General features: G+C 37.5%; 4 protein-coding genes, 2 long non-coding RNA genes and 1 pseudogene across 16 annotated transcripts; 2 read left to right on the plus strand and 5 right to left on the minus strand.

Annotated features, from left to right (window-relative positions):
• Positions 1-6,303: 6,303 nt before the first annotated feature.
• LOC148203518 (uncharacterized) lies at positions 6,304-7,423 on the minus strand. Its single transcript, XM_088106135.1, has 2 exons — positions 6,864-7,423; positions 6,304-6,552 (listed from the first exon to the last, which is right to left on the minus strand). The coding sequence occupies exons 1-2, from the start codon at positions 7,321-7,323 to the stop codon at positions 6,515-6,517; spliced, it is 498 nt and encodes a 165-aa protein (XP_087962261.1). The 5' UTR covers positions 7,324-7,423; the 3' UTR covers positions 6,304-6,514.
• Positions 7,424-11,176: 3,753 nt separating this feature from the next.
• On the minus strand, positions 11,177-12,710 carry LOC148203519 (carbon catabolite repressor protein 4 homolog 2-like). The gene is made up of 5 exons (XM_088107632.1): positions 12,612-12,710; positions 11,769-11,822; positions 11,595-11,686; positions 11,380-11,494; positions 11,177-11,275 (listed from the first exon to the last, which is right to left on the minus strand). The coding sequence occupies exons 1-5, from the start codon at positions 12,708-12,710 to the stop codon at positions 11,177-11,179; spliced, it is 459 nt and encodes a 152-aa protein (XP_087963758.1).
• A 1,637-nt stretch (positions 12,711-14,347) lies between these two features.
• LOC148203520 (uncharacterized) lies at positions 14,348-15,950 on the minus strand. The gene is made up of 3 exons (XR_015784251.1): positions 15,805-15,950; positions 15,598-15,709; positions 14,348-14,758 (listed from the first exon to the last, which is right to left on the minus strand). It is a non-coding gene; the product is annotated as an uncharacterized LOC148203520 (long non-coding RNA).
• Positions 15,951-20,428: 4,478 nt separating this feature from the next.
• On the plus strand, positions 20,429-25,077 carry LOC148203521 (uncharacterized). Of its 2 annotated transcripts, none has more exons than XR_015784176.1 (2): positions 20,429-20,706; positions 22,847-25,077. It is a non-coding gene; the product is annotated as an uncharacterized LOC148203521 (long non-coding RNA). The 2 variants fall into 2 exon arrangements; XR_015784175.1 differs by having other exon boundaries at positions 24,772-25,032.
• A 2,843-nt stretch (positions 25,078-27,920) lies between these two features.
• Positions 27,921-55,545, minus strand: LOC124832427 (N-acetylglucosaminyl-phosphatidylinositol biosynthetic protein gpi1). Of its 10 annotated transcripts, none has more exons than XR_015784174.1 (13): positions 55,390-55,406; positions 55,183-55,294; positions 54,534-55,045; positions 49,403-49,621; positions 41,394-41,774; positions 41,142-41,285; positions 40,960-41,060; positions 40,660-40,878; positions 31,361-31,852; positions 30,405-30,817; positions 29,825-29,918; positions 29,414-29,678; positions 27,921-28,572 (listed from the first exon to the last, which is right to left on the minus strand). XR_015784174.1 is itself a non-coding variant. In XM_088106300.1 (13 exons), exons 5-13 carry the CDS (start codon positions 49,571-49,573, stop codon positions 29,567-29,569), a joined length of 2,127 nt encoding a protein of 708 aa, XP_087962426.1. In that variant the 5' UTR covers positions 49,574-49,621; positions 54,534-54,644; positions 54,923-55,045; positions 55,183-55,294; positions 55,390-55,406; the 3' UTR covers positions 29,300-29,566. The 10 variants fall into 10 exon arrangements, 9 of the variants coding, with proteins under 9 accessions (XP_087962426.1, XP_087962424.1, XP_087962423.1 ...); XM_088106300.1 differs by lacking the exon at positions 27,921-28,572 and having other exon boundaries at positions 29,300-29,678; positions 54,534-54,644; positions 54,923-55,045; XM_088106298.1 differs by lacking the exon at positions 27,921-28,572 and having other exon boundaries at positions 29,300-29,678; positions 54,534-54,650; positions 54,923-55,045.
• LOC148203522 (uncharacterized) lies at positions 34,084-39,849 on the plus strand (annotated as a pseudogene).
• Positions 55,546-60,688: 5,143 nt separating the features above from the next.
• LOC148203523 (uncharacterized) lies at positions 60,689-61,306 on the minus strand. Its single transcript, XM_088107633.1, has one exon. The coding sequence runs from the start codon at positions 61,304-61,306 to the stop codon at positions 60,689-60,691; it is 618 nt and encodes a 205-aa protein (XP_087963759.1).
• Between the last annotated feature and the right edge of the window lie 10,783 nt (positions 61,307-72,089).

Here is a 72,089-nt window from a genome sequence, read left to right on the forward strand (position 1 = left end):
AATTCCAATGTCATTGATTGTTGCTTGGCTGCATCTCCACCTTCAACTCTCTTTGTTGTTGCATCCCCTTCCTCCTCCATCATACTATATTTTTCTCTTCCAAATCTCCCTTCTATTTTGGTTTTTTCTTCCCTACAGAGAGTGTGATTCTTCATTGTTGGCCTTTCTCCCACAATTAAAGCACTTTGTGAATCTCTAATCAAGTCCTTTAGATCCTATTGTGGCAACCAATTGTGAATGTTAGATTGCAGCCCTGCAAAGAAAAATCCATGCAATTGATCTTCTGGTGTTTTACTTGCTTGTGACACCAATATCTTGAATTCTTGGATGAATTTTTCCCACTCCCAGAACAAGTTACTGCTGCCAAACTCTCAAGTAAAACTCTCCGTGTATTTTCCCCTAAGAATTCCAATATCTTTATGGATATAAAGAATATCCATATCCCATAAACCATCATGTTACGTATTATTACTAGGCAGCACATCAATAGCATAATAAAATTCACCCTTATTGTATTTTCCCACTTCAAAATCTTGAATGTAATCTTCCACCCTTTCTTGTTTAATTGTTGCTCATTTTCCAGCAGTGGCACTCTGTTTTCTACCCCCAAACTTTTCAAAAGTGGTGCTGCATTCTCTGCCCCTGCAACTCCTATAGAGGCCTTTTGGAAGATCTTCCCAAGAAAGGTTCTTGGATTTTTGTTGCCAGGTCTTGAACCCTTGGACTGCATTTTCTTCCATGGTATTGACTGTTGGGTGTACCTTTATTGATCCTTTGATGTTCTGAACTTCAAAAACATCTGTTGCCCTCATTGTTTGACCCTGGATGCCATTCCCATCAATTGTGGACTACTCCACTCCTCCAACCCACGGGAAAAGTGGTTCTTCATCTGGTTTACTACCCTGTGGATATCTCTCTTCCTTTTTCTCTTCATCATTAGCCAAGTACTCTCCTTCAGAGAATTTCTTGCCTTTCTTGATGTTTTGCAGACTGTTTTTCACATCATCATTACCTGTTTTTCCCTCTTTCTTTCCTTTAATGACAGATTTCTCACTTCTTTCTGAACTCCTGTCCTGGTTCCAAGTTCTTCTTCCAAGAATTTTGTTGATTTCTTTAAGTTCTTGGCGCATCCCTCTCATCTTGGCCTTCAATTCCTCCATCGTCGTCTCCATCGAGTCAAACCACCCTTCCAGCGCATTCATTTGCCCATCCATCCTCCCTTCCGGCGCGTTTAGTTTTCCCTCCATCTTGCTCCACACCTTTGATCAGGTCAGACCAATTTGATAGACTTCTTTGGCCAAGAAGTCTATCTATCACTCAAAACAGCACACACACACAGAATACTGAAAAAAACAACACTGTATATTATTCTTGTAATCCAGAGTACATTGTACAACACCCAACTCTCAAGGGAGCACTCTCCCTCCACAAGAACAACCTCTTGTCAACACAATGAATATCCAAAAGCTCCCCTAACACAAGACCTCCTTGCCTTCTTATAAAGGCCCCCAACCAACTAATAACTAATTCCTAATCTATTTCCTTTTATTCTGCACACATTATATCCTATCACAGTTGTTGGAAATCAAAAAATGCTAAGAGGGCGTAATGACTTTCAGATGGGGGAAAAATAGTCATCCACAACAAGGCAATGCCAGTGGTGACGATGCTGGGCCGGAAAAAGCTCTCAAAGAAAAACAAAACTCACCCAAAAAGTTGGCGCCGAACAGTAATGTTGGTTGGAAAAACCTCGATGGAAAAAGAAACCAGCCAGAATAATGTCCAATATAAATAGTATTTGCCAGAAAAATGTTGGTGGTAAACAGTAGCATTGACCAAAAAAGACTCACCAGAATGTCACAAGTGACGAACTGTGACAACAGCAGCAAACTGTGTGTTCGATGTGAGAGGTGACAGGATGCAAAAGAGTGTAAACTAGAAATCATACATGATTTCTAAAATATTTACTGATGAGTAGCAAGTCGATATGGAAAGCATGGATTTGGGTTCACTTCTCGTTAGCCTCAGAATACCACGATGAAAAAATTAATAACAAAATAGGTCACAAAAGATGATACTGCTCTGGTAACACACAAGTATAATGAATTTTATGTGACGGGTACACACAAGTATATTTATTTATAATGTGTAAGAGATACAATGATAAGAAACAAAATCAAATGCAATAACGGAAAATATTTTGTAAGATATTTTCATATCAAATCATATCACGTATCCCTATTTAATGTAATCAGATCATATATCTATCATTTTTTTTACAACAATCAACTCTCATCTCTAACAAAGTTATAAACACATCATGAACCAAATATCCCAAAAGCTTGAGCTTTTAGGTGAAGACACATTAATTGTTTTACATTATAATTCAGACCAACTCCCTCATACAAGAGCCCTTTGGGTTTAAAGCATGGTCACGCACAAACACCTCAGAAACTCTAGATCACTTAATCACAGAACCTTGATATCATAACATTGACCGATAGGTACTCCTAAAAGCTAGCTCAAGAGAGGAAGATTGGTCAAGGCTTATAAGGAATACTCTGGCCATATTCCCAATCAATGTAAGACATCTTACCAAAAGATAAATACAATATCCAAAGCAAAACAAACTACAAGCTGCAAAAACTCCTATATTATATACGCAATTGAAGCATAATAGAAATCCTGCACGTGAATGTATTGGGTTTGAAATATCAAGGGAGAGGAAGGGGAACCCAAGTAGAACAGGGGAAGGAATTAACTGGAGGGAGGAAATAGAATGGCTACGCTCAAGTAGTAAGTATCGAACGATTCAGATACACACAAAATAATGTGATTCTCAAAAGCGATGATACAAATCACATGAAGAATTGCTTTTGCTCTAGTATCGTCATCAAATCACAATTCGTTCTTCGAATTACATTAATCCCGTTTTGGATTGGGAATTGTGGCTTGAACCGCACCTCCATAAATTTGGGTTTTTGGGTTGGGTTGTCCAATTTGGTTTGTAAAAACCCTAATTTGGTTTACAAACCAACCTCCATTGGTTTGTAAATCCTTAATTTCTTTTTGGTTTCTCAACTCTCACCTCTCACCTCTTATTCGTTGGAGCCAATGAACAAGGAAAAAGTGTCTTCGCCATCATTTTGAGGAAGAGAAGATTTCCACATAAGTGAGTTGAGTCGGTCGAGTTCTGGATTGCTTTTTGCCAGGATCCACTTATGCTTCATTCGTTGTCGCAAGAGGGGAGTGAGTGGCAAGCGAGGCACTAGAAGCGACAATGGTAGAGGGAGGAGGAGGAAGAGGAGCCATCGGCAGAGGAGGCTCCCACAGGAGTTCTCTTGGTGGGGGATTTGAATGTCGTGGTGACCATCAGAGAAACAGGAAATTGAAATGCAGAATTCTAGGTTTGTGAAAATTCAAATTTCATTCATTGAGGCATTGTTGTTATTCATACAGTACCATGCTATATAATAATAAAACATGTATATTTAAGGTAAAAATATATATAATAAATTAATTTAATAAATGTATGAGAAATAGAGAAGATTGGGAGAAAATATCCCTTGTGTGTTTAGCATACACATAGGGTAGTTTATTTATATTGTAAGATATGGGTCAATGCCCTTAATACAGAATAGACTAAGCCCAAATAACAGAAACACACATCTTAACATCTAACACTCCCCCTCAAGCTGGAGCATATAAATCATATGTTCCAAGCTTGTTACAAAGATAATCAATTCTAGGTCCTCGTAAGGACTTAGTGAATATGTCTGCCAACTGGTTGCTTGAGTTAACAAACTCAGTCTTGATATCTCCGGATATGATTTTTTCTCGAATGAAATGACAATCAACGTCAATGTGTTTGGTTCTCTCATGGAAGACAGGGTTAGAGCTAATATGGAGAGCAGCTTGATTATCACATATAAGTATCATGTGAGTGACATCTCCAAATTTCAATTCACTAAGCAATTGTTTAAGCCACACAAGCTCACAAGTAGCTGATGCCATAGCTCTATATTCTGCTTCTGCACTAGACCTTGCCACAACACTTTGCTTCTTACTTTTCCAAGATATCAGGTTGCTACCAATAGAGACACAATATCCAGAAGTAGACCTCCTATCAAAAGGGGAACCAGCCCAATCAGCATCTGAATAGCAAACGATTTTTGTATCGTTGTTAGGGCCATATAGCAAACCTTTTCCAGGTGATCTTTTAATATACTTCAGTATGCAAACAACTGCATCCCAAAGGTCTTCACATGGGGAGTTTAGAAATTGACTCACCACACTAACTGAGAAGGAAATGTTAGGACGCGTAACAGTAAGATAGTTTAATTTACCAACTAGTCTTCTGTACCGTTCAGGATCTGAGAAAGGCTCCCCCTGATTTGGTAGGAGTTTGATGTTAGGGTCTATAGGTGTCTCAACAGATTTACAGTTCATTAACCCTGTTTCCTCCAAGATGTCTAACGCATACTTCCTCTGAGATATGACAATACCATCATTGGATTGTGCTACTTCAATACCCAAAAAGTACCGGAGTTTGCCAAGATCTTTGGTTTGAAAATGATGACAAAGGTGTTGTTTCATCTGAGAGATGCCAAGATAGTCGCTTCCTGTGAGAACAATATCATCGACATACACTATTAAGTAGATACATCCAGCACTCGAGTGGCGATAGAACACTGAATGATCCGCTTCACTGCGAGACATACCAAATTGTTGAACAACACAACTGAATTTACCAAACTAGGCCCGAGGAGACTGTTTTAGGCCATATAAGGATTTGCGAAGACGACATACCAATCCAGATGACTCCCCCTGAGCAACAAAGCCAGGCGGTTGCTCCATATAAATTTCTTCATGCAAATCACCATTGAGGAAAGCATTTTTGACATCAAGTTGGTAAAGAGGCCATTGTCGAAGAGCGGCCATGGCAATGAATAGGCGAACAGAGGTCATTTTTGCCACTGGAGAAAAAGTATCACCATAATCCAAACCAAAAATCTGTGTGTAGCCTTTGGCAACTAATCGAGCTTTCAGACAATCAATTGTGCCATCAGGACCAACCTTGATAGCATACACCCACCTGCAACCATCAACAGACTTTCCAGATGGTAATTGGACAAGCTCCCAAGTTCCATTTTCCTGTAAAGCACTTAATTCATCCATCATAGCTTGACGCCAACCAGGATGAGTTAAGGCATCACCCACAGATTTGGGAATTGACACAGAAGAAATGGATGAGAGACAAGTATAAAAAGATGGAGATAATCTGTGGTAATTAAGAACAGTATAATGGGGGGAAGGGTTACGGGTAGAGCGTATACCTTTACGGAGGGCAATAGGCAAGTCAGACTCAGTTGCTGGAGCCGGAGGAGACACATGAGGCGGCACCGGAAGTGAGTCATGAGGGAGACAATTACGGCGACTATAAACCTGAAGGGGTGGAGGTGAAGGATGATCCTGTGGTGAATGAGAGTCTAAAGAAGGAGAAGACAAAATGGGTGGACCATCACCAGGAGGATCACAGATAAGAGGAATATCAACAATAACAGGGAGAGGTACAGAACTAGAAGATAGATGTGAAAAGTAAAAAGAAGACTCATCAAAAGTGACATCAGCAGAGATAAAATGACGATTGAGGGAAGGGGAAAAACACTTATAGCCCTTTTGTGACCGTGGAAATCCTAAGAAGACACATTTGTGAGACCTAGGAGATAACTTATCAAGACCAGGACTAAAGTCATGAACAAAACATGTAGACCCAAAAACTCGAAGAGGTAATGGATGCAGAGGGTCTTGAGGAAATAAGATAGAATGAGGGATTTTGTTATCTAGGACGGAAGATGGCATGCGGTTGATAAGATAACATGCTGTGAGAACTGCATCACCCCAAAAACGTAAGGGTACTTGACCATGAATCAGAAGTGTACGAGTTGTTTCAATAAGGTGTATATTCTTGCGCTCAGCCACCGCATTTTGTTGAGGGGTATAAGCACATGAGGTTTGGTGAAGAATGCCATGAGAAGCCATAAACTGTTTAAACGGGTGAGAAAGGTATTCACGGCCATTATCACTACGTAAATTTCGAATAGACACCCCAAACTGTGTTTTTATTTCATTGAAAAAAGATTGGAAAATAGAAAACAACTTAGAACGATTCTTCATTAAAAACAACCAAGTACATCTGGAATAGTCATCAATAAAGGTAACAAAATACTGAAAACCTAAAATGGACTTAACACGACTAGGTCCCCAAATGTCAGAATGAACCAATGAAAAGGGGGACGACGCCCGTTGTGAGACACTACAAGGAAAGGAATTACGAGTATGCTTCCCTAACTGACAAGACTCACACGACAAACTGGATAATGTGGACAACCTCGGGACAAGTTGTTGTAGTTTGGCAAGACTAGGATGACCGAACTGAGCATGAAGAAGGGATGGTGACTCCATGACTACGCCAACATGTGGAGAAGGGCGGAGATGATAAAGGCCATGAGACTCACATCTTGTGCCAATCATGTGTTTCGAACTCCGGTCCTACAACCAAACAGAATCTTTAGTAAATGAAATAACACAATTAAGAGTACGAGTTAAACGACTAATGGACAATAAGTTGAAGGGAGACCCAGGGACATAAAGTACATGATCATTGGATATGGATGGAAAAATATTAACAGTACCAATACCATGAGATGAGACTCTAGACCCATCAGCCATTGTTACCGAGGGTAAATTATCCGGACATGATAAGGAAGAAAACAAAGACTTGTTACCAGTGATATGATCGGTGGCGCTTGAGTCAAGGACCCAAGGTCCGAGGGAGTGAGTTAGACCAACAAAAGGTGTACCTGTACGTGCAACAGATGCAGATGTAGTGGAACCAGAGTGTTGATGATCCTCATACCATCTGAGAAATTCGTTAAAGATTACAGGTTTGTCTACGATATTAGATGAAGTAGGATGGTCTGCAGACGGTGATCGGGGAGGTGGATCAGAATTTGCCATTGCTACAGGTCGAGGAGGACGTCCATGGAGAGCATAACATCTATCAATCTTGTGGCCTAACTTGCCACAATGGTCACATTTTGGACGTCCTTTACTTGGCTTGCGAGACCGACTTCGATCATCACGTTGAGCAGCCATAACAGAGGAATCATCAGTGTGAGAGGATGTCTCAGTGACGGGTTTGCTCGGTATACGCAAAAGAGCAGAACAAGTAGAAGTAAAGTTGGGTATGACAGGAGAACCCAAAATCTGATCACGGACATGAGAAACATCATCAGAGAGTCCGTATAATGCCAACAACATGAAGAACTTTGATTGTTGTTCCAATTCTTCAGCAGGAGTGGAAGCAGGAGGTAATATATCATTAAAGTCATGAAGAAGGGCATGAATTTTACCCAAAGATTCTGCCATGGGACCAGGATTGCACGGACCAATAACAGTTAATAGGTCTTGACAAACACCATAAAGACGCTGAGTGTCATTTGTGTATAACAACTTCGCTTATGCCCATACTTCTGAACATGTTTCATAGGATCGAAACATTTGTTTCAGTGAGGAGTGAATGGTGGACTTTATAAGAATGCATAACTGAGCATCAATTTTCATCCAGCGGGAAGTGTCATCTATGGGAGCAGTAGTCACATTTTGAGTAAGATGATCTAAGTACCCCTGACTCTTCAACCAAAGTTTGATGTCGGACGCCCATGTTGCATAATTTGTGCCATCTAACTTGTCAATGGACAAGTGTACATTCACATAATTGGTATATATTGAGCGATCAGAAGATGAGCCACCAATAGAGGTGTTTGTAGACGAGGAAGACGCCATGGAGAGGGAGAAACCCTAAAAATTCAAAGTGCTCCGATTGACGCAACGACCACAGATCCAGAAAGAGGGCGAGGAGGCGATCACGACGGTGCTGATCGGCGCGGAAAGCTCCGGCGACGCGCCGGCACGCGCGGCGGCAGCGGCGACTCTTGCGGCGGCGCGTGGAGGCGCGTGGGTGGTCCGTTCGCCGCGATCTTTGTACCACGGTGGTCGCCCGACCGAGACGATTCCGATGGTGTGGTCGCCGGTCGATTCTAGAACTCCGGCGCCGGCGACGACGGCAGCGGCGGCTGCAACGGCAGCGGTGGAGGCGACGGCAACGACGGCAGCGACGGCGACTGCAACAGCAGCGGCAGTGATGGGTGCCGGAGACCGTGGAGTTGACTGGAACTATTCCTGTGCTCTAGATACCATATGAGAAATAGAGAAGATTGGGAGAAAATATCCCTTGTGTGTTTAGCATACACATAGGGTAGTTTATTTATATTGTAAGATATGGGCCAATGCCCTTAATACAGAATAGACTAAGCCCAAATAACAGAAACACACATCTTAACATCTAACAAAATGCATTTTGCATATTTATGTATCTTATATATTTAAGTATATTTTACATTTTTTAATGCTTATGAATCCTACAATTCACGATTCAAAATTTAAGCTCTCTGATACGAAATACGATTGGCGATTCAACTACCATGCTTTTCACTGATCTGGATATGGGCCACCATTGGCACACCAATAACACATTTTATTAAAATGTATATTTTGTATAATGTGTTATGTTCTGTAAGTTAAATATGTTATTAAATGCTTTTAGGCTTATGTTTCTTATTTATTTATCATGAATTTGCACTGTCAAGTGCCTTGTGAAATGAATATGTATGTTTAACTATTAATCATAGACCACATGATTGAATAGGAAAAAAGCCCACCCCCTACATTTACAATTTGAACCTTGATTCAGCTACCATAGTCAAGACACCTAAAAGTACTAATATCAATATTATATGTTATGTTATTCCAATCCCATACCCCATCAGATTGTATTCACAATAGATTGAGTTCACATGATTTAATCTAACCTCCAAAATTTTGTGATAATAGTAAGGAAACAAAGGGTGAGCCTTGGATAACTATAAGGTTTCCACATCATGGCCAGGATATTATGGCTTCAAATCCTTGAAACAACCTACTGAGACTACACACCTCTATCCTCCCCAAACCCCACTTGGTGGAGCCTTATGCCCTTTTTGTACTATAAAGAAACTAAAATGAAACATGATAAAATTTTACCAGTTTAGATGGGTTTGGTTCCGTTAACACCCCCCACTAAAACTTGTCTTCTATGGAAACTAATTTACAATGACTTTGTCAAATATTAAAGCCAGACATATCCAAAATTTGAAACCCACCACCAATCACACAAAGTGATATAGTTTACCTAAAATTTAATATTACCTTAGATTTTGAATCGTGAATTGTAGGATTCATAAGCATTAAAAAATGTAAAATATACTTAAATATATAAGATACATAAATATACAAAATGCATTTATTAAATTAATTTATTATATATATTTTTACCTTAAATATAAATGTTTTATTATTATATAGCATGGTACTGTGTGAATAACAACAATGCCTCAATGAATGAAATTTGAATTTTCACAAACCTAGAATTCTGCATTTCAATTTCCTATTTCTCTGATGGTCACCATGACATTCAAATCCCCCACCAAGAGAACTCCCGTGGGAGCCTCCTCTGCCGATGGCTCCTCTTGCTCCTCCTCCCTCTACCATTGTCGCTTCTAGTGCCTCGCCTGCCACTCACTCCCCTCTTGCGACAACGAATGAAGCAAAAGTGGATCCTGGCAAAAAGCAATCCAGAACTCGACCGACTTAACTCACTTATGTGGAAATCTTCTCTTCTTCAAAATGATGGCGAAGACACTTTTTCCTTGTTCATTGGCTCCAACGAATAAGAGGCGAGAGGTGAGAGTTGAGAAACCAAAAAGAAATTAGGGATTTACAAACCAATGGAGGTTGGTTTGTAAACCAAATTAGGGTTTTTACAAACCAAATTGGACAACCCAAACCAAAAACCCAAATTTATGGAGGGCGGTTCAAGCCACAATTCCCAATCCAAAACGGGATTAATGTAATTCGAAGAACGAATTGTGTGATTTGATGACGATACTTTCATGTGATTCGTATCATCGCTTTTGAGAATCACATTGTTTTGTGTGTATCTAAATTGTTCGATACTTACTACTTCAGCATAGCCATTCTATTTCCTCCCTCCAGTTAATTCCTTCCCCTGTTCTACTTGGGTTCCCCTTCCTCTCCCTTAATATTTCAAAACCAATACATTCACGTGCAGGATTTCTGTTATGCTTCAATTGCATATATAATATAGGAGTTTTTGCAGCTTGTAGTTTGTTTTGCTTTGGATAATGTATTTATCTTTTGGTAAGATGTCTTACATTGATTGGGAATATGGCCAGAGTATTCCTTATAAGCCTTGACCAATCTTCCTCTCTTGAGCTAGCTTTTAGGAGTACCTATCGGTCAATGTTATGATATCAAGGTTCTGTGATTAAATAATCTAGAGTTTCTGAGGTGTTTGTGTGTGACCATGCTTTAAACCCAAAGGGCTCTTGTATGAGGGAGTTGGTCTGAATTATAATGTAAAACATTTAATGTGTCTTCACCTAAAAGCTCAAGCTTTTGGGATATTTGGTTCATGATGTGTTTATAACTTTGTTAGAGATGAGAGTTGATTGTTGTAAAAAAATTATAGATATATGATCTGATTACATTAAATAATATTAGCGCCTAAATGAGATAATTTCGCACCTTTTTTACGTCTGTGGAGAGGGAGCCGACGCCTAAGTCGTAAAAAAATTAATATTAGCACTTAAAATGAGATATTTTCAAACATTTTTTACGTTTATAGAAGGGAAAGCTAAGGGCTTGTAGCAGACGTCTAAAGACAATAAAATAGTGACTTTTCAGTCCTATACGCATACCATTTGGCGTTTGCAGAGGGTAAAAACATTCTATATTACTAGCTATTTTGTGGGAGTTTTTAACCTCCTTTATTTTCAACTTTTTTATTACAAAAAATACCTCAATTTTTGCCCTCTTTTGTTTTGGATTAATATATGCTATTCAATTTGATAATTATACCGTAGAAGTTTTAATCTCCCTCATTTGTATTATTTAGCTTGAGAGTTTATTACTTTATTTTTCTTGCATTATTTAATTTATGTCACCATTTGAGATGTTTATATTTTTGGGTCAAAAATATTTATTTCTAACAGGATTAAAAGGATAAAGGTTCATTTGTTACATTGTCCAGTCTCCGTTTATGCTGCTCAAATCCAAGACCAACTGTTCTTGCAAATGAGGAATAAGCACAGACCTAAAATTGATATAAATCCCCAACTAGGAAAAAAAACAACTAAAATCAAGAACCACCATTTTGGAGAAAATACATAATATATAAGCAATTCTTCAATACATTACCAGAGGCAACTGATGAACCAACTTGCTATGAGGACGCAATATATTAAGTGGGTCAACAGTTAAATCAGGATAGGATGAGTCTACGTTTCCCGTTGCAAGAACTGCATGAGGAGCACTACAAAAAAATAAGAATATAAATTTAAGAAACAAATTATTGACATAAATAAAAGACCCTTGCAGAAGAAACAAATAATATAACCAGAAAGTAATCAGACCTTCTTGGAACTGAATTAAAGTCCCCACAAACCAACATTGGAATGTCTACACTAGCAGCAATTTTCTCCAATCCTTTCGAAAGAGTGTGCACCTAAAAATAAGAGGAAATTCATAAGTGTCATGTTCCAAATAAGTACACTATTCAATATGATGAAGCAAAAGAAATTACTTACCTGCCAAAGTTTGACATCCTTTAAATCTTGATGAACATTTACATTTGTACTTGCCTAAAATCCACAAGCAATATATGACTAAGTAATAGAGATTGTGTTAATAAAAAGGTACTTTAATCCAAACTCACAGAAAGGGACGAGTGAAATATTGCATATCTTTATAAGAAATAAAGAAATATATTCAATTATGATTTAAAAAAAACAAACTATACCATACACAAAAATACATTTAGACCCAAAACAATATTCAGTTTAAATATTTCACTGATAATCTCCTATAACCTTATTGATGTAATATAATAACCAATTTGTGAGAAAGGTTTTCACACTTCAGCCACCTAAAGTAGAAAGCTAAATGACTAGTTCATATGCATCGCAACAACAAAAAAAACTTCAATGTGACTAGTCAGATCGAATTTAACATTGTCATGGAATTAAAACAAAAGCTTTTTGATGAGTCAATATTTTCTCAATTTCACTTAGCTTATTGTACCGAATTTAATTAGGGAATTGTGCTTAAATGTCCGGTATTTTTCCGTTTTTGCTAATTGTGCTTAATTTGACCAAAAATTTTTATTTTAATTAATTTGAATTATTTGAGCTAATTATTTTCATTATTAATTGTAGGAAAATTGTTGGATAATATTTGGGACATTTTGGAGGTCAAAAGAAAATGTGACATCAATTTTGTTTAAACTAAAAAGTGAGAGGTGTGGATTTACTTTTTGGAGGTGCAACTGAAATTCTGGTCCAGCTTGGCAGCAGCTTGTCACGGAGTGGGCTGGTCCACGCCATTCTATCTTCATCAAGCACATGGAAGGCACACACGTCCAAGAAGCAAACTTGAGGGGGTGCTGGAAGAAAGAAAGCACACGCCCACGCCGAGAGTCCAGCAAGGTAGGAGCACGCACAAGCAATTGGGGAGCATCCAGCAAGGCTCATGCCACGCCCATATAGAGAAGCTTCAAAAAGCAATGGGCTGGATTCATTTGGAGAGGTGCACGGGATCCCAGCAGAGGTGAAGTCCAGCTACGTCCAGCAAAGCGGTCCAGAGAACATGGAGGTTACAAGGGATTCACTTCTTGATTTAAAAGCGGGACACACGTCTAGCCGCCACGCTTTTTTTTGCTTGATTTTCTTGAACATTTTGAGATATGGGATGAAGGAGAGGAAGACACGTTCTGCAGGAAGAGAGCTCATGTTCGTCCAGAGAGCAGCACACGGATGCAGAGGTGGAGAGATGGATCACGGTTGAATGGAGAGCTCACATCCAGCGTTCCAGCAGCACCAGGGATTTGGTTTTTTTTCTCTTTCTTTCTTTTCATATATATTGTATTCAAGCTTGGATGGTAGTTAAATTACAAAGTGAAAGAGTTGTTGGCTGGGAAATTAATTTCGTTGAACCACCATTAGCATTTTTCAATGTTCATCATTTCTTTTCCTTGTACCTTGTTGTCGTGGTGAGTGTGTGGTGTTCAGGAAGTCATATCCAAAGAAAAAAAAATGTTGGTGTGCATTGGAAGGAACGTTCCAGCTTTTCTTTTGTGTTCATGGAATGAGAAATAGATTAAGTGAGAGTGTAGGATGATGGGACGGACCAAGGCTTGGCAGCATTCATTTCCTTTATTTGTGAGAATGAAGAGGTGATTAGATGGGGATAGGAGTACTCGTACGGTGGTTGGGTTGAAAGAAGAAAAGTTGATTCATCTTTGCTTGGAGAAAAGAAACGTGCGTGCATGAACATTGGGAGAATGGAGAGGCATACAGATATTGAAAGAAGTGTGGTGTCCTGCACTCAATAACTTTGTTGGAAAGGGATTGAAGATTGAATTTTATATTTGAAAGAATATGATGTTTTATTTTGGAAAGCCAACAATGATTAAATTGGAGGGACCCACACGGTTTGTGCACACTATATTTTATTTTATCTTCTTTCTTATGGACCTAGGATGAATTTTATATTTTACGTGCTACAACTTTCTTAAATGCATTTAAATGTTTTAAAGTCATTTCTACTTATTCCATTATTGCAAATTAGTTTACTATTAACGTGTTTTCTATGTGTCATTTCCATGATAAATTACTTTTAATGTTTAGCTTACTAGTTGCATTTTAATAGCTTCAATTATGTTTGGATATTTACTTATTGCATTGTTCACTTTAATGTCTTCTTTTATTTCAATGTTTTCAATTCTGGTTACGGTTTTATTTAATTTCCACTTTAATTTATTTTAATCAAAAACAAAGCTTTCAAAACTTACCCCCCCTTCGTGTGTGATATAAGACTGAACCGCAATTTGGTTCCTGAGAGACGACCTAGGAGTCACTTTCTAGTTTATACTGCATTAATTTTGCAATCAACTTTTGTGTGAGGTGCGACCCTCTCATCACTTTTATAAGGTAATAAATGTGAGCCTGTGACATCCATGATTACAATAGAAAACACTAAAATTAAGCATTACCAATACTTAATTGCCATGCGGAAACATCCAAGACAACATCTTTGGATGCTAGTAGCCTGTGACAATCTATGCAGCAGATTATAATAGAAAAAATACATCTTCAGACTCAAAATACCATTAAAACAAAACCACCATAAGTGAATTAATCTATGCAGCCCCCAAAATGCTATCTTGGCAGCCAACTCACTACAAGAAAATCAAGCACATTTCAAAGTTTGATATCTTACAAAGATGCATTGTACTTCACTTTTAAATTTAGATTAAGTATGATTTACATTATTGAATATATTGATAATTAGTTCTTTTTTTTTAATGATGAAAAAAGTTTATGTATCTGTCTTTTCCTTTTTTCTGGTGACTATGCCTCCCTGCAGGTGCTATCAAAGAAGCAAACAATACATTAAGGAGCGATAATGTTAATGCAACAAAAGAGGGTGTCAAACCCATCCTCCAAGCTCATCAACACAAGCTTCAGAATTTTCTGTGACAAATCAGCCCATCTTGCTGCAATACTCTTGCAGTATCTCACTGTTTCAAACCATACAAGGAAACAAGATTATTCTTTTGTTGACTGAAAAATCAAGCATCATAGAAAAACATAGCAATGTGATTGTTCCAAATAAGGTTATCTATCGATAATAGGTGATTCGGCAATGAAAGTTTCCCATTATGTACTTTCCCATAATCCAAAAACTAAGAATCACATAATCAAAAAGCCAAAATGTCATTTCAATAAAAAATGACTTTCTTCAATCTTAATAGCAAACATCGTTTCAATTTGACCAAACTTTGCAAGCCAAGAAATATTGTACTAAAACTAGATTTTTCATTCTTAAGACTAGGAGAAATTACGAACCTAGCTGATTGATTGCCTTACCCGTACATACAACCAATTTTTAATCAAGTAATTCAACAATTATAACTAAGGATGTTATTAAATTTCAATCAAACGCATATTATAGGCACAACAGTAGTTCAAAAACCAGACAATTGAATACAAGCACCCTAGTCTCACATCAATAAAAAGAGAAAAAAAATATAAAGTGAACCAGCGTATGAACCTGGTGCCATTCCAGCAGTACCAAAGTACAAATTATGGTTGCTTACTTGATGTGATAATCACCAATTATTTGTAACAATCACGAGCCAAACACCAAGTTGTACACAAGTTAAACTTATTTCTCGGTTTTCATTCCCTCTATTCTTCTTTCCAAAACCCTCTATATTTCTCTTCAAAATAAAACACAAACATAAGAACACGGAACAACCCTTTTAGAGACGCGACTTAGGGCTACATATTTTGAACACCGAATGAGCAAAGCAAAAGAAAATATCAAACAAAGAATAGAGTTCTAGAACGATGGTACCTCAGGAACAAACGTAAATGATTCCTCTCTGCCTGTGAGTGCGAGCTTCGTCATCTACTGGTCCACACAACCGCCGCTTCAGCTTCGTCTGCCCATGGTTCTGAGATCGAATCTGAAAGAGAAATGGAAGATGAACAATAGAAAGGGGAAATGAAAGAAATGAATGAGAATAGAAAATGAAAGAAGGAATAAAGGAAGAAGACGAACGAGGAGGACGATAGCTTTAAGAGGGACGAAGCTCTAGCAGTCTGAAATTTTGAGAGAGGAAGAGGTTTGGAGGGAAAGATGGTGAGTAAAAAAAATTGGGAGGATATGTTTACGCACAGATGGCTAGAAAAAAAAATTTAAGTGTAACATTTTGGGGGAAAACTTTAGGGTGAAATTTTAAGTGAGAAAAGATGTAAAAAATGTATTATTATCTGAAAAGGTTATAAACCCCTTTAGAAAATAACTAAAACCCCACTGTTATTGTGAGTTAGATAGTTCAACATAATTATCTTGGTTTAATCCTTTACTACATCCCTATTTATGTACGAATGTCTCAATTGGGTCCTCGTTTTTTAAAGTGTATCAAAATGGTCCTTAATTTTGAAAATTGAGTCCTTTCCGTTAAGTTGGCTGGACGGCGTTAAAAAAATTGATGAGTGGATGCTGAGATGACGAACAGACGCTCGTCCACCAGCGAACGAACGCTCGTCCACCAGCGAACGAACGCTCGTCCACCAGCGAACGAACGCTCGTCGACCTCTTACTGTTGGACGACCGTTCGTTCCACACTGGACGACCGTTCGTTCGGTGGTCGACGAACGTTCGTTCGCTGATGGACGAGCGTTCGTTCGCTGGTGGACAAGCGGTCGTTCGTCATCTCAGCATCCACTCATCAATTTTTTTAACGCCGTTCAGCCAACTTAACGGAAAGGACTCAATTGATATCAATTTTCAAAATTAAGGACCATTTTGATACACTTTAAAAAACGAGGACCCAATTGAGACATTCGTACATAAATAGGATGTAGTAAAGGATTAAACCAATTATCTTCAATCATGTGTTTGTGAAATAACTCCCACTAAATAACATTTTTTTAGTGAAAAAAAAAAAACAAATAAATAAATTCGTCAAAAAAATTATATAGAGAAATAAATAAATAATAATTTTAAAGATATGATGTTTGTTACATAATAAAATTTACTTAATAATTTTATATAAAAACTATACTTTTATTAATAAAATAATAAAACTCCATTTTTAAATATTATCTTTACTTTAACTCTAGTCAGTCTTAACACAATTGTATTTACACAATGAAAATATTTTAGAACATGACAATAAATTAAAAATACTAAAAAGTTAATATACAAAACAAAAGGAACATGCGAAAGATCAACTCCTTCCTGTTTACATTGTCTGTTTTATCCAAACTCCATATTTCAATTTTTATCCTCTAAAACTAAAAATAACAAACTAAATTCATATGATTTTACCAATTCTTCTAAATTTAAAAGATACTTCTTTTATATTTATAAATTGGAATCACATAACCAATACAAAAGGATAATAAGAGAAAACAAACTAATTTAATTCATATATAAACACAAAATAAAGAAACAAATGGTTGAGAAAAAAGAAAAAAAAACTTGTAAAAAAAAAGTAGGAAAAATGTTGTATTTGACTCCAATATTTATAATTAATATATATATATATATATATATATATATATATATATATATATATATATATATGTGTGTGTCATTGTCAGACCTCGGAAAAACGCACCAAAACCCCACCTGTTAGTCTGAAATATTACACCCAAAATCTGTCTAATCTCATTAAAAACGCACTCCCAAACTCTGCACACTGACACCAGGTGTCAAGAATGGAAGGTTCGAAAATCAGTAGTGGAAGACAGGTGTCCGTATGAGAGGGTGTGTTCGTTTCACCTTGGGAAGAAAAATGATTTTCTGAAACCTTCTTCCCACTCTCTCTGCATGCACCCTTCTTCCCCCTGAAAACTGATCTTTCATTTTCTCCTTCTTCTCTCTAGAAAACTTTCCCTTCTCTCTACAATAACTCACCTTTCTCTGCTCCGATCACCGTTCAGGCACCGTAGGAGTATTCCCGGCGTCCCAAGCTTCCTCTTAAACCGAACAAGTTCAAGTTTGAGCTGGTAAGTTTCTTCCCTTAATCATTCGTTCTTAGGTTTCATGCAAAACCAAGTTCTGGTTGCGGGCAGGGGTATAGTCTAAGTATTTGATTTTCATGTGGTTAGATTTAGTTGGAAGACTTAAGTGATCGTTGAGGTTAGAAAGCTGTAATCGGGCGAATCAGAATCTTACTCTTAGGACGTTCGCTCACAGATCAGGTAAGGGAAGCTTATTAATTTAATTTATGATTATGTGTTGCATGAACGTTCTTTGTTTGATTTGGATATGAAAAATGATGGTGATATGATATGGTGCATGAAACGTATGAGATTTCTGTGACTTGATGATATAAGATATGATTAGTTTAATATGGTATGAATGTATAAATGTGTGAGACTATATGTTAGGAATTAAAATCTTAATAATATTGATTCTGATAAGAAATTCCCTCTAAGAGAATGTACGTACGTTACTGAACGGTCCTTGACCGTTCGGTTTTCTAGTGAAGTTGAATTTGTAGTGAATTCTTTCATTCGGGAAGGATTCTAGTGAGAACGAACGTCTGCACTTCAGAATAGTGTGTATGAGCGTTCGGCCAAACACAGAGGGGTATGACCGTTCGGTGTGTTAGTAAACTTCTTTGAAATTGAATTCTTTCATTCGGAAAGAATTATAGTGAGGACGAACGCCCTCTTGTAATAGTGCTACGTTTGAGCGTTCGGCCAAGCGTGGATGCCCTGAGTGTTATATGAGTAATTGAGAAACTTGTACATATCTGGATACTTAGTCATTCTGAAACCCTATCTGCACCATCTCGTATTATCTCTATTTCTGTTTCTATTATGAGTTCAAATCAGTGATGGGTCTCGACCCAAAGCGTGTTATGAGTGACGCTCGGTCTTATACCGAACGCTCGTACTCGTCCTTAATTATTAAACGTGTGGAAATAGCGTTCGTCCAAATTCCGTAAATCCTTTTATTGTGTTCGGTCATTGACTGGCATTCGGATTTCTTGAGGTAAATTCAAATAAGCTAAACATTCATAAACGTTCGGTTTCTTCATATGAATGCTTCTAAATATTATTATTGGAACGTTCGGTCATAGAGTCGCAGCCTTTGGCGAGGTCTTTTCAGCGTTCGGTTAGAGTTAGTTCACAAATGAATTCTCATTGCAATGAACGTTCGGTTCATGCGTTCCCTACTATATCTATTACGTTCGATTTTTCTCTCAAAAACGGCAGTAAACCTCTCGGTCTCATTCTATTCTGGAATTGGAGATCTTTATGTCTCGTTCCTAACGTTTGTCCTCGTTATGAAGAGGGCTGAACATTCGGTATTTTAAGTCCTTGAAACTGATGATGAAAATGACAATAAAGTAAAAGACTATAAAGGGTGAACAGTATATGAAATGAATAAACGATTGTGGATTTTGAACGAGCGTTCCAGGGAGGAACGACTCATGTATTGAATATTGGGATTTGTAAAGTATGACTGTGGGAAGTTAGTGCTGGCGGTTCGATCCTGATGTTCTGTGAGTACTCGTCCTCACGTAGAGGGGGTACGTCATGTGTGGGAACGGCAGGAGGTCCTCGTCCTTAAGGGTACTTTGGACGGAACGGACTAACCTCGGGTGGCAGCTGAAGGGAATTACAGTTACTACATCACCCGGGTGCGCGAACGCCTGTAACTACGCAGATTTCATACAGTCCGGACAGTCAGTCTCGTAAATAGACTTTGTATAATACGTACGTTGACATTATTTGGTGTTGGATTATTTGAATTGTATGTGTATGCATGAATTAAATTACATAAGCTTACCCTGTGTATTCCTTGTGTTGTCTTGTCCTTGTACGTCCGTCTTGTCTTTGCAATGATCATCCGTGTGGATGTGAGCAGATGGTGATGCGTTACTGGAGGAGACGCTTGAAGAAAGAATTTTGGAGGAAGAGAACCTCGTTGACGTGGAAGTGAAGGCCGAACAGTAGTACGTTCGGTTAGTTGTTTAGGTTAGTAGTTTTAGTGTGTTGTCTTAGAACGACCACTTCTCTTTTGCTTAAGATGATCGTTCGGTATTTTTGCTTTGTAAACCGTTCGGTCAGTTATGCTTATTGTACTTCTCGTTAATTTGTAATTCACCTCTTGTAAGGCCGTTCGGCCATGAGCGTACGCTCATCTCTAGTGTAAGACTAATCTGGATTATTATTAATGTAATTATTCTATCATATGGTTTTATTACTGTATTTTTGGGATGTTACAGTCATCTTGTCATTGTCGATAAAATAAAAAAAAGAACTGAATTTAAATAAATAACGATTTAAAAAATAAAACGTTAAATAATTATTTTGATTTAAAAAATAATAAAATTTTAAAAACTTATTTAAAGTAAAAATAATTATTTTAGTGTAAAATCAGAAAGAAAATATATACCGTCTTTTTTTTATCATAGATAAAATAAAAAAAAACTGAATTTAAATAAGTAATGATTTAAAATAATACAATGTAAAATAATTAATTTAATTAAATAAAAAATAATTAAATTTAAACTGACACTCATGATAAAAATAAAAATACAATTATTTTAGTTTAAACTAATAATTATTTAAAAATAAAAATAAAAATAAAATTTAGACACTTATAATATACAGGTAGGTATAAATAAAACGAAACTGTTTTAAATTTATCCTTAACTAAAAAGAAAAAGGAATTTGAAGACATATTTCTCTTTGCCCTAACTAAAATATACCCTGACTCTGGTTCCCTTGCTTCAGTGTAGCTTCAATCTAACTTGGCTTTTTGTCCCCAACATTTGCTTCGCATTCGTACTCCAGTTTCAGTCTACCTTCAATGTAGTGTCAGTATACTTTCAATTCAGCTTCAATCTAGCTTCAGTCGAGTCAAGGAGCTCCAAGTCGTGCCCTTGAAATCCATTTCCCCCTATCAAAATTGCAAGTCAGTGGGACGACGACGGTGAGAGCTCATTCCTTTTCTTGATCTTTTGCCTTTCCACTTTATCAATTTTTCATTCCTTAATTGCGCTTAATCCACCGTTTTTGATTGTAATTGTTTTGTTTTGGTTGGGTTTAAATTAAATGCTTGTTTGTGGGGTAGGGTTTAGTTCGCCATTTCCTTTTTGTTTTAAATGTGGGCATAGCGCTTGGATTGTTTTAAGTGTAGGTCTTGTACATTTAATTTGAAGTGGCTTTTATTCGGATTTGTATTGGCGTAGTTGTTTTCTTTTCTTGTAGATTACAGAGTTGAATAGATTTATTTTCCTCAGCTGTAATTGTAAAACCCAGGAAAACTAGTTATCAGAATTTCTTTGGGATAAGGTTTAATTTTAGTACCATGTGTTAGACTTGGTTGTTGATGCCGTTGAAATCTTGGAAGGCTTGTATGGTTTACATTAAATTAATAAAGTATCATGAGGTTTAAATTGGTCAGAGCTTAGTATTTCTTTTTGGATGCGTCAATAAACAAAATAAAATATAGAGGGCTGCTGTTAAGATGGGTCAGGGAGAGCGTTTTCGAACAAAAAAAACAAGAGAGAAGACCAGAGAGAGCGAAACTCACCCAATCTTCTTCTTCTTCAATTATTTTCTCTTTTTCCTTCTTTAGAACCAAAAGCCCTTTTTAGTCCAGCTCTTCTTCTTTAATTTTGTTTTTCCTCTTTCTCGGATTAAACCCTAGAACCGTGAAGAGTAGAGTTATTGCATGAATTGGTGAATTGAGAGACCGCCGTAAGGACTTTGGATCAAGGTATAAGGAGTTGTTTAATTGTGTGTGTTGAATGGCATGCTTCTCTCTGTTTATTTGTGTTCACTCGAGTATTATATGATGGGAATTGAGTTATTAAATGTTCAGATGACTGGGAAGAAGTATTGAAGAATGGAGTATGTGAAATATGTTAAATTGATGTTTGAGTTGTATTGGGGTTAAGAAAAATGAGAGTTCTTCTCTGTTCACTCTTTGACGAGTAGAAAATGTGATTATGCATTTGTTTCTTGATTCGTACCTTTTTCTATGGTTACTGTAATATTAGATATTATAAGGGTATGGTTCTGTTAAAAGGAAAGAAGAACAAAATAGTTGTTTTGTAGAAACAAATATATAATGAGTTCTGTTTTCAATTTTATAAATCAAGAAGTTGGTATATATAGTTTAATTAAAGATGGGCTGGAAAATTGATGTATGCTTTGTGGTGTTTAACATTTCTGAACTGGAATTGTGGTAGGAATCTTGAATGCGTTAGTTTAGATTTTCTTGCTATTTTTCCGTGTAATCTTCCACAATGGTATGTTAATGGATTTTGGTGTTCTAAGGGATGCTTTGGGGTGGTTGTGTTATAACTATAGCTATTTTATTTGAGCATATGGGTTGCGTGAATGGGTTTGGTGACTCTGTTCTGCATGAGTGAGACTAGTTCTTAGTGTAAATATGGAACAACAACTTGGATGAAGATATTACTTGTTTTGTTGAGTTCGATGATGTAAAACCTGTTTGTTACTAGTTGAAGGAACCTAAGTTCACCTCCTCGCGCAGAAGAAGGTAACACTCGAATCTCAGTCTCACGTGAGACTCGCACTTATTTTAGTATTAAAATGCTCATAAGACAGACAAAGTTACAAGCAAATAACATAGTGTATGTACCAACATCAAACAAAATAAACGTGCTCAATCACGGATTTGTGAGACCCAGAAAATTAACACTACAATTATCTGTCACATCAAATTAATGTACATCACATCAATGCTTATTCCCTTTGAAAACCCACTCCCTAATCTGATACGTCACTCTGCTGTGCACTGGAAACCGTATCACATCATTCCTCTGTATCATTAAAAACGCACTTTGCACCGCATGCACGCACGCCACGTGTCACGAGAGAAGTTTCCAAAGTCAGAGTGGGTGTGCAGGTGTCGGCAGAGGAGACGTTCGTCCAAACGAACGTGGATTTAACAAAACTGAGTTTTTGGAAAAACTCTCTCTCACCTGCACGCACTCATCTTCTACCTCTGAACTCAACCCTTCATTTTCTCCACCTTCTCTCTAGAACTCCTAACTTCTCTCTACTGTAATTCTCACGATTCACCTCCGATCACGTTTCAGAGACCGTAGGGACGTTCGCGGAACAGTGAGCTACAAATTGGACCGAACAGTTTCAAGGGCTGAAACTGGTAAGTTCTCCTTCCGTAGCTCGTTCTTAGGTTTTCTGGAAACTGAGTTTTGGGCTGCATGCAAGTGTATAGTCTAAGTATTTTTAATTTTTCTCGTGGATAGATTCGTTTTGGAAGAGTTAAGTGATATTGAGGGTAGAAAAAAACATTTGTTGGGCAAAGCCAAATCTTGCGTCTAGGACAAGCTGTTTACGAATCCGGGTAAGGGAAGCTTATATGTTTAATTTATACCTGCATGTTGTATGATCTGATTTGGATGTATGAATAGTGTGCTGTTTGAGCTGTTATGAACGATCACTGATATTGTATATGTTTTCTGTTGGTTGAAATGCATGTTGATTTGGATACGTATGAACGTTGTATGACTATAGTATAGTTGGATTTATTAATATGATGAAATCTGTATAGTATGAGAATTTATCTTGGATATGAATTTACGAAGTAAGAATCACATGAGAAAGGTTGAGTTAAATTAGTTGAAAAATCTGGATACGATAATTCTCCCTATGATAAATTACGCTCGTCATCGTACGGTCTTATACCGTTCGGTTTCCCTGAAATTGACTGAGAATGGAATTCCTTCATTCGGAAAGAATTCTGATAAAAAACGAGCGTCCCCATTTGAATTACTATGTTTGAGCGTTCGGCTCAGCATAAAGATGTCGTATGTTTTAAATTTAATAAATTACTCCTTTATACTTTAAAAATAAGTAGCGCTCGGTCTTATACCAAGCGTTCGTCCTAAATAGTGCTCGGTCTTATACCAAGCGTTCATCCTAAATATCGCTCGGTCTTATACCAAGCGTTCGTCCTAAATAGTGCTCGGTCTGATACCAAGCGTTCATCCTAAATATCGCTCGGTCTTATACCAAGCGTTCGTTCCAAGTAGCGCTCGGTCTTGAACCTAGCGTTCGTCATAAGCGGTGCTCGGTCTCATACCAAGCGCTCGCATTACTGAATAACCACTTGGATAAAATAGCGTTCGTTCAAATATTAAAATATTCATTTTTCCTTACGTTCGTTCAATTACTGGCATTCGTCTTCCATATGCGAAGTACTACAAAAATAGTTCTAAATATTCTTAACCCTCCTTCTTACATTGAATCTGGTCTAAGGTCTTTATGATTAAAATTTCTCTAAGTACCAGAATACCTCAAAACGAGTCAGTTCATTTAACTGGCAGAACATATAGTAACGTTCGTTGTATACTTCTCCGTTCATTCATTATCTTTCTCTGGACGTTCGTCCTAATTCTTCAGAGGACTGAACGTTCGTCATTTTATGCTCTTAAAACTAAAGATGTAATTGATGATGAATTATGATAACTTAAAGTGTGAACACTATATGGAACGATATTACGATATTGGATTTTGGACGAGCGTTCCAGGGAGGAACGTCTCATATATGTTGAATAATTGGATTGGTAAAGTATGACTGTGGCTATTGCTAATGCTGGCTTGGTCCATCCTGATATTCCGTGATACTCATCTTCACGTAGAGGAGAGTAGTTCATGTGTGGGAATGGCAGGAGGTCCTTAGTCCATAAGTTAACATGGGCGACGTAAGAACGGACTAACCTCGAGTGGCAGCTGTTGAGTGTATCAGTTACTACACCACTCGGGTGCAAGGACGCCTGTAGCTACACAGATTCATACAGTCCGGACGGTCGGTCTAGTATATATATATATATAAATCTATGTTAAGTTACATACTGTGTGTGTGAATTGTAATGTTAAATGTATACGTTGATTGTATGAATTAAATTATATAAGCTTACCTTTTCGTTTTCCTTGTGTTATCTCTCGTATGTGTACGTTCGTCCTTTCTTGCAATGATCATCCGTGTGGATGTGAGCAGAGGGCGAGGCCACCTTAGAGGATGTGATCGAGGAAGAAAACTTAGTGGAAGTTGAAGTGAAAGCGGAGCCGTAGACGTCCGTTCTTCTTTTAGTTTAGAGGATAGCTTTTGAACTTATTAACGTTCGGTTATTTATTTTGTAAAACCGTTCGTCCTAAAACTGTATTATTTACGTTTCCTGTATAGTGGTTCTGTACTTTAAGCCGTTCGGCTTTTGTTCTTCGTTTCATTAATATAAAGACTGCATGGATTTACTGTTAATTGTAATTAATTCTGAATTATAGTAATTACTGTATTTTGGGATGTTACAGGATTCATACATATTCTCAATAAAATAAACCAACAATAGACCAAGAAATAACCAACAATTCTCAATAATTGTTTTAAAATACTATCAAAGAAAATTACGGATTCATACATATTCGCCGAACGCTATTTGGACGGACACTATTCACCCAACGCTAATTGGACGAACACTATTCATCGAACGTTATTTGGTCGAACACTACTCACCGAACGTTATTCGGTCGAACACTATTCTACCTCGACGGACGCTATGAGATCCAACATTATTGTAGAATACTATCTGAACGAACACTATTCACCGAACACTGTTAAACGAACGCTATTGAACGAACACTATTTTCTAATCACCAAGCCGAACACTATTAGGACGAACGTAAAGATCAAGCATAATCAGGCCGAACGCTACAAAACGAGCACCATATTAGATTGAACACTATTTGACCGAACGCCAAAACCGACCGTCATTAAACACTATTCGGCCGAACGCTAACACTTAGCACCACAATCAAACACTATTCGGCCGAAGGCTACAAACCGAGCACCATATTGAATTCAATACTATCAAGCCGAACGCTAAAACCGAACGTCATATTCAATCGACTACTGTTTGGACGAACGTTCAACGATTGAAATCTAAGAATACTTACTCAAGGCCGAACGCTCATAATTACAACAATACCAAGGCCGAACGCTCACATCACAACCATACCAAGGCCGAACGCTCAAGATGGAAATCTAAAAATACTAACTCCAGGCCGAACACTCACAATCACAACAATACCAAGGCCGAACGCTCACATCACGACCATACCAAGGCCGAACGTTCAAGATGGAAACCTAAGAATACTAACTCGAGGCCGAACGCTCACAATCACAACAATACCAAGGCCGAACGCTCACATCACGACCATACCAAGGCCGAACGTTCAAGATGGAAACCTAAGAATACTAACTCGAGGCCGAACGCTCACAATCACAACAATACCAAGGCCGAACGCTCACAATCACAACAATACCAAGGCCGAACGCTCACAATCACAACAATACCAAGGCCGAACGCTCACATCACGACCATACCAAGGCCGAACATTCAAGATGGAAACCTAAGAATACTAACTCAAGGCCGAACGCTCATCTTGTCATTGTCATAAAATAAAAAAAGAACTGAATTAAATAAATAACGATTTAAAAAATAAAACGTTAAATAATTATTTTGATTTAAAAAATAATTAAATTTTAAAAACTTATTTAAAGTAAAAATAATTATTTTAGTGTAAAATCGGAAAGAAAATATATATCGTCTTTTTTATCATAGATAAAATAAAAAAAAAACTAAATTTAAATAACTAATGATTTAAAATTGTAACATTTTAAAAATACAGTCTAAAATTATATAAGAGAATAATTATATTAAATAATATTACAGATCAGTCTTATATTAAAAGAGAAATATATGCTTATAGCCGAATGACCTTATCGAAATAACGAGAAAACTAAAATTGTACAATGTAAGTAATTCGGACCGAACGGTTTACAAAATTCTCACCGGACGGTCATACAAAATCAAAGAAAAAGGTGATCGAACGATCACCTTACTATCAACCTAAACTACTGACCGAACGGTTTTACGGTTCGGTCTTAACTTCTACTTCTACTAAGTTATCTTCTTCCAACGCTTCCTCCAGCAGCTTGTCTCCTTCTGCTCACATCACATCCACATAGATGTTCATTACAACAAAAAGACAACCAAACGTACAAAACAGACAAGACAGGAAACAGAGAGTAAGTTTATGCAATTTAATTCATGTATAAACATAGATTTCACACAAAATCAAAACCGAACACTTGGACTGAGACCAAAAGGTTTCCCAGTTCCATAATAGATCAAAACCGAGAGAGAATTGCCATCGGGATTGGGAAGAAGACCAAATACAACCATATTTCTCAAGAAAGAATAGAAACGAATGTTATTTACAAAGTGAGCCAATTTAATGAACTGACTCTTGAGAGTTGAAATCAAACGCCGACAAGCCCAGGCCAAGTACTAAGACTCTAGGCCGAAACCAATGGGGACAGACACTTCAAGACGTTCAAAGACTAATACATCGAATAATGACATGAAGAAACCGAACGTTTATAGATACTTAGCTTATTTGAATTTAACATCAGGAAACAGAATGTCAGTCAAATACCGAACACGGTAGAGAGAGTATAATATCGAATTTAGACGAACGCTATTTTCATCAAGGTAGTTTATAGAAAAGAGAATGAGCGCTTGGTGTAAGACCCAACAATAAATAGTACGAACGCTTGGTGAAAGACCTAGCTCTAAATCGTACGAGCGCTTAGTGAAAGACCTAGCATTAAATAATACGAGCGCTTGGTGAAAGACCTAACATTTAAATAATACGAGCGCTTGGTGAAAGACCTAACATTTAATGATACGAGCCCTTGGTGAAAGACCTAGCATTTAATGATACGATCGCTTGGTGAATATAGAATATCATTTTACTAATGTTCAAGAACGAATGGTCATACTATTACACAAATATACTTAAGTTTTATTTTAAAATACCAAGGAAAGGATATCCTTGGGGGAACGCCTGTACACAAGTTGTACTAGACGAAGACGCTCGTCCTCAACATAAATTATTTCCAAACGAAAGAATTCAGTTCTAAACAAGTCCCCTATAAGAACCGAACGGTCAAAGACCATTTAGTAACGAACACATATTATCTTGGGGAAATCTCATACTTAGAAATCATTTATCTCAATTCATTTGTCAACATCTATTTTCATAAAATCAAACACCCATACCATAGTAAAAAAATCATACTTCATATAGTCAAAACATATCAACAATCATATTTCATATTAATTCATCAAATCAACGAACGTACATGCAATTCAAACAACATACAAATTAAATTAAATAAACTTCCCTTACCTCTAATATGACCAAATGCTCAACTCGTGTAGAATAGCTACCCACCAGAAATATTAGAATCTTACGGTTCACTCTTTATGAAACTAAACCAAACAAAAAGACTAGAAATGACTCAGAACGAGATTTTGAACTCATGCAACCAGAATTTGGTTTGCATGTTCCAGAAAAACGCACGACTTAAAGACTGGACCAACATTTGCTTCGCATTTTTGATTATGTGATTCTTAGTTTTTGGATTATGGGAAAGTACATAATGGGAAACTTTCATTGCCGAATCACCTATTATCGATAGATAACCTTATTTGGAACAATCACATTGCTATGTTTTTCTATGATGCTTGATTTTTCATTCAACAAAAGAATAATCTTGTTTCCTTGTATGGTTTGAAACAGTGAGATAATGCAAGAGTATTGCAGCAAGATGGGCTGATTTGTCACAGAAAATTCTGAAGCTTGTGTTGATGAGCTTGGAGGATGGGTTTGACACCCTCTTTTGTTGCATTAACATTATCGCTCCTTAATGTATTGATTGCTTCTTTGATAGCACCTGCAGGGAGGCATAGCCACCAGAAAAAAGGAAAAGACAGATACATAAACTTTTTTCATAAAAACACTTGTAATTATATGCTCCAAAATATTAATTACATTAATATATTAAAACACCATAAAGGATAAATGAAACTTAAATCCTGTATCAAAAAGAGAAAGTAATAATTATCTGTAAATTAAAGACTAAAAATGAAAATAAAATAATTTTGTAAAACCAGAAAAGAAAATGTTTTATTTTAAAAAAAGTTTAACAACACATAGATACATAATAAATAAAAAAATATAAAATTAGACCATAATAAATAAAAAATATTATCAACATTAAATAAGTTAATTGAAAAGAAAAAAAATAGGGTGGCCAAGGCCACCCAAGCTGTAACATGAGCACCCAGCAGTTCTGACCCATGTTATATTTTAAAAAGTATACCATACACTAAAATAAAATTAATTGATAAAACATGAAATAATCTTTAAATCATATAGCATTGAATTCTCAAACTAACAGTTGAATTAATAATATTCAATATTTATAGAAGATATAAAGTTAAGCTAACTCTTTTTTATTAAGTTAACCTCCTTCCTTTTGTATTCATTACTAAAATTAAAAATGGGTGCCACTTGGATGCTGAATCCATCTCTGGTTTAGAGTAGAGTAGCAGTAATGACACAGATCTTCAATTTTTCACCACACAATTAAGAGAGAAGAAAGTATACGCGCCCAAGCATAAGAGAAGAACCAATGTATTTACATAGTAAACTAAAAGTATGTTGCTCTTCTAGAGCATACATCATTCTAAGCATGGGAAAAGCAGAAAAAAAAAAATCCGACTGTACCGTACTCGAGAAAACTGAACTGTGGAAGAATCGAAGAAATAAGAAGCATCCTCTAACCCATTAAAAAAAATGACATGAGTAGCGCAAGTTGGGTGAAAATTGGATAATTGAATCCCCGAGCTAATGACGAGAATAATAAAACCTGAGCCAAAGCCATATCATCTGAAGCATGCAATAAGTGAATCATGACAGAGGCGCCAATACTCTTTGTAGGGCATGGACGTCCATGGCGTTGGTGAAGGTTGAAGGGTGCCCCGCATAGATGGTATTCTGGTCAATGAGGGAGGAAAAAGAAGAAATACAAAAAACGAAATGAGAAAAAAAAAGTATTATTAAATAAACCTAAAAAAAAATCAGAGAAACAGGATCGTGAAATCAATAAAACCATCAGAGAACTTGGCACCAGGATATCACACCTTTGCCCAATAAGGATTCCATAAGCCACTGTGGAGATGGATGACCCAGAAACTCCCAAAAATACAGTTTTGTAGTGAGGCAAGATAACTTTCCCTGAAATTTAATCAATTCAAGTACATAATGTTAGTCCATGCAAAAGTACGCATATAATACAAATTGTCGCCACTCCCAGGACACAACTATCAAAATCACGAAGAACAGTCTGATGCAAAGGTGAAATATCAATCAAGTTTTTAAATATATTCCTTAAAAATGTTTTAAAATGTCAGGATCCATGATGTATTGTTTTAATCTTGATATGCAACAAGGAAGTAGCGAAATTACGATAACAAAACAAAAGACATTGCTGCCAGATTTACACATCACAGATAGTTCACAATATATATCTAAATTCTTCAAGTAAAAGCCCCAGAAAATAATAAAGAAAGTTTACACTTTTTTTAATTAAAAAAAAAACGCTACAGTACACATTGACCGCATGATATCACATATTCAATTTCCCTATTGATCAACATAAATACATATCTTGACAACCGAATAGAAGCATCAGTCCGAACCCACAATAGCTTCAGGCCTCACCTATGCTCAAGTAGTTGCTGTGGAGAACTGAAACTAGAATACTAGATTTTTCTCTATTGAAATCCTTGGGTAAGGTCATTTCATCCGTAAAATCAATACTTGGTGCAGAAACGGTACTATTACTCTGACAACCGATAATTTCAAGCCATATTCCAGAAGGGAATCTTCCTCGCCTCACCAACCAAAGAAATATCTTAGTATAAGGGGTAGTATGAATAATCGAAATAGTTACTTCAATCAGTAGACAGATAAGGTTAATGGTTGTGTCCACGATACTAAAGAATATATAGAAAACGGAAGTAGTTGGTAAAAGAAGTAAAAGTGGCGTAAATAATAGAGATCCAACAATATGTTGCTTCACTGTATAATCAAAGCTATCCAACCTCCGCCTCAGAGGATTCCATTTTCGACCCCTACAAATGTAGCAACCAACTTCATGAAAATATGGAAGGAAGAGGAAGTATGTATGCAAAAGAATTGTGTATCTATAACAGTTATTCTTCAAAACGGATAATGAATCAGAGTTATAGAGATGTGGAGCAAATATTATGGCTTAGTAAGTACTAGGAACTCTTATGATCTCAACTTTTCTGATGTCGGAAGTCATCTACAAATTTAGTAAACTTTCATTGCCCATGCTTTCAGATATACACGTAATAGCAAACATAAGACAGATAGTCTACGTATAATACTATAATTCTCCACAAGAAAAAGGAAACTTTTCACTAATAATATCACTTCACTAGTCTCTATTTATTGAGTATATGCCTCCTGAAATCGTTTCAAAATATTATCAATTGCAAACAAAGACCCCTTCTGCTAATATCTTAATGAATTGTTAAAACTAACTACTTAGTTAAATTTATAAAACAAATAGCAAATTACGATATTCAATACTCATTAAAATCACTTCCTTACTCATGGCAATAATAAAAAAATATACCCGAAATTGTTACCTGAAAAGCCGCCACAAGGCTGCCAATGCCTGTATCTGTGATGAATATATAAGTGAAATGAACCAATGTAGAGTTGAAACATGAAGAGTTGCAAGAGCAATCATGTCTATGATCAAAGCGGCAGGTACAGTAAATCCACAAAGGATTCCTAAAACAGAAAGCCCTTGAATAATATAATTAAAGACGAAACCCACAAAGATCCAGAGTGTTGACCATATCTGGACTGCATTCAAAGAAACCATGCCAAGTACTCCAGCCAGCTCAGCATTCAATTTGAATCCTGCAGGGTTTCCCATTAACCACACACATCCAGAGCGCAAAAACGTTGAAAATCCATGCATGAAATTCAAAACTGAAAGGCAAATTGGTTCTCTGTGATATAAAAATGTCCAGCCAACCAAGTTTCCAAGGAGAATATCAACAACCAAAGTTGACCACATAGAATGCCTATGCATTGCAGCTTTCTCTACATATTCAACACATGACTCAGACCTTGAACACAAAAGAACCGTATTAAACATGGAGAAAACATAAAATCAAGAACAAAAGTTATATAAGTTTAAGAATAGTAAATAATTGCCTTAGAATATAAACATATAATTTATTAGATAAATTAACTTATATTTATCAGAAGATGGCCCCGTGAAAAGGACCAAGATAAACTATGAAAAAATAGTTAAGAGGTACACAAATTTTGTGTGGTAAGGTTTTCAATTTCAACAATAAAATTTGTTTCAGACTAAACCATATCATTTTAGGCTTAAGAGGTACACCAAAAGTAGGTTTTTACTGGTAAGGTTCAGTTTGGTACATCTTATTAAGCTTTAAGACTTAAGTACAAACTAAAACATTTTTCACAATTCATGAAATTCAAAAATGGGACCAAACAATGAGTTTCTAAAGAAATACAGAAACCAAAACACTGTTCCAGGATAGGTTCAGTTTCAAACCATAGTTCCTAGGTGAGGTTCAGTTTCAAACCATAGTTCCTAGGTGAGGTTCAGTTTCAAACCATAGTTCCTAGGTGTGGTTCAGCTAATAAATACCTTGCAAAATATTTTAATACACTCAAAAAGATACTATTCAATGGCAAGAATAATTTAAAACAAAATCAATATCTAACAATGGAAATATTTGGTTAAGATATTTCCCTATCATATCTCCCTATTTAATATAAAAATAAATAAATCATATCTTGAACTTAATCAACTCATATATCCAGTGTTGTTAAAATTGCAAGTAAAATCAGAAACTCGGACGATGTGAGTTTGGACCACCAAGCAAGCTAACACGGAGGACGGAATGGAAGCGGCACAGACCAAAGCGAGTATGCAAGGAGGTCACTGAATCAAAGGATCGTGGGTTGTGTTGGTCCTTTTTGTTCCTATGATATTAGGGTTTGATGGCCCATTTTCAATAAGAAAAATTGGCCAACCCAACCCAAGAAAAACCTTACCTTTAGACTGCTAAGGTTACATTTCAATATCAGAACCAAAGGAGGAGACCTACATGAGGCTCAGGCTTCACGAGTGATGACCATTGTCGACACCACAGTCCCTGTGGCTCACCACCCTCGTAGTCATTAGCGCTTGCTGACCTCAATCCCTTGTGCTAATCGTCGTTGTTAAAGTCACAAGCCATCCCAACCATCACAGCCGTCAGCACTTTCTGCCCTTGCAGTCGCCAACGCTTGCTGCCTGCCCTTGCGATCAGCTATGCTTAAACTCTGTTCCACTTTTTGTTTAGCTCCTTGCCTTTGTTCCTTTTGTTGTTTCACTTGCCTTGGTTGCTCTGCTGGGAGCTCAGATTTATATAGAATTTGAAGGGAAAAAATGGCATCAAGTGGTTTAGGTGAAGCTCCTATAAGAGTTAGTGGGATTGGTGTAAGGACTGACCCTGCAACAATGTTATTCCCTTTAGTGTAGCAAAAAGTGAAGAGCTCAAGAGGATGCTTGAGTTGGTTGCCAAACACGGTGCTGAATTTAAGTCACCATCATACCATGAGATTAAGGTGATATATTTGAAGTAACAGGTTGAAAAGGACAATCTGATCTTGGAAGAACATAAACTATTTTGGAAGAAAAATGGATGCATAAAGATGGACAGATAGAAGGAGAAAAACTATAGTTAGTTTTTTGGTAAATAGTCCAAAGGGACTGTCTTTTCAAAGCCTATTGACGCTTCTGATATATGCAATACAGCTGAAAAAATTTATAGGATGATGGATGGTGTTGAGGAGGTTGGGGAAGAGAATGTGATCCAAATTGTAACCAAGCAACAAATTACAAGGCAGCTGGAGAATTGTTAATGCAAAAGAGACCAAAGTTATATTGGACACCTTGTACAGCCCACCACTTTGATTTAATGTGGAAGATTTTGAGAAGAAATACAACTCCATCATGAGACAATAGTCCATGGTAAAAAAATCACAATCTACATCTATTCAAGAACAAGTCTTATTTTCGTACAAATCTACTTAAGATGCATGCCAATACTCATTTTGAAACTTCCTATTTGACTTTGGGATGCTTGAATGAAAATGAAGAATCACTTAATAGGATGTCCACATCAAAGAAGTGGCAATCTAGTCAATTTGTAAAGACTAGAGATGGAGGGTTTGTGGAAAAATTGATATTAAGGGATTTCGCAAAAATATTTTGAATTGCATGAGGGATGTTCTTCCCCTAATTAAGGTGTTGTGCATGGTGGATTCAAATGAAAAACTAGTCATGGAATTTATTTATGAAGAAATGGATATTGCTAACAGAAGATACAAAGTCTTTTCAACGAAGTTAGTAAAAGGTAATAATATCTAATTACCCTTCACTTATATTTGATTTTCTAATTTATATTTTTAGAATTATAGACTTCGTTTTAGAGGTTAATTTACTTATTTTTATCTTATTTAGCTATACTCCCCTTTGGGAAATCATTGCTCAAAAATGGGACAACCATCTGCATTTTCCATTGCATGCTACAGGCTATTTACCTTAATGCCATGTTGCACTATGATGTCGAGTTTAAAGATGATTATGAGGTGAAACGTGGAATGTATGACTGATTGGATAGGTTGGTGGAAGACATTGATGAGTTTACTAAGATTGATGCTCAAATTGAGAGTATCAAGAGCAAATCTGGATTTTTTTGGTAGTTCGATAACTCAACATGCACTAAAAACCAAATCTCCGTCACAATGATGGGGAATCATACGGTGATGAACATCCGGAATTTCAAAGGTATGCAATTGGAGTATTGAGTTTGACTTGTAGTTCATTCGGTTGAGTATAATTGGAGAACATTTTAAAGTGTAAGAATTTAAATTTATGAAATTGATTTTATAATTATTTTTTAGAGACCAGTAGGATGTGTTAATTTTATTCCACACCAAGAAAAGAAGTCGTGTACAGCAAAAGACCATGAATGATGTGGTGTTTGAGATGACTAATTGAAGATTGAAGAAGGATGTTAGGAAAACAAAAGACTATTTACATTGATGATCTTGCTCCTCATGATGATTGCACTATGGAGAAAAATGAAGAAAATTCAAGTTTGGATGCTTCAGATGAAGACATATTAGTTGAAGTAGGAGAAGATGAAGAAGCTAGTAGAGGTGGTGGTGTTGCACGGATGGATGATTTAGAGGTTCCTGCAATTGTTGATAATGAAGGTCATGGAGAAGAGGACATCAATGAAAATGAAGATCATGTGGAGGAGGAGGATGATTATTCTGTGTTTAATATAAAAGATTTGCCTGGAAAGTTTGCACTAAAAATGTATGAATTTATTAGCTGTTTTATGCATGACCATTTTATGAATTATGAATCTATTTGTGGTTGCATTGTGTATTGAACCTCACTACTTAAGACTTACTATCATGTATATTATTTTTAAAGATGCACCTATTTATGAATAAAAATTTTCATATACTAGTAACTCTTACTAGTCAAGTTATAACTCTCAAGTTATGATTTTTTACCCCCTTTTTTATCCCCTTACGATCGAGTTTTAAAACATTGTATATCTCTAACATTCTCCCTCAGGCTAGAGAGTATGAGAAGCTTGTTACAAATGTCATCAACACCCTTGAGAGACTTAGTAAACATGTTAGTCAATTGCTTGCCAAAGTTGACAAACTAAATAATGCCAAAGCTAGTAAATATTTTTTGGACATGTCTCTCTCTATCAAAGCAACAATTAATTTTCAATATGGTCCATCCTTTCGAATCATATCTTTAACATTCCCTCAAGTTGAAACATATGTACATATACAAGTGAAGCTTGTTAAAAACGGTTAAAGGACATGAGGACTGTCGAAGAGAAAAATTGGATAGTTGACACAAGGTTGCCAAAAAGAAAAAATTGCTCAAATAAAGCAACGGCTGCTGCAATGGAAAAATATCAGAGACATGGCATTTCCCAAAAAGCAAATATGTTCAGAGAACTCCACAGTTGCCGAAAAGAAAAAACTGTTCATAGAATATACAGTTAGTAGGAAAGACAAACTGCACAGAGAACAAGGCAGTTTGATAGACTTCTTTGGTCAAGAAGTCTATCTATCACTCAAAAGAGCACACACACATAGAATACTGGACAAAACAACACTGTATATTATTCTTGTAATCCAGACTACACTGTACAGTACCCAACTCTCAAGGGAGCACTTTCCCTCCCTAGGAACAACCTCTTGTCAACACAATGAATATCCAAAAGCTCCCCTAACACAAGACCTCCCTACCTTCTTATAAAGGCCTCCCAACCAACTAACAACTAATTCCCAATCTATTTCCTTTTATTCTGCACACATTATATCCTATAACATTATATCATATCATTACACCCAGCAGCAAAACAACCTTGTCCTCAAGGTTAGAACCATGAAACTTGATCTCATAGGTCATCTTCATCAACATGTTATCATATGAAGGGAGACCACTGGCTACTGCTTGCAAATTTAGATCTGGAGGCTTGAGTGGTGGTCGACATGAGAATGGTTTTTGCATACCAAATTCTGAACCCAGTAATTTGGAATCCCAAAATTCCAATGTCATTGATTGTTGCTTGGCTGCATCTCCACCTTCAACTCTCTTTGTTGTTGCATCCCCTTCCTCCTCCATCATACTATATTTTTCTCTTCCAAATCTCCCTTCTATTTTTGGTTTTTTCTTCCCTACAGAGAGTGTGATTCTTCATTGCTGGCCTTTCTCCCACAATTAAAGCACTTTGTGAATCTCTAATCAAGTCCTTTAGATCCTATTGTGGCAACCAATTGTGAATGTTAGATTGCAGCCCTGCAAAGAAAAATCCATGCAATTGATCTTCTGGTGTTTTACTTGCTTGTGACACCAATATCTTGAATTCTTGGATGAATTTTTCCCACTCCCAGAACAAGTTACTGCTGCCAAACTCTCAAGTAAAACTCTCCGTGCATTTTCCCCTAAGAATGCCAATATCTTTATGGATATAAAGAATATCCATATCCCATAAACCATCATGTTACGTATTATTACTAGGCAGCACATCAATAGCATAATAAAATTCACCCTTATTGTTTTTTCCCACTTCAAAATCTGGAATGTAATCTTCCACCCTTTCTTGTTTAATTGTTGCCCATTTTCCAGCAATGGCACTCTGTTTTCTACCCCAAAACTTTTCAAAAGTGGTGCTGCATTCTCTGCCCCTGCAACTCCTATAGAGGCCTTTTGGAAGATCTTCCCAAGAAAGGTTCTTGGATTTTTGTTGCCAGGTCTTGAACCCTTGGACTGCATTTTCTTCCATGGTATTGACTGTTGGGTGTACATTTATTGATCCTTTGATGTTCTGAACTTCAAAAACATCTGTTGCCCTCATTGTTTGACCCTGGATGCCATTCCCGTCAATTGTGGACTACTCCACTCCTCCAACCCACGGGAAAAGTGGTTCTTCATCTGGTTTACTACCCTGTGGATATCTCTCTTCCTTTTTCTCTTCATCATTAGCCAAGTACTCTCCTTCAGAGAATTTCTTGCCTTTCTTGATGTTTTGCAGACTGTTTTTCACATCATCCTTACCTGTTTTTCCCTCTTTCTTTCCTTTAATGACAGATTTCTCACTTCTTTCTGAACTCCTGTCCTGGTTCCAAGTTCTTCTTCCAAGAATTTTGTTGATTTCTTTAAGTTCTTGGCGCATCCCTCTCATCTTGGCCTTCAATTCCTCCATCGTCGTCTCCATCGAGTCAAACCACCCTTCCAGCGCATTCATTTGCCCATCCATCCTCCCTTCCTGCGCGTTTAGTTTTCCCTCCATCTTGCTCCACAACCTTTGATCAGGTCAGACCAATTTGATAGACTTCTTTGGCCAAGAAGTCTATCTATCACTCAAAACAGCAAACACACACAGAATACTGAACAAAACAACACTGTATATTATTCTTGTAATCCAGAGTACATTGTACAGCACCCAACTCTCAAGGGAGCACTCTCCCTCCACAAGAACAACCTCCTGTCAACACAATGAATATCCAAAAGCTCCCCTAACACAAGACCTCCTTGCCTTCTTATTAAGGCCCCCCAACCAACTAATAACTAATTCCAAATCTATTTCCTTTTATTCTGCACACATTATATCCTATCACAGTTGTTGGAAATCAAAAAATGCTAAGAGGGCATAATGACTTTCAGATGGGGGAAAAATAGTCATCCATAACAAGGCAATGCCAGTGGTGACGATGCTGGCCGGGAAAAGCTCTCAAAGAAAAACAAAACTCACCCAAAAAGTTGGCGCCGAACAGTAATGTTGGTTGGAAAAACCTCGATGGAAAAAGAAACCAGCCAGAATAATGTCCAGTATAAATAGTATTTGCCAGAAAAATGTTGGTGGTAAACAGTAGCAATGACCAAAAAAGACTCACCAGAATGTCACAAGTGACGAACTGTGACAACAGCAAGAAACTGTGTGTTCAATGTGAGAGGTGACAGTATGCAAAAGAGTGTAAACTAGAAATCATACATGATTTCTAAAATATTTACTGATGAGTAGCAAGTCGATATGGAAAGCATGGATTTGGGTTCACTTCTCGTTAGCCTCAGAATACCACGATGAAAAAATTAATAACAAAACAGGTCACAAAAGATGATACTGCTCTGGTAACACAGAAGTATAATGAATTTTATGTGATGGGTACACACAAGTATATTTATTTATAATGTGTAATAGATACAATGATAAGAAACAAAATCCTTTTAGGTGAAGACACATTAATTGTTTTACATTATAATTCAGACCAACTCCCTCATACAAGAGCCCTTTGGGTTTAAAGCATGGTCACACACAAACACCTCAGAAACTCTAGATCACTTAATCACAGAACCTTGATATCATAACATTGACCGATAGGTACTCCTAAAAGCTAGCTCAAGAGAGGAAGATTGGTCAAGGCTTATAAGGAATACTCTGGCCATATTCCCAATCAATGTAAGACATCTTACCAAAAGATAAATACAATATCCAAAGCAAAACAAACTACAAGCTGCAAAAACTCCTATATTATATACGCAATTGAAGCATAATAGAAATCCTGCACGTGAATGTATTGGGTTTGAAATATTAAGGGAGAGGAAGGGGAACCCAAGTAGAACAGGGGAAGGAATTAACTGGAGGGAGGAAATAGAATGGCTATGCTCAAGTAGTAAGTATCGAACGATTCAGATACACACAAAATAATGTGATTCTCAAAAGCGATGATACGAATCACATGAAGAATTGCTTTTGCTCTAGTATCGTCATCAAATCACAATTCGTTCTTCGAATTACATTAATCCCGTTTTGGATTGGGAATTGTGGCTTGAACCGCACCTCCATAAATTTGGGTTTTTGGGTTGGGTTGTCCAATTTGGTTTGTAAAAACCCTAATTTGGTTTACAAACCAACCACCATTGGTTTGTAAATCCTTAATTTCTTTTTGGTTTCTCAACTCTCACCTCTCACCTCTCACCTCTTATTCGTTGGAGCCAATGAACAAGGAAAAAGTGTCTTCGCCATCGTTTTGAGGAAGAGAAGATTTCCACATAAGTGAGTTGAGTCGGTCGAGTTCTGGATTGCTTTTTGCCAGGATCCACTTCTGCTTCATTCGTTGTCGCAAGAGGGGAGTGAGTGGCAAGCGAGGCACTAGAAGCGACAATGGTAGAGGGAGGAGGAGGAAGAGGAGCCATCGGCAGAGGAGGCTCCCACGGGAGTTCTCTTGGTGGGGGATTTGAATGTCGTGGTGACCATCAGAGAAACAGGAAATTGAAATGCAGAATTCTAGGTTTGTGAAAATTCAAATTTCATTCATTGAGGCATTGTTGTTATTCACACAGTACCATGCTATATAATAATAAAACATGTATATTTAAGGTAAAAATATATATAATAAATCAATTTAATAAATGCATTTTGCATATTTATGTATCTTATATATTTAAGTATATTTTAGATTTTTTAATGCTTATGAATCCTACAATTCACGATTCAAAATTTAAGCTCTCTGATACGAAATACGATTGGCGATTCAACTACCATGCTTTTCACTGATGTGGATATGGGCCACCATTGGCACACCAATAACACATTTTATTAAAATGTATATTTTGTATAATGTGTTCTGTTCTGTAAGTTAAATATGTTATTAAATGCTTTTAGGCTTATGTTTCTTATTTATTTATCATGAATTTGCACTGTCAAGTGCCTTGTGAAATAAATATGTATGTTTAACTATTAATCATAGACCACATGATTCATGAATAGGAAAAAAGCCCACCCCCTACATTTACAATTTGAACCTTGATTCAGCTACCATAGTCAAGACACCTAAAAGTACTAATATCAATATTATATGTTATGTTATTCCAATCCCATACCCCATCAGATTGTATTCACAATAGATTGAGTTCACATGATTTAATCTAACCTCCAAAATTATGTGATAACAGTAAGGAAACAAAGGGTGAGCCTTGGATAACTATAAGGTTTCCACATCATGGCCAGGATATTATGGCTTCAAATCCTTGAAACAGCCTACTGAGACTACACACCTCTATCCTCCCCAAACCCCTCTTGGTGGAGCCTTATGCCCGTTTTGTACTGTAAAGAAACCGAAATGAAACATGATAAAATTTTACCAGTTTAGATGGGTTTGGTTCCGTTAACACCCCCCACTAAAACTTGTCTTCTATGGAAACTAATTTACAATGACTTTGTCAAATATTAAAGCCAGACATATCCAAAATTTGAAACCCACCACCAATCACACAAAGTGATATAGTTTACCTAAAATTTAATATTACCTGAGGGCATTCTTCTGAAGAACGATTGGCCAATATAATATCTGACAGCGGATTTGCATATTTATCCAAGCAGTTTTCTTGAATACATTTGCTGATGTCACATACATCCATGGTTCGGATTCATTATTAAAATGCGTTTGGAAAAACTGGAGAACAATATAAAGCATGGTGGAGAACGAAGCCAAAAACTTGGAAAACAGATGCCCTATGACAACAAGCCTGAAAAGTAACGGAATAAATCATTAGATCTTGAAGAAAAAAGTGAGCCAAAGATGAGGCATCAGTAGTTAAAGTGTGTACACAGGAAATATCGAGAGCCGGCTTGAGGATCTTGGGACCAGGTGTGTCTCAAAAGTTCTTTTAGCAGCAACTGTGCAATTAATTGCCAGAATAACTGTATCCTGGGGTGAAAATTCAAAAAGGCAGGTTAACAAGAAGAAAAAAACCTGTATACCCAAAAATGAATAAGGTAAACTCATTACCAAATCAATGAATTGCTGCTTATTATGAAGCTTCTCGACCCACTTAGGATGTTTAACAGAAACTTTAGCTTGCTCATTCGACGAACTCAAATGACATAATGAGAAATGATGAGCACCATAAGCAGGTGTTTCATAAATTATGACCTACAAGTAGTTGAATATCATATATATCTGTTTGAGATTGCGGTAAAAGTCTTCAGAAAGCGCTAGTACTTGCAGAAAGGCAAGAAGAAGAAATAATGACTTACATACATGAACATCATATTGTGATAGAATTTGCCCATTCCAATGAATGTGGTCCAGATTCGGAAGCCTTTGCAGTCCTAGATCACTATGCTCAGGAGAATCAAATGTGAGCAGGACCCAGTTACTTTTTCCAAGAACATATTGTCTACTTTTCCTCAATGAACAATCTAACTGGAAGCAACGACAACTCCTACAGTAATTCTTTGTATCTGTACTTCCCTCTTCCAATGCATTGCCATACTCAGATAACTTCTTTTTGTCATACTCCATCTCATTCATCAAACTATTACTAGCAGTAGGGTCAGTGACAGACAGGCCAAGTACAGAGAACTTGGACTTATCCTCAAGAAATGAAGGCATTCTCCCACATGCATCATGAATGATCCCCTAGAGCAAGTAGAAGTTCTTTGTCAGTCATTCTTGTTACCCTAGACTATTCCAGAAACCACCAAAGACAACATGTAGGAAGGAGAGAATCATTACAAGGACTTAACAGTGGGATTTCTCTGACCACATTCATATTGTCAAAGAATGAAGATTTTAATAACTAACACAAACAAAGTACTTATGCACCATTTCAAGTATGATTTAATGCCTGTCCAGATCATTTTATTTTACCATTAAACTTTTTCATGGCTTTTCCACACATTTGTGAACATATTCCAATAAATTTTACACACATGAACCTAATATTTGGGTAAATATTAACCATAAAACTGATACCTAACTGAATATTCTAAGAGGAAAAATATTCATGTCCATTTAAACTTGAAACTCTTGTTACTTAAATAACGAACGGAAACCCAAAACTTCCTCTACAATTAATAGTTGTGACAGCATACAATCAATATATTCATTGCTGGTATTGTTATTCCACTTGTTGGCTCAGATTCCCAAACGGACATGTTAGTGTCAAAAAATTACAACACGACAACATCAATGACGTCATATATACACACGCACACACACAACGACAAACCAAACTGAATATTCTACGAGGAAAAATGCTCATGTCGAAACTCTTGCAGTAACTAGACAACTATAACAAAAAAGTAAACCCAAAATTTCCTCTGCAATTAATAGCTCTAACATACAACCAATACATTGATTGCTTCTATTGCAATTCAATTTAATTTACCAAAGAAACATGGACTCCAACACAGACACGACACTTACAAGGGACACGGCTAATATCCAAAATAGTGGACATGGCAAAAGCTGATATCATATATATGTGTATGCATGCATATATCTACGCACATGTATATGTGCATCCATGCATACATACATATATATAATCATGATAAATATCTCAATTGAAATTTAACATTAATATACTTCACACTTTCCTTATAAACATATTTGCTGCACTTTCCATATAATAACAGCCCTCACAATAGAATTCTAACTAAGAAACATGTGTCTTAGTAGCTAAAACAACTAGATAAGTTTGATAGAAACAAACCTCAAAAAATGTTATTAGTGTTGGAAGTCTCACATTGACTAGAGATAACGTCAATTAGGGTATACATGTGGATGCAAACCTTATCTTACAAATCAATTTTGTGGGATTGAGTTAGGTTTAAATTAACTTCTTAACATGGTATCAGAAGCATGTGTTAGAGCCTATCCTAGCGAGATTTGTGTTGTTGGGCATATCATTCCACCCATTATCAGATCGCTATCGGATCACCCATTAATGTCTAATTTCATGTACGAGATGTATAATTGTTAGGACCTGGCGAGTTTACGAGAGAAGAAGATATAGGAGGGAGAGAGAAGGGGACCGTACGGAAGAAGACAATGGCCGAACGGTTGAAAGGGAGGAGCTTGATGGCCGAACGACAAGGGGAAGAGAAAGAGAGCTGAGCGAGCGGGACAAGGACGAGCGTCCTGAGCGAGTGGAAGCAACAAGGGCTGAACGAGCAGAGCAAGGACGAGCGGCCTGAGCGAGGACGAGCGTCGAACTGACAACAGCGGGATATTATAGAAGGAAATATAATAAATAAGGATAGAGAAATATTCTTACCAGATAATTATAGTAAATACGCATAAATATAATAAATAAGGATAGATATATTCTTACCAGATAATTATAATAAATAGGCATAATGGCTATTATTCTCGACCCTTTTGGGAAAGAGTAATTAGTATTAATATAGGAGGAACCTAGGGTGAAGGATATGTTTTTGATTATAGAGTTTGTAAGAGAGATTATGCTCTCAAGTAACTGACGGAGAACCTGCTCCCAGTTATTGTTTACTTCGTGATCCAGTATTCTTATTTAATTAAAGAGGTTTATTCAGTATTTTCCATTGTCCATTGCCTGTGAGAGTGTGTGAAGAGAGCGTTCTAGTTACGTCCCATACTCAGGTACGTAACAATTGGTCCGACCTGCCGGATCATCATGGAGGGAAGAGTGAACGTCATTGAAGGAAGATTGGAGGTCATAGAAATTTCCATGGGAGGGCTGGAAGCAGCAGTCCAGGAACTGGTGAAGGTGATGGGAGAGCGAGGTCGACGACATGAGGGGAGCCTTGAAGGAAGTCAGGGTTCTGTCAACGGGAGAAAAAATGAGGAGGACGAGAGAGATGGCGGCGGCGTAGAGGGTGGACAACGTGAGGAGCAACCGTATTGGAGGAGAAGGGTGGACTTACCCATATTCGAAGGCAGTGATCCGTTGAATTGGATCTATAGAGCGGACAAATTCTTTGAACTACAAGGAGTGCCGGAGGAAGAAAAGCTGCGTCTAGCCTACATCAGCATGGAAGGAATCGCGGGGCACTGGTTCAGGTTTTGGAGGGAGAAGGCCAGCAACCGTTCGTGGGCCGGATTAAAGGAATCGTTGGTGATCAGGTTCGGAGGCAGAAACCGGGGAACGGTTTTTGAGAGACTGGCGGCCTGCAAACAGTCAGGAACCGTGGAAGAATACATCCAAGAATTTGAAGTGTTGGTCGGCCAAGCAGAAAAAATACCCGAGGCACAGCTGACGGGATATTTCATGGCAGGCTTGCAAGAGGGGATCCGTAATCAACTCAGGTTACTTGACCCGAGGGAATTGATGGACATAATGAGACTGGCAAAGGACGTGGAAGAGTTCCAAGGGGGCACAAAGGCTGAAGGAGGAATCATAAGCAAGGGCCAGATGTGGTGAAAACCGAGCGGTGCAGTAACAAGGATGGACCCCAGCAGGCTGAACCAGAACCGAACGGGAAACGCCGAGAGGGGGCGGACAGGAGGCAAGGAAGGAATCCCCAGGAGAGAAGGAGAACGTACGTTCTCAAACAATCAAGGCAGGAACGTGCGCGATTTACCGTACGCTGAATATGTCAAACGAAGGAGCCTCCGGATGCTGATACTGGCAGAAGACGAGGAATCATGTGGGGAAGAGGAAGCTGAGGCCGAACTAGATCACATGGAGCTATCAGCGTTCTCGGCAGGAGGGCTCACCCAGCCCAGAACGATGAAATTGCATGGGCAGATAGGGGCGAAACAGGTGCTGATTTTGATTGACAGTGGCGCCAGCCACAACTTCATAAGAAGGGAATTGGTAGAGGAATTGGCATTACCCGTAGTAGATACACCACCCTATAGGGTGAGTTTGGGAGATGGGCAGAGAAAGGAGACAAGGGGGTGTTGTGAAAGGGTAATGGTTCACCTGGGAGAGGCCGTAATCACAGAACGATTCCACCTGTTTGAACTGGGCGGGGTTGACATAATACTGGGGGTAGAATGGCTGGCTAAGCTGGGAGAAGTAACGTTAAACTGGGGCAACCTAACCATGGCGTTCGGTCAAGAAGGACGCATCGTGACCATTAAAGGAGATCCAACTTTAACTCGGAGATTAGTGGAACCCGAAGCATTGTTCAAAATGAAAGAAGTAGAGGCCTGGTTGCTGTTGTGGGAACTTGGGGAGACCGAAAGGGACGAGGAACGAAAACCGTACGGCCAGGGAGAAGAACCGTTCGGCCTGGATTTGACAAAGAAGCAGACGAGTGACATGAAGCGAGTTTTGGAGCAGCACGCGAGCGTATTTCACGAACCGAGCGGACTTCCGCCAGATAGGGGCATGGTTCATCAAATTCCCTTAAAAGAAGGGACGGATCCAGTGAATGTAAGGCCGTACCGTTACCCCCATGTGATGAAGGGGGAGATTGAGAAGCAGGTGGCAGAAATGTTAAAAACGGGCGTCATAAGGTCGAGCAACAGTCCATATTCGAGTCCCGTGATATTAGTAAAGAAGAAGGATGGTAGCTGGAGATTTTGTGTGGATTACAGGGCCCTTAACCGAGTCACGGTACCCGATAAATTCCCTATTCCCTTGATAGAGGAACTGCTGGACGAACTGAGAGGGGCCAAATATTTTTCCAAGGTGGATTTGAAGTCAGGGTACCACCAGATACGAATGGGAGAAGGAGACATAGAGAAAACGGCTTTCCGGACGCACCAGGGTTACTACGAGTTCCTGGTGATGCCGTTCGGCCTCACCAACGCACCAGCCACATTCCAGAGTGCAATGAACAGCCTGATGCAGCCTTACCTGCGGAAATTCGTACTGGTGTTCTTTGATGAAATATTGGTGTATAGCCGAACCTGGGAGGAGCACGTAGAGCAGGTGGGGACGGTGCTGGGGGAACTCGTGACCAACAGGTGGGTGGCCAACCGAAAGAAATGTGAGTTCGGCAAAACACAAATAGGCTATTTGGGTCATCGAATTTCCGCGAGGGGTGTAGAAATGGACGAAGACAAGATAAGGGCCGTGATGGACTGGGAGAAACCTAAGACGGTGAAGGCTTTGAGGGGATTTCTGGGACTGACAGGATACTATAGGAGGTTTGTGAAGGACTATGGGAAGATTGCCAAACCCTTGACCGACCTTCTTAAAAAGGGGCAGTTTGCATGGACGGAACAAGCAGAGGACGCTATGTCAAGGTTAAAGAAGGCAATCACTACGGCCCCAGTGCTGGCTCTACCTGATTTTGACCAATCTTTCCACATTGAGTGTGACGCATCGGGAAGAGGGATAGGAGCGGTACTCATGCAAGGAAAGCAACCCATAGCTTTCTTTAGTAAAGCGTTATCCGAGGGGTCACTGAGTAAATCTATATATGAGAAGGAATTAATGGCGCTAGTATTGGCCATACAACACTGGAGGCCCTACCTCTTGGGACAACGGTTTGTGGTTCACACCGATCAAAGGAGCTTGAAGTACCTTTTGGAGCAACGCATCACTCAGAATCAGCAGAATTGGATTGCAAAGCTTCTGGGGTATGACTTTGAGATCGTGTACAAGTCCGGTGTCACCAACAAAGTAGCAGACGCCCTATCACGGAGGGACGAGGATGACCCGCAGGAAGGAAAGGAATTGAGGGTGATAGCCCGACCTTACTGGCAAGACTTTGGGGAGATTCTGGAAGAAGTCGAGGCAGATGAAGAATTAAAGAAGGTGATAGAAGATTTGAGGAGAGACCCCAACTCCCATCCCTCGTTCACGCTGGAACACGAGAGGTTACACTATAAGGGGAGGCTTGTGCTGTCTGCCCGTTCGGCTTGGTACCCAAGTTAATAGCCGAGTTTCATACCACGCAAACAGGAGGACACTCAGGGGTATATCGGACGTATTGCAAGGTGGCGCAATCTCTCTATTGGATAGGAATGAAGAAAGCCGTGACCGACTTCGTGGCAAGCTGCTTGGTATGTCAGCAACATAAATATCTGTCATCATCTCCGCAAGGGTTGCTGCAACCTTTACCCATTCCCAACGCCATTTGGGAGGAGATAAGCATGGATTTTATTGTTAAGTTACCCAAGTCCCAAGGGTATGATGCGGTGCTAGTGGTGGTAGACCGTCTCAGCAAATATGGACATTTCATACCACTAAAACATCCCTATTCTGCTCGAACAGTAGTTGCAGTGTTTGTAAAGGAGATCGTACGGTTGCATGGAGTGCCAATATCTATCGTAAGTGACCGAGATCCACTGTTCCTGAGCAATTTCTGGAAGGAGTTGTTTAAATTACAAGGAACTCTCAACTGAAGATGAGCACCGCCTATCATCCTGAATCCGATGGACAGACGGAGGTCGTAAATAGAGTGTTGGAGGGTTATCTGCGATGTTTCTGCTCAGAACAACCAAAGGGATGGAGCTTAGTACTACCCTTGGCGGAATATTGGTATAACACCACCTATCAAGAGTCGGCCAAATGCACCCCATTTGAAACAGTATATGGAAGGTCTCCCCCCTCCCTGCACAGGTTCGTCCCGGGAGAAACCTTAGTGGAAGCTGTCGGCCAGGAGTTACAGACAAGAGATGAGGCACTCGTCCAGCTGAAGTTCCACCTAGCCAGGGCTCAGGAATTAATGGTAAGACAGACCGACAAGGCAAGGAGACCATCCCATGTAGAGGTGGGAGATTGGGTGTATCTCAAGATCAGACCCCACCGACAGACATCGATGTCGTCCCCACTACATTCGAAACTAGCCGCTCGGTATTTTGGACCCTTCCCGGTCATACAACAGATAGGTGAAGTGGCATTTAAGTTGCAACTATCGGAGGCCGCGCGAATACATCCGGTGTTCCATGTGTCGCAATTAAAGAAGGTCGTGGGGGAGAACAGGGTGGAGAAAGAGTTGCCCAAAGACTTGGAGATGGAGGGACCGTCTCCCCGGCCGGTCAGAGTTCTGGATAAAAGGCAGGTGCAACAGGGAGAGGACGAGCGCCAGGAATTGTTGATTGAATGGCAAGAGGGAGGACCGGACGGGGCAACATGGGAGGATGCCATAACCATCCGAGACCAATATCCAGACTTCAACCTTGAGGGCAAGGTTGATCTTCAGGAGGTGGGTAATGTTAGGACCTGGCGAGTTTACGAGAGAAGATATAGGAGGGAGAGAGAAGGGGACCGTACGGAAGAAGACAATGGCCGAACGGTTGAAAGGGAGGAGCTTGATGGCCGAACGACAAGGGGAAGAGAAAGAGAGCTGAGCGAGCGGGACGAGGACGAGCGTCCTGAGCGAGTGGAAGCAACAAGGGCTGAACGAGCAGAGCAAGGACGAGCGGCCTGAGCGAGGACGAGCGTCGAACTGACAACAGCGGGATATTATAGAAGGAAATATAATAAATAAGGATAGAGAAATATTCTTACCAGATAATTATAGTAAATACGCATAAATATAATAAATAAGGATAGATATATTCTTACCAGATAATTATAATAAATAGGCATAATGGCTATTATTCTCGACCCTTTTGGGAAAGAGTAATTAGTATTAATATAGGAGGAACCTAGGGTGAAGGATATGTTTTTGATTATAGAGTTTGTAAGAGAGATTATGCTCTCAAGTAACTGACGGAGAACCTGCTCCCAGTTATTGTTTACTTCGTGATCCAGTATTCTTATTTAATTAAAGAGGTTTATTCAGTATTTTCCATTGTCCATTGCCTGTGAGAGTGTGTGAAGAGAGCATTCTAGTTACGTCCCATACTCAGGTACGTAACAATAATACCTTGGTGTGAGGAGGTATGTTGGAAGTCCCACATCGACTAGAAATAAAGTCAATGAGTATATGTGTAAATACAAACTTCACTTTATAAATCAGTTTTGTGAGGTTGAATTAGACTTAAAAATCACTTCTTAACAATTAGTATTGCATTGTTTAAAGTAAAATTTGTTTTCTTTAATTTCTTTTTACTTTTGTACAATAATAGTGTCTATGAAGTGTTTAACCAATAATAGATGTCAGTTTACTGTTTGTATTCATACTCAGGCCGTTTCTAAGAGGTGTCCAAGATGTATGGAGGTGTCTAATCTGAAAAAATACTGTTTACTTCTGACACAATTGAGGAATGTTGGACACATGTTGAACCATGTTTTGAAGGAGTGTTTGACAATTGTCGTGTCCAAAAAGTGTGGGACATAACAAAACGCTATTTATAGAAGTGTTAGTGCTTCCTAGTGCCTTACTCTAACCTGTATGCAAGGAAAAGGAATTGTGAACTCAAATTCATTTTTGTACCTCAATGCTAGTAGTAGAACTAGAAAGCAAGCCTTCACTGTAAGTAAAGGCTACAATCACATCAAAGGATGATGGTGAACAGGTGACAAACCACCCAAACAAAATACTAGGGGATGATTCTTGGTTTGATATAAGTTCCTTTGGCCACCAAAGCCTACAATGTCTTTTCATCTTCCTCTTATGATCTTCACATAAACTGAGTTACTGTTCATGAAGTTCCTGCAATAGACAGAGACAAGAATGTGCTTACTTCAATAAAAATTTCAGATTAAAAAAGATGCAAATCAAAATTCAAATTAATAAAAACTATAAAATTTAGATGGAAGCATTTGTCATATTACATGCTATACTTACCCTTTTATACATTACAGAGGAATATTACACCTGGAATTACACCCTATGATATCAACAAGCACCCACCCAATGATTACTGTAATGCCCCTAATTTGAATTTCATAAAAACGTGTAAAAATTTAAACTTTTCACAATCATGAATAGAATCATTCTATTTTAATTAATCAGAAATCTATAAAAGAAAGTTCTTTCATATTCCACATCATAGTTATTTAATATTTACAACTCAGTGATTAAATATGAAAGTATACCTATAGAATAATTTAAAACCATGCATTTAATGTGCATGACACTTATAAATCTTCCCAAGTCTTTATCCCATCTCTCACTTTTCAAAATAATCTTCTACAACTGTATAGTCATTTGGATTCCTATCTGAGCTCCTGTATAACATACGTTATACGGTCATCGCACAGGCACACACAGACAAAACACACAATTGTATGGGTAAGTTAAGCATTCAATAAATTAAACACTTTAAGAAAACAAGATATACACGTACCAACAACTACATCAATATTAATCAACTCTTATCTATAGACACTATATATTTGGACTAATTAATTAGCAACCAACTCTCCAATTACATTACCATGATCGTACATTATTATACTAACTTTACATCACAAGCACTTTTATTAGAATACATCATACCATTAATCTTAATATACCCAACGTTCCATACTAAAATAATATTGGTTCAAACACAAGATTGAATTTAACAATAACAATAATTATAATGATTAAAAGAGTCTTTAAAACAAGTCTCCAGATCTGAAATTTCACAACAACATCCATGATCCACAGCAACCAGCTGTACCAATATGGATTGTAAAATGGCAAAATAAATTTACTAACACATTAACATCAATAACTCATACTTCAAACATCATTTAACAATCAAAACACATTTCCAATTCAACTACAATCATATAACAGTATCCACGAACCCAAAGAATCATTAAATAGTGTACACCGAAACCAAAACTGACAATTTGTTATCATAACAATACATGAATCCCAATATTTGCATATTCAGACGACCAATTACAGTTGAGTTTGTAGTCATCAAATCATTTCAATTACAAGTAACAAATTTTCCTTTAGAAATTTCTAGAGACTTAGCACAATAATAAGAACCATAAAATGTAATGTGTTTAATCACATGAATTATCACAATTTTATAGCATTGAAAACCTCAACCTTTCCCAAACAAATATTCCAACTCCATCTCAAAATTCACGTCCAAAACCTACTTAAAATACTTTATGTCACAGATAAACTCAATCAATACCAAACTTTCACTACACATATTTAATTCCTATGTTAATTTTCCCATACCAATTATTAATTAAAACCCAACCATAACAATAATCACAACAATAATTACAACATTCCCACCCTTAACATTTACCCAAAACTTACCTGCAATGGTCTAAATTCACCCATAGTAAAATTTACACACAATCCATACACTTATTCCAATTCATAATTTAGACTAATAATATCTAATTATCCATAATATAAAGTACAGTAACATATTGTTCAAGACAATCAAAACCATATTAGCAAATACTATAACTCGGTAACTTTCTTCGTAACTCACTACCAACATAATAACTTGTTATTTGACATCAACTACTAACCAAAAGTAATAATAATAATAAGTGTTATATAATATCCATACATAACTCTACACTAAACACCTATTTAAGTTCTCAATACTTCAAAGATAAGTATCAATTAAACATATAGTTGAATTTCACACATCTAGGTCCCATATAGATTTAACAATCAAAAATTTTCATTTTTTTTATACCTTATTTCCAGAAACCCAAGCATAATCAATCACAAACCAATAACCAGTTATCTGCACTGCTTAATAATACATACCAAAACTAAATCTTTACTTAATGAATATTTCATATTACAAATAACTATATATATATATATATATATATATATATATATATATATATATATATATATATATATATGTATGTATGTATGTATGTATATTATATATATCATAGTTTATTCTAAACCCTTATCCCAATTTTTCCTAAATTCTGAAATACTAGAATCTATGTCAGACACTTTAACTTGAACTTATTTACTACTTACTAAAACAGATTAAAAAAATATTCTATTGCCGATTACTTACAAGTTTAACTAATTTTAATTAAACTAATCATTTAAATAATAAAAAATTGCATCAGTACATACCTTCATTCTCACTTTAACACGTTTCACAACATATAATATTTAAATAACTTAACATTTCAATCCTGTACAATAATGACAGGCTAATTCACACGCTAATTCAGAATTCAATCATGACATCCTTACCTTAAGTTCATATTACATTGTTTTTTCAATCCGCATAGCAGTATTAGCTTCTGCAGTTGACCCAATTTCCAAATTTAACGATAATTTCAAATAATACTAAATTACCCTACACACATTACATCCTTATATTTAACTTTCTAAATTAGTACTTAAGCAACATCATCAAGTCTTCGAAAGTCTATAATTCATTCTCTCAAGTACCAAGAGGATTCTTCAACGTGCCAACCATTAATTTCATCCATATAACATAAACAATATAAATATTAAAGAGATTTAAACTTCTATCCAATCAGTTTAGTAATCCATTATCAACTTAAGAATAATGATATCCTAACAATCTGAACTCTCACATTAGTTCAAACAACATTGTGCCTCATTTTATTTTTATAAACTATATAACATCAATTGACAATCTACATGCATACTGCCACTATTAAGACACACACAACACCAAAATATATTCTCACGGTATTAGCTTAGTTTACAACCAATTATAATCACCCAAATCATCTCATAACAGCAAACATGTATTTCTGGTATCATTTGAATCACATATGACACTATTTCGATAATAAAATAAATTCTAAAACAATCGCCAATGTCAAACAGTTTGAGTTTATATTCCACGTGATGTATACCCACATGTCATTAATTGTTAGTATAAAAGAACTCTAATTAACTTAAACATAGTAACATGTAAAATCTTAACCCTTACAAGTTCCAAACAGCAAGGTACACCAAGTTTTCCCGTCATTACTAGACATTGTATTTATGGAGTATGCAGTTTAAGTTTTAAAGGACAACCATCCTAATTCTATTAGCTAAAACATGTATATAACGATTACAGTGATGCACTTAGGTCCCTTCAACTAGTAACAAACAGATTTTACATCACCGAACTCAACAAAACAAGTAATTTCTTCATCCAAGTTGTTGTTTCATATTTACACTAAGAACTAGTCTCACTCATGCAGAACAGAGTCACCAAACCCATTCACGCAACCCATATGCTCAAATAAAATAGCTATAGTTATAACACAACCAACCCAAAGCATCCCTTAGAACACCAAAATCCATTAACATACCATTGTGGAAGATTACACGGAAAAATAGCAAGAAAATCTAAACTAAAGCATTCAAGATTCCTACCACAATTCCAGTTCAGAAATGTTAAACACCACAAAGCATACATCAATTTTCCAGCCCATCTTTAATTAAACTATATATACCAACTTCTTGATTTATAAAATTGAAAACAGAACTCATTATATATTTGTTTCTACCAAACAACTATTTTGTTCTTCTTTCCTTTTAACAGAACCATACCCTTATAATATCTAATATTACAGTAACCATAGAAAAAGGTACGAATCAAGAAACAAATGCATAATCATATTTTCTACTCGCCAAAGAGTGAACAGAGAAGAACTCTCATTTTTCCTAACCCCAATACAACTCAAACATCAATTTAACATATTTCTCATAACCAATTCTTCAATACCTCTTCCCAGTCATATGAACATTTAATAACTCAATTCCCATCATATAATACTCGAGTGAACACAAATAAATAGAGAGAAGCATGCCATTCAACACACACAATTAAACAACTCCTCGTACCTTGATCCAAAGTCCTTACGGCGGTCTCTCAATTCACCAATTCATGCAATAACTCTACTCTTGGCAACTCCAAACCTTCGTTACTCACGGTTCTAGGGTTTAATCCGAGAAAGAGGAAAAACAAAATTGAAGAAGAAGAAGAAGAACTGGACTAAAAAGGGCTTTTGGTTCTAAAGAAGGAAAAAAAGAAAATAATTGAAGAAGAAGAAGATTGGGTGAGTTTCGCTCTCTCTGGTCTTCTCTCTTGTTTTTTTTTCGAAAACGCTCTCCCCGACCCATCTTAACAGCAGCCCTCTATATTTTATTTTGTTTATTGACGCATCCAAAAAGAAATACTAAGCTCTGACCAATTTAAACCTCATGATACTTTATTAATTTAATGTAAACCATACAAGCCTTCCAAGATTTCAACGGCATCAACAACCAAGTCTAACACATGGTACTAAAATTAAACCTTATCCCAAAGAAATTCTGATAACTAGTTTTCCTGGGTTTTACAATTACAGCTGAGGAAAATAAATCTATTCAACTCTGTAATCTTCAAAACAACTACGCCAATACAAATCCGAATAAAAGCCACTTCAAATGAAATGTACAGGACCTACACTTAAAACAATCCAAGCGCTATGCCCACATTTAATACAAAAAGGAAATGGCGAACTAAACCCTACCCCACAAACAAGCATTTAATTTAAACCCAACCAAAACAAAACAATTACAATCAAAATCAGTGGATTAAGCGCAGTTAAGGAATGAAAAATTGATAATGTGGAAAGGCAAAAGATCAAGAAAAGGAATGAGCTCTCACCCTCGTCGTCCCACTGACTTGCAATTTTGATAGGGGGAAATGGATTTCGAGGGCACGACTTGGAGCTCCTTGACTCGACTGAAGCTAGATTGAAACTGAATTGAAAGTATACTGAAACTACATTGAAGCAAATTACGAACCTAGCTGATTGATTGCCTTACGTAGATACAACCAATTTTTAATCCAGTAATTCAACAATTATAACTAAGGATGTTATTAAATTTCAATCAAACGCATATTATAGGCACAACAGTAGTTCAAAAACCAGACAATTGAATACAAGCACCCTAGTCTCACATCAATAAAAAGAGAAAAAAAATATAAAGTGAACCAGCGTATGAACCTGGTGCCATTCCAGCAGTACCAAAGTACAAATTATGGTTGCTTACTTGATGTGATAATCACCAATTATTTGTAACAATCACGAGCCAAACACCAAGTTGTACACAAGTTAAACTTATTTCTCGGTTTTCATTCCCTCTATTCTTCTTTCCAAAACCCTCTATATTTCTCTTCAAAATAAAACACAAACATAAGAACACGGAACAACCCTTTCAGAGACGCGACTTAGGGCTACATATTTTGAACACCGAATGAGCAAAGCAAAAGAAAATATCAAACAAAGAATAGGGTTCTAGAACGATGGTACCTCAGGTACAAACGTGAATGATTCCTCTCTGCCTGTGAGTGGGAGCTTCGTCATCTACTGGTCCACACAACCGCCGCTTCAGCTTCGTCTGCCCATGGTTCTGCGATCGAATCTGAAAGAGAAATGGAAGATGAACAATAGAAAGGGGAAATGAAAGAAATGAATGAGAATAGAAAATGAAAGAAGGAATAAAGGAAGAAGACGAACGAGGAGGACGATAGCTTTGAGAGGGACGAAGCTCTAGCAGTCTGAAATTTTGAGAGAGGAAGAGGTTTGGAGGGAAAGATGGTGAGTAAAAAAAATTGGGAGGATATGTTTACGCACAGATGGCTAGAAAAAATATTTTGGGAGAAAACTTTAGGGTGAAATTTTAAGTGAGAAAAGATGTAAAAAATGTATTATTATTTTAAGAGGTTATAAACCTCTTTAGAAAATAACTAAAACCTCGCTATTATTGTGAGTTAGATAGTACAACATAATTATCTTCAATCATGTGTTTGTGGGGATCTTTTATATCTTCTGCAAAATAACTCCCACTAAATAACATTTTTCAGTGAAAAACAAAAAAACAAGCAAATAAATTCGTCAAAAAAATATATAGAGAAATAAATAAATAATAATTTTAAAGATATGATATTTTTTACATAATAAAATTTACTTAATAATTTTATATAAAAACTAGACTTTTATTAATAAAATAATAAAATTCTATTTTTAAATATTATCTTTACTTTAACTCTACTCAGTCTTAACACAATTGTATTTACACAATGAAAATATTTTAGAACATGACAATAAATTGAAAATTCAAAAAATACTAAAAAGTTAATATACAAAACAAAAGGAACATGCGAAAGAATAACTCCTTCCTATTTACATTGTCTGATTTATCCAAACTCCATAATTCAATTTTTATTCTCTAAAACTAAAAATAACAAACTAAATTCATATGATTGCACCAATTCTTCTAAATTTAAAAGATACTTCTTTTATATTTATAAATTGGAATCACATAACCAATACAAAAGGATAATAAGAGAAAACAAACTAATTTAATTCATATATAAACACAAAATAAAGAAACAAATGGTTGAGAAAAAGGAAAAAAAAACTTGTAAAAACAAAGTAGGGAAAATGTTATATATATATATATATATATATATATATATATATATATATATATATATATATATATATATATATATATATATATATATATATATATATATATATAAAATTTTGTGTGTCATCTTATCATTGTAAGACCTGTGTAAAATAAAAATATACTTTTATTTTACTATATTTTGTGTTACTAAATAATTAATTATGATATGTGTAACATCCCGATTATATAATAACGAATATTACATAATATGGACGTCAACATACCAATAAAGAGAACAGTCAGAGTATGACATGTAATTAAATGTAAAATTACAGTCATCCAGAAATAGAAGAAACTGAAATTTAAACTTGAACAGTTTAAAGATTCGAACACTTCACGTGTTCATATGGGAAATTCCTAAGAAGACTACACCGTGACATAGTATCCTCCAACTCTTGCTCCAAAGGAATCTCCACGACAACGTCTGCTCCCATCCAAGTGGATGATCATCGCCAAAGAAACATACCCAAACAGCATACAACACAAACAATGCAAGGGTGAGCTAGATATAAAAAGCATGTTATACATATAATACAGTTAATTCGTGTCGTCATACATAGATACATATAAAAGAACAATTATAGCATGCTCATTGAACCACGACTCACACATCTTTACACTTTGCATAGTTCTGCTGGCACTCCCCAACACTATGCAAGGTAAAGCCACAACACACGACTCATCCGGATTTGTATAACTATCGAACTATTGGTCGTCTTTGCACTTGCATAGTCCTGTTGGCACTCCCCAACGTTATGCAAGGTAAATCCCCAATCTGTCTATGTCTACCATCAAAGACTATAGACGAGGACCTCCCTCTACTCTCACCACTTACATTGTTCTTCTCTACTTGAGCATGAACAATGCTTTGAGTGTAGGGATAGACACACTAGTTCAAAGCTCCATACAGTTATACAGAACAACCACAACCCCACATACCACTTTCGTCCATCTCTCCCCGAGATGTCCAAATCATACTCAAATTCATCATTTACATTCACAATCATATCATCAGAGTAATTTATCATATTTCATACATTCACATATTTTCGCATACATCACATCGCAGCATATATTCCAAACATTTGTACACATAATTCAATTCAAGAGAAAATAAACTTAGAACACATTATTTGTAGAATACTATTTAAACGAGCACTATTCATCGAACACTGTGGAACGAACGCTACTGGACGAACGCCATTTTCCAAACAACAGGCTGAACACTATATGGACGAACGTCACCAAAACAATCTCGACGAACGCTATCTGTCGACAGATATACTGCCGAACGCTATACTATTTGGACGGACGCTTAAGAGATCCGACGGCTTCATCCCGAACGCTAAAAATCGAGCACTTATGCTGGACGCTAAATCTCCAAACGCTAATAGACAGAATACTATTTGGTCGAACGCCACTGAACGAACGTTAAGATCGAGCACTCAGTCTTAACGGTAAAACAGCGAACTCTGTTAAACTGAATACTATTATCTGGATTTGGACGATCACTTAAAGATCAAACATCATTAATATCGGACGCTAAGTTTTGATGAGCACTACCTGCGGGCAAACATCATAGAGGACGAACGTTCTCTATGGACAATCAGTAACAGTATGAACCTCCTCAAAACCGAACGTTTACTAATTCATATTATGACTGAACACTTTAGATTGAAGCCTAATACTATCTGATCAAGATCGAACCCTCAAGATCCAAACTTAAGACTATCCAATGAAGACCGAAAGCTCAACATTGCTACCCGATAATACTAAGTTAAGAACGAACGCTCATACTCACTAATACACCAAGGCCGATCGTTAAAGATTTCAAACCTAGAATATCCAATTATGGCCGAACGCTCACAATCACAAATATCCATGAACGAACGCTTATGATCCAAACTTAAGAATCCAAATTAAGATCGAACGCTCACAAGCGAGAATACCTCATCAAAACCGAACGCTCAACAGAAACAAGACCGAACGCTAAAGATTACTGCAAACATCAATTTAAGAACAGAGGCCTTCAACCACTATTACATCAAAACCGAACGCTCGAGGTTGAAACCTAAAATACCAAATTGAGAATGAACGCTCACAAATCACTTCTACACCAAGAACGAACGATTAAAATCCAAACCTAAGAATCATAATTAAGTCCGAACGCTTACAAGTTAAACCTGAGAATTCCTTTTTAAGAGCGAACGTCTAGGATCACTATTTCACGAAGACCGAACGCTTAAGATTCAATCCTAATAACAATAAAGTTATGGTCGAACGCTAAAATCCATAATACACCCAACCGAACGTCCAAGATTTTAAACCAATGAATATCAGATTTAAGGCCGAACGCTAGAATCTCTATTACACGAAAACGATCGCCGAACACTCACTAAGCAAGCCCAGAACGAACGCTGACGTTCGTTACTGGAGGATACAAAACCGAACGTTTAGTTTGGCCGACCGCTGGTCGAGCACTATACGTACGAACGTTCCAATTTGGCCGATTCGGGCGAACGCTCAGAACAAATAACGAACGTTCAGAAATGGGCCGACCACTATTTGGTCGAGCACCGTTTGGACGAGCGCGTGTTTCTGCAGAATTCTGCAGAATCGCATCAGGTTTTCCAGAAACCTAGAGACCCCATTTTTCATCCCCAAATTCCCATATTTGCATCAAATACAACATATTTCAACAATCAAACCAAAGATCTAACTCCCCTTACCTCTTGAAGACCTCCTTGCAAATCTTGAATCAATCTTTGCACTGTGTTCCTCCTCTGCTGTTTCAGTCCTCTGCTACAGTGTCCAGCTCTCCCTCTCTTTATCTTTCCTCCTTCAAGAATCCTTAAAATGAAGAAGTGAATCTCATTTTGTGTGTTGCTGGACGAACCTTAGCCATCTCCTTTGCTTCCTCAGTGCCATGCCCACTTAAGAAGATGATGAAGGTGGTCTCATGGTGGTTGGAGCACTTCATAATGGAACAATAATGCTTCTGGTGGCTGGAGTCAAAGTGGAGAGACCCACCACTCACTAGCCGTCCACACCACTTGAAGCCCCTCCCCCACCACTTCAAGAGTGCAGCCGCCCACCTTCCCCATCCCCTTTTTAAAAAAAAAAAATATAAGGAACGTGCGGTTCCTTACAATATGTATTTGTGTAATGAAAATATTAAGAAAGTGAATAAAATAAATTAATTAGAACTAATGTTATCTTAATTTTCGAAAATTGTTTGAAAGAATAGTTAAGTAATGTTTCCTAGTTGTTTTATTTTCATTGGTGGGGAGGTGTGGGTCTTATAGTGATAAAAATAAAATAATGGTGAGAAGGCATTGTTGGGTTGAGCACGTGAAAGTGTAAGAGGCTTGAAGGGAATTTTCTAAAGTTTTTATGCTTTTTGGCTTTTTATGTTTATGATAGGAGAGAAAACATAGTTTTATAATTGTCCTTCCTCTTTTTGCATGATTTGAGTTTCTGAAAGGTGACAATGTCGGCAGTAGGTGTTGAAATGTTTTTCCATAGCTTGGCTTCTTTTGTTTTGTAGGGTTTTGGATAGATTATAGAGTTAAGTAAGGAAACATATAGTTAAGTTACATGGTGCATATTAAAAACATGAGTGAGGACTTAATGAGAACCCTACCATCTTATATAAACCATATTATGTGTGAGAGAGGGGAAAAATCTACATGTACTATACTAAATAGTAGGCTTGGAGGATAGTTTTGGACGGGTGAAACATCGCAAGATAAAGGTTTCTAACAAAACCAAACTTTTACTGACCTGGCCACTCCAGATTGCAACTGAAGAAGGTCCCACAACTCCGATGAGGACGACAATTGCACACTCTCTGAAGGTCAACCTCGATTCAACCCTAAATACCCAAATTGATACCCCAATTTTCTGAAATGAAATCAACTTTGGACGAACCGAACCCTAGAAGTACTGAGAAGAATCCCTAATTCGATCTGCACGAAACCTCAATCCCCAATTTCGTTTAAAACAATTCTTTTCTTTTTACTTATAAAATATTCAATTTCCACGTGCCCCACTGCTCCTGCTTGAATCAACCACGTCAGATAACAAGTCCACAACAGCGTGCCATGTCAAACACACCGTAACGCCGTTTGACACTATTTAACGGAAAGGATCCATTTGTTGCAATTTTCATAAAATTGGGACCCAATTGATATTTTCAGAAAGAAAGGGACGAAATTGAGATTCCATGCGAAAATAGGGACTTAGTGAATGATTAAACCTAAAATAAAAGTATATTTTTATTTTACACAGGTCTTACATTCTCCCCAACTTTTAAAATTTTCGTCCTCGAAAATTAAGGTATTACTCAAATAAGTGTGGGTACTCTTTTCTCATAAAATCTTCTAGCTCCCAAGTTATCTCTTGAGTTTTCTCATTCCAGAGTACCTTCACCGTGCGAATCTCTTTTCCCCGCAACTCCTTCGTTTGTACTTCTAACACTCTTATTGGTCCGACTTCAAAAGTAAGATCTTCACGAACTTGAATGTTGTCTTCCTCCAATACATGAGTTGGATCATAAACGTACTTCCTTAGCTGCGACACGTGAAACACATTATGCAGGTTTTCCAACTGTGGCGGTAAAGCTACCTCGTATGCTACTGGTCCAATCTTCCTAATAATATCATAAGGACCAAGAAACTTTGGTGATAACTTCCTTGACTTGAAAGCCCTACCTACGCTGGTCATCGGTGTCACACGTAGAAATACGTGATCTCCTTCGTTGAACTCAAGCGGTCTTCTTCTCTGATCTGCGTACGACTTCTGCCTGCTTTGAGTTGCTCTCATTCTTTCTTGAATAAGCTTCACTTTCTCAGTAGTTTGTTGTAACAACTCAGGGCCCACCACTATAGATTCTCCATCTTGAAACCAACACAATGGAGTTCTACATCTTCGCCCATACAAAGCTTCAAAAGGCGCCATCCCTATGGTAGAGTGATAACTATTATTGTATGTAAATCATGTGTTGGATAGTTTCTTTCATGTACCCTCAACTGTCGAGATGCATACACCACTGGTCTCCTTAGTTGCATCAAGACACAACCCAAACCTTGATATGATGCATCGTAGTATGATGCATCGCAGTATACTTCAAACGTCTTGTTTGTGTCTGGAATAATTAGTACTGGAGCAATTGTCAATCTCCGCTTCATCTCCTCAAAACTAGCCTCACATTGATCTGTCCAAACAAAAGGTTGGTCCTTCCGTGTCAACTGAGTCAAGGGACCCACTATCTTGGAGAATCCCGCAACAAACTTCCGATAATAACCTGCAAGACAACCAAAGCTTCTTACTTCGGTCACAGATGTAGGGCGTTCCCACTTTAACACTGCATCAACCTTCGCTGGATCAACTGAGATTCCTTGAGCTGATATCACATGTCCAAGAAACTGAACTTCATCCAACCAAAACTCACATTTCGATAGCTTCCCATACGACTGATGTTCCCTCATAATCCCCAACGTTGTTCGTAGATGTTCAGCATGCTCCTCATGATTCTTTGAATAAATTAGAATATCATCGATGAATACAACGACAAACTTATCCAAGCAAGAACGGAAGATGCGATTCATGTAATCCATGAAAATAGCCGGAGCATTCGTCACCCCGAAAGGCATCACAACATACTCGTAATGCCCGTAGCGTGAGCGAAACGCTGTCTTCTGCACATCCTCAGATTTGACAAGGATTTGATGATAACCTGACCGCAAATCTATCTTTGAAAACACGCCAGCACCCTTCAATTGGTCTAACAGATCATTAATCCTTGGCAACGGGTACTTGTTCTTAATAGTAACCTTATTCAGTTGCCGATAATCAATGCACAACCTCGAGCTTCCGTCTTTCTTCTTAACCAGCAACACATGTGCACCCCACGGTGAAACACTCGGCCTGATAAACTTCTTCTCTAGCAATTCTTCAATTTATTTCTTCAACTCAGTCAACTCTGTTGGAGCCATACGGTATGGGGCCATTGATACTGGCCCTGTTCCCGATATCAGATCAATTGCAAAGTCCACCTCTCGCCTCGGTGGCAATCCTGGCACCTCCTCAGGAAACACATCTGCGAATTCTTCTACCACATGTATTCCACTGATATGCTCGTTTGTGCTTTCCCTTTGCTCTTTCACCATTACTGCAAAACAAATCGCTCCATCCTTGAGATCATGCATCACTTCTTTCGATGTTGACACCTTAAAACCTTCTGGTTCTTGGAAAACTAATTTCTGACGTCCGCAATCAATCAACACATGGTTATCAACTAACCAATCCATACCCAAGATCACGTCCAAACCCTCAAGCGGCAGACATACCAAGTTGACTTTGGACTTATGTCCTCTCACTACAATCGGACACCCAACGCAGACTAAACTGGTTGAAACTTGTCCAGATGTTGGAGTAGAGACAACTAGCTCACACCCCAAATCAAGCAAAGAGAGACCAAGATTCTCCACACAAAACAAGGATACAAACGAGTGTGTCGCACCCGAATCAAACAGAACAAGTACATTTTTTTTCAAACAAAGAACACGTATCAAGTATCAAATTACCTGACTTCTCTGCTTCGGTCCCAGACATGGCAAACACCCTGCTTGATGCCTGTGGCTTTCCACCGTCAAAAGTCTTCTGAGGCACCGCACCGGACGCTTTTCTTTGAGGGCAGTCACGAGATATGTGCCCATGCTTGTTGCACGTGAAACATGTCCTTACTTCCTTCTTGATATCCACGAGTTTGGGACAGTTCCTTCTATGATGATTTCCGCCACATTCAAAGCACTTCAGGATCCCCCGACTGAAAAAATGTGGTCTTTCATAAGGCTTCTTCTGATTCTTGCTCCCTAAGAAACTTCCTTTCTGAATCCTCATTACTCGTCCTTTCTCCTCTATTCGTTCCACCACTTTAGCTTGCTCCACAAGTTCAGGAAAATGATTGATTTTCAAAAGGATGAGGGCTTTCATCAAATCATGGCGCAAACCTCTCTCAAACTTTCTGCACTTCCATTGCTCGCTCAAATTCTGGGTATAGAATCGGGCCAGATATTCAAAGCTCTCCTTGTAAGCCTGTACTGACATATTGCCTTGTTGTAGAGTCAAGAATTCTGCCTCTCGCTCCATTTTAGCATTGGCAGGAAAGTACCTCTCTAAGAATTTGGTCTTGAAGTCCTCCCAACAAGCAACTTCTCCTCGAGCATCCATCTCAATTTGAAGGCCGCGCCACCAGTATTCTGCCTCCCCGGCCAGCATGTAAGTAGCAAAAACCAGTTTCTGCGCCTCCGAGCATTCAATTGCAGCAAAAAGTTTCTCATTACAGCAAATCCAGTCGTCAGCTTCGTCTGGAGTAACCTTCCCATTAAACTTAATAGGGTTGTGACGCAAAAAATCATTCATGCCCACACGAGGTCTGGTTGCTTGTTCAACCTGTTGCTCTTGTTGTCCTTGGAGTATCCTAGATATTTGTCGGAGAGCCTGTGCGAGTTCCGCAGTGCCATTGAGTGGAGGAGGAGTTCTTGCCCGTCTTGACATCCTTTATTATTCAAAATTACAATTAAATGTGGAAACTATCATACCATTATCAGGAAAGCACAACAAAGCTAGTCGAGCTCACTCCCCAAGGCCCCAAAAGATTTTTCGAAAACCAAAGCTCTGATACCAAAATTGTAACACCCCTTATAGGATATATTAATAATAATAATAATAATCTTGAAACATGAATCTTATGAAAGTGCTTTTTTTTTAAAACAATACATCACATAAACAAACCATACACACATCATAAGTTCATACATTACAACAAACCAAATCTTAATTGTTTCCTTAAAATAACAAAATCAAACGAACATAAATAAGATAACATTATAAAAATCCCAACAAGTTTTATTTCCCGTCTCTCTCGAAGAGCTATTCCAATCCAGCTTTATCTGCAATACCATCTACTCCCATACAAGTACGATCATCGTAGGTGGAAACCACAACCACAACATGCAAGGGTGAGTAACCAGAAGTATCACATCATAAACCCATTACATATAAACTATAACAATTTCCATGATTTAATATAAATCGACACACATGACATTGCAGACTAGTCTTTCATAAACTAATGTTGTTTCCTTGAAATTCGTCGTCATAACCTATTCTCAATAACAGGCAACTCGAGTCGTCTTCCATCGCGACTTCAGACCTATCTCCCCGACTCCTCAAGGACTAACGAGTAAAAACATCGATACTACGCGTAACGATGCACTATACTCAACACGAGCCGAAGTCATTGGGCGAGACATTCACCTCCTCGCGCAGAAGAAGGTGACACTTGAATCTCAGTCTCACGCGAGACTCGCATTTATTATAATATCGAAATGCTCATAAGACTGACGAACTACAAGTAAATAACATAGTCTATGTACCAACATCAAACAAAAATAAACGTGCTCAATCACGGATTCATACATATTCTCAACAACATGTATAAATAAACCAATATTAGATCAAGAAAATAACTAACAATTCTCAATAATTGTTTTAAAATACTACCAAAGAAATTACGGATTCATACATATTTGCCGAATGCTACTTGGACGGACGCTATATGATCAAGCATAATCAGGCCGAACGCTACACACCGAGCACCATAATAGATTGAACACTATTAGGCCGAGCGCTAAACCAAACATCACAGATTAAGCACTATTCGAACGAACGCTAAACCGAACACCTTACTGGATTCAACACTTGATGCACAAATTTATGATCACCAAAATATGATGTCACAAACTTATTGAACAATCGGCAAGTATGACCGAATCGTTTCAAGTAATAAACTCGGTAAGACCAAGTATCGTTCTCCCAAAGGACTCACGACCTAGTTTAGTTGTGTGGTTCGTTGATTAGCTAAGACTTAAGAACGAAATAAGTGAAGTTTAATATGCAAAACAGAAAATAAACATGTATGCATGAGTTTTGATCAATGGCAAAACAAAATACAAGCACTTTCAATGGAATATATGGATGAATATGTTGTTGGGGGTCAATTTCATCTTATCCACTCTCATATATTTTAGGAATTCAACATTCAAGTCATCATTGTTAATGCCCTTCTCTAAATTACCTTGTCAAGAAGGCCTATCCCCAATTACGAGTTCATACAATTCCTAGCATTCCTAATAATTAGTTCTTTTAGCACAGGAGCTTAACGACAACCAATATACTATTGGGAGTAATTCCCCGGATCTAGACTTCCCCGTACGTTCCCGTATCGACAAAACCAATAATCATGCATTGAATGAGTTAAACAAAGCAAGCATTGAGCAAAGAGGAAAAACCCTAACTAATGATGAAAGAAAGCATAGGTCTTAGATTAAGATGCAAGCACAAATTCCATATATGAGAGCTTCAAAAGATTACATTGATTCCCCAACAAACATACAAGGTTTAGTTCACCATATTCATGGTGAACCTAGATGAACAATAATGAAAGAATGAAGGATAAAACCCTAGAAAGGTGAAGAGGTAGCCTGAGCATCCAAGATCCTCCTTCAAAGGGGTGGAAGAGAGAGTGTTTGTTTCGTTTCTGCCAAAGATACAAACCCTAGGACGTCTTAAAGCTTATATACTATTCTAAAATTACAAAAAATCTAGGCCCAAGCCCATAAGTGTGCCGCTCAGCGGTAAAGTGCCGCTCAGCGGTAAGTGCGTGAGTAGTTTCTTCCCCTCAACGGCCATTTTGCCCCTCAGCGGACCTCCCGTGAACTCCTGAGTGCCGCTCAGCGGTAAACTGCCGCTGAGCGGCAGTTGCGGCTTCTCCTTTTGCACTTTTTGATGTCTTTTCTGATTCCATCTTTCTCCTTCTTCACTTCTTTCACTAAATTCACCTTAAAACCTGCACAAAAACACTGAAATCAAGCATAAACCTGTCCAGCTCTCTTATTTCTGAAAATATGAATAAAAGCATGATTTCAAGGTAGTTTCTAAGTGTTAAAGGTTGCTTTTAGTATCAATTTAAGCATGAAAATAATAGTTTTTCAACTGTTATCAACACTATCAGGCCGAACGTTAAAACCGAGCACTATTCGAACGAACGCTCAAAGATTAAGCCTAGTTCGAACACTACCATTGACGAGTCCTCCTGAGGATTAACATCATCGAGAACGAACACTCAATATGACAATTAAACCAAGGTCGAACGTTCAAGATCCAAACCTAAGAATACCAACTTAAAGCCGAATGCTCAAGATTGCTACCCAAGAATTCCAAGTTAAGAACGAACGCTTATACTCACTAATATCTCAATACCGAACACTTAAATCAAACATTATTAATCCGGACACCATTAGGACGAACGTTTTGATTCTTGGTCGAACCCCTAGGTCACTTTGCCGAACACCTAAAGTACTGGACGATCTGATCGTCTATAATCCTGGCCGAATGATTACAACTTAATCGAACAGTATTAAATTCACACTTAACCGGACACTATCAATTCAGGTATCAACCGAACGGTATTAAAAAGAAGCCCTGACCGAACGACATAAATCAGCAGCTAACCGAACGGTGCTAAAATCAAGACTTAACCGATTAGCAGAAACTAACGACCGAACGCTCATTAATCACTAATACCCCAAAACCGATCGTTCAAGATCCAAAACTTAAGAATAAGCAACTTAAAACCGAACACTCACTTATACCCAAAAACCGAACGTTCAAGATTCAAACCTAAGAATATCAAATTTAGATCGAACGCTTAAATCACAAAACATCAAAACCGAACGCTCAGGATTCAAGCCTGATAATACTAAATTCAGCCGAACACTACAGTCACCCATACACGAAGACCGATCGCCGAACGCTCACCAAAACAAGCCCAACACGAATGATAACAGTTGAAAAACTATTATTTTCATGCTTAAAATTGATACAAAAAGCAACCTTTATACTTGGAAACTAGCTTGAAATCATGCTTTTATTCATATTTCAGAAATAAGAGAGCTGGACAGGTTTATGCTTGATTTCAGTGTTTTTGTGCAGATTTTAAGGTGAATTTAGTGAAAGAAGTGAAGAAGGAGAGAGATGAAATCAGAAAAGACATAAAAAAGTGCAAAAGGAGAAGCCGAAGTCACCGCTCAGCGGCAGTTTACCGCTGAGCGGCACTCAGGAGCTTACGGGAGGTCCGCTGAGGGGCAAAATGGCCGCTGAGGGGAAGAAACGAGACGCGCACTCACCGCTGAGCGGTACTTTACCGCTGAGCGGCACACTTATGGGCTTGGGCCTGAATTTTCTGTAATTTTAGAATAGTATATAAGCTTTACGACGTCCTAGGGTTTGTATCTTTGGCAGAAACGAAGCAAACACTCTCTCTTCCACCCCTTTGAAGGAGGATCTTGGATGCTCAGGCTACCTCTTCACCTTTCTAGGGTTTTATCCTTCATTCTTTCATTATTGTTCATCTAGGTTCACCATGAATATGGTGAACTAAACCTTGTATGTTTGTTGGGGAATCAATGTAATCTTTTGAAGCTCTCATATATGGAATTTATGCTTGCATCTTAATCTAAGATTTATGCTTTCTTTCATCATTAGTTAGGGTTTTTCCTCTTTGCTTAATGCTTGCTTTGTTTAACTCATTCAATGCATGATTATTGATTTTGTCGATACGGGAACGTACGGGGAAGTCTAGATCCGGAGAATCTCTCCCAATATTATATTGGTTGTCGTTAAGCTCCTGTGCTAAGAGAACTAATTATTAGGAATGCTAGGAATCGTATGAACTCGTAATTAGGGATAGGCCTTCTTGACAAGGTAATTTAGAGAGTGGCATTAACAATGATGATTTGATTGTTGAATTCCTAAAATATATGAGAGTGGATAAGATGAAATTGACCCCCAACAACATATTCATATATATATTTCATTGAAAGTGCTTGTCTTTTGCTTTTGCCATTGATCAAAACCTCATGCATACATGTTTATTTTCGTCTTTTGCATTATAAAATCCAATTATTTTGTTCTTAAGTCTTAGTTAATCAACGAACCACACAACTAAACTAGGCCGTGAGTTCTTTGGGAGAACGATACTTGGTCTTACCAAGTTTATTACTTGAACGATTCGGTCATACTTGCCGATTGTAAAACAAGTTTGTGACATCATATTTTGGTGATCATAAATTTTTCCATCAAGTTTTTGGCGCCGTTGCCGGGGACTCGTGGTTGAACTAGTTAATTTGTGTGATTATTGATTATCTTTGACTTTATTTTGAATTTCTGTTTTTATTTTTTCTGTTTTTATTTTTTCGGTTTTTATTTTATTTTATCTTATTTGATTTGATATTATTTTATTTTATTTGATTAGATTAGATTAGATTTTATTTTATTTTATTTTATTCTATCTTTTATTTTATCCTCTGAATCTTTTATCTTCTGAATCTTTATCTTCTCCTATATCTTTTTGTGCTAACAAATATTTTCTAGGGGTTTGTTTTCTTGTGCATGCAGGAAGCAATTAGAACAAGGAGCAAGAAAACAACAGAACCTCTGCTTGAAGGTCTAGACGAGAGTAGACGGAGGAGAAGAATCCGAACATCTAGAGAACTTTTCCCTTCTCCAGAAACTCTCTTACAATCATCACCACAAGGTTCTGTTCATAGCACAGAAAATATGGAGAACAACAATGTTAGAAGAACTCTTGCTGACTACACCAATATAGCTGGACCTCAGCACTTTAACAGTATAGCTAGACATAGAGTCAATGCAGCTAATATGGAGGTTAAACCAGCACTGATTCAACTGGTGAAAAGCAACCAATTTAATGGGTTATCTCATGAAAGCCCATATGAGCACCTCAGTACCTTCAATGAGATTTGCAACACAGTCAAGATTAATGGGGTGCCAGACGAAGCTATCAAACTTAGCTTGTTTCCTTTCTCATTGGGAGGCAATGCTAAGCTTTGGTTGAATTCTTTCCCAGAAGAAAGTTTCACAGAGTGGGAAGCAGTGGTCACAAAATTTTTAAACAAGTAGTTCCCACAATCTAAGGTGACAAAAGGCAAGCAAGAGATTTCTTCATTTAAGCAGGGCATGGAAGAATCACTAGGGCATGCATGGGACAGGTATAAAAGCTTGTTACGTAAAACTCCCATGCATGGTTTCAAAGAAGAAGAAGTAGTCTTAACTTTCCTTGGAGGTCTTGGTTCACAAACTAAGATGATGCTTAATGCCTCAGCAGGAGGAAACATTAACTGGAAAACTCCAGAGGAAGCAACAGAAATTATTGAAAATATGGCTACTAGTGACAACGAACTCAACATTGAAAGAGGATATCTTAATCAGAAGGAGTTGTTACAATTAAATGATGCTTTGCTTATTCAAAATAGAATTATCTCTCAACAGCTGGAAGAAGTAATTATGAAGCTTTCTCAAATACCACAAGAAATACAACAGGTCTCAATGGTTCAAGTGCAACAGCAAAAATGGCAAATGCAATCTACTCCATCTGAGAAAACAACAAAACTTGAAGAAACTTTCCAAAGATTCTTGAAGACGAATGTGTCTTATTGTTAGAATGTGGATGCTGCATTTAAAAATATGGAGGTCTATGTTGAGAGAATAGTTGACAAGATGAAACATGATAATCTCAGAAAGGAGTGTAAAACTGTTGTGACCAGAAGTGGTAGAGTGTTAGAGGAGAGAAAAAAAGAAAGAGAGGAGAAAGAAAATGAGAGTGAGAGTGAAAAAGAAACATGTGAGTGGAAAGAAAGGGTTGAGAGAGAGAAAAAGAAAAAAGAAGAAGAGGAGAGGAGAGAAAAAAGAGAGAGAGAAGAGAGAGAGGAGAGACAAAAAGAAAAAAGAGAGTGAAAAGCCACTTCCTTATCCAAAGAGTTATTCAAGGAAGGAGAAAGAAAAGCAGTTGGAAAGATTCATGGAGTTGTTTAAGAAGCTGAAGATCACTATACCATTCTCTGAAGCATTGCAACAGATGCCAGCATATGCAAAGTTTTTGAAGGAACTCCTCACAAAGAAACACAAGTACATTGAAAAGGAAACTATCATACAGAAACTACCTCCTAAACTTAAAGATCCAGGAAGCTTCACTATTCCATGCACCATAGGAGATGTGAAAGTTGGAAGAGCATTGATTGATTTGGGAGCTAGCATTAATTTAATGCCGCTATCCATGTGCAGAACAATTCAGGGGTTGGAAATTAAACCAACCAGAATGGCTCTTCAATTGGCGGACAGGTCTCTTAAATATCCATATGGAGTGGTTGAAGATGTTCTAGTGAAGGTTGAAAAATTTGTATTCCCAGTGGATTTTATTGTGATGGAGATGGAAGGGAATAGTGATGTTCCTCTTATTCTTGGGAGACCTTTTATGAAGACTGCTAGAGTTTTAATTGATGTAGAGAATGGTAAGCTTAAATTGAGAGTTGATGATGAAGAAGTCACTTTTGACGTATCCAAGGCCATGACATATCCAAATGATGACAAAGCATGTTTTCAATTTGATGAACTTGATGAAGTTTGTATGGTGCAAGAAAGGATGGTGTGAAATATTTCTCCATTGGAAAAAACTCTCATTGATGCATGTGAAGATTTAGATGAAGAAGAAGAGAAATTGATTGATGAATGTCTGATGGACTTGGAAACATTGAAAAAGAGTCCGGAGAAAGATCCAATATTCAAAATAATGAATAAGGAAGAAGAAGTCAAAGCACAGACACCAGAATTAAAAAGATTGTCATCACATCTGAAATATGTTTTTCTAGAAGAGGATGGAACAAAGCCAGTCATCATCAATAACTCTTTATCTCTACAAGAAGAAGAGCAGTTGATAGAAATTCTGAAAGCCAACAAAGAAGCAATTGGGTGGTCAATATCATATCTCAAAGGTATTAGCCCAACTTATTGCATGCACAAGATTTTTATGGAAGAAGATTATAAACCAAGTGCTCAACCACAGAGAAGGTTAAATCCTGTTATGAAGGAGGTGGTCAGAAAAGAAGTGTTGAAACTGCTAGAAGCTGGTATCATCTATCCAATTTCTGACAGTGAATGGGTGAGTCCAGTATAGGTAGTTCCAAAGAAAGGTGGGATGACAGTAATTTATAATGATAAGAATGAACTTATTCCTACTCGGACAGTTACTGGCTGGCGTATGTGCATTGATTACAGGAAGCTGAATAAAGCTACTAGGAAAGATCATTTTCCTCTTCCTTTCATGGATCAGATGTTAGAAAGGTTATCAGGGCAGGCTTTCTATTGTTTTCTAGATGGATATTCTGGGTACAATCAAATTGTGGTAGATCCAAAAGACCAGGAGAAGACGGCTTTTACTTGTCCTTTTGGTATCTTTGCATATAGAAAGATGCCTTTTGGATTATGTAATGCTCCAGCTACGTTTCAGAGGTGTATGCAGGCAATTTTTGTAGATCTCTTAGAAAAATGCATTGAAGTATTCATGGATGATTTCTCAGTTTTTTGAAATTCTTTCCAAAGATGTTTGGCTAATTTGAACACTGTCCTCAAAAGATGTGTTCAGACAAATCTTGTTCTTAATTGGGAGAAATGTCATTTCATGGTAACTGAAGGAATTGTATTGGGGCATAAAATTTCTGCTAAAGGAATTGAGGTAGACAAAGCTAAAGTAGAAGTCATTGAGAAACTACCTCCACCAACAAATGTAAAGGGGATTAGAAGTTTTCTTGGTCATGCTGGG

The sequence above is a fragment of the Vigna umbellata genome, chromosome 2, assembly GCF_029865625.1.
Source record: "Vigna umbellata cultivar VRB3 chromosome 2, Vumbellata_1.0, whole genome shotgun sequence".
NCBI classification, from domain to species: domain Eukaryota; kingdom Viridiplantae; phylum Streptophyta; class Magnoliopsida; order Fabales; family Fabaceae; genus Vigna; species Vigna umbellata.

Excerpts from the sequence above, each read along its gene's own strand:
- LOC148203523 (XM_088107633.1), bottom strand. The coding sequence starts at position 61,306 with ATGGCGCCTTTTGAAGCTTTGTATGGGCGAAGATGTAGAACTCCATTG.
- LOC148203518 (XM_088106135.1), bottom strand. The coding sequence starts at position 7,323 with ATGTTGTTGGCATTATACGGACTCTCTGATGATGTTTCTCATGTCCGT. Across the intron at positions 6,553-6,863 it reads TGCATCTGTTGCACGTACAG|GACCGGAGTTCGAAACACAT; the intron begins GTACACCTTTTG and ends GTTTGGTTGTAG.
- LOC148203519 (XM_088107632.1), bottom strand. The coding sequence starts at position 12,710 with ATGAGCCTTGCTGGATGCTCCCCAATTGCTTGTGCGTGCTCCTACCTT. Across the intron at positions 11,687-11,768 it reads AGGATGTCAAACTTTGGCAG|GTGCACACTCTTTCGAAAGG; the intron begins GTAAGTAATTTC and ends TCTTATTTTTAG. Across the intron at positions 11,495-11,594 it reads TTTAATTCAGTTCCAAGAAG|TGCTCCTCATGCAGTTCTTG; the intron begins GTCTGATTACTT and ends ATTTTTTTGTAG.
- LOC124832427 (XM_088106300.1), bottom strand. The coding sequence starts at position 49,573 with ATGAAAAGACATTGTAGGCTTTGGTGGCCAAAGGAACTTATATCAAAC. Across the intron at positions 30,818-31,360 it reads GCCTTGTGGCGGCTTTTCAG|GGGTCGAAAATGGAATCCTC; the intron begins GTAACAATTTCG and ends CTACATTTGTAG. Across the intron at positions 29,679-29,824 it reads GGAATCCTTATTGGGCAAAG|AATACCATCTATGCGGGGCA; the intron begins GTGTGATATCCT and ends CTCATTGACCAG.